Source organism: Oncorhynchus mykiss, chromosome 6 (genome assembly GCF_057628025.1).
Source record: "Oncorhynchus mykiss isolate SJ-2025 chromosome 6, ASM5762802v1, whole genome shotgun sequence".
Taxonomy (NCBI): domain Eukaryota; kingdom Metazoa; phylum Chordata; class Actinopteri; order Salmoniformes; family Salmonidae; genus Oncorhynchus; species Oncorhynchus mykiss.
This window is the reverse complement of record NC_143027.1, coordinates 72,097,422-72,169,510: the sequence shown is the minus strand read 5'-3', so window position 1 is coordinate 72,169,510 and position 72,089 is coordinate 72,097,422. Positions and strand designations below refer to the sequence as shown.

Below are 72,089 nucleotides of genomic sequence, written 5' to 3'. Positions count from 1 at the left end.
GAGGAACCAGGCTATGAGGGGTGGCCAGTCCTCTTCTGGCTGTGCCGGGGGGAGATTATAACAGAACATGGCCAAGATGTTCAAATGTTCATAAATGACCAGTATGGTCAAATAATAATTATCACAGTAGTTGTCAAGGGTGCAGCAAGTCAGCACCTCAGGAGTATATGTCAGTTGGCTTTTCATAGCCGACCATTAAGAGTATCTCTACCACTCCTGCTGTCTCTAGAGAGTTGAAAACAGCAGGTATGGGACAGGTAGCACGTCCGGTGAACAGGTCAGGATTCCATAGCCGCAGGCAGAACAGTTGAAACTGGAGCAGCAGCATGGCCAGGTGGACTGGGGACAGCAAGGAGTCATCATGCCAGGTAGTCCTGAGGCATGGTCCTAGGGCTCAGGTCCGCAGAGAAAAAGAGAAATAGATAGAGCATACTTAAATTCACACAGGACACCAGATAAGACAGGAGAAGTACTCCATATATAACAAACTGACCCTAGACCCCCGACACATAAACTACTGCAGCATAAATAATGGAGGCTGAGACAGGAGAGGTCAGGAGACACTGTGGCCCCATCCGATGATACCCCTGGACAGGGCCAAACAGGAAGGATATAACCCCACCAACTTTGCCAAAGCACAGCCCCCACACCACTAGAGGGATATCTTCAACCACCAACTTACCATCCTGAGACAAGGCCGAGTATAGCCCACAAAGATCTCCGCCATGGCAGGAAGATCACATCAGTGACTCAACCCACTCAAGTGATGCACCCCTCCTAGGGACGGCATGAAAGAGCACCAGTAAGCCAGGGACTCAGCCCCTGTAATAGGGTTAGAGGCAGAGAATCCCATCAGCACTTCAGACAGGTTGTTTCACTGAGCAGCCATTACGAACACAGGCTGTAAAACAGTGATCACTAAGGTCATTACAGAAAACACCAGACTGATAACTATCAGGATAACATCGAGGAGAGTAGCCTTTTCTGGGTGTTTGGAGTCATACCTTATGGGATTGGTGATCATCTGAGAAATATTTAGGGAGTCGGATTGCTTTAGGACTTGGTCAGTTGGTTTAAGCATGTCCATGTTTAGCTCACCTAGCAGGACAAATTCAGACTTAGTGTAAGGGGCCAGGAGAGAGCTTAGGGCATTTAGGGTACAGGCCGGTGCTGATGGAGGACGATAGCATCCAGCAACAGTCAACAAAGAGCTATTTGAAAATTGAATGCTTAAAACCAGCAAATCAAATTGTTTGGGGACAGACTTGGTAGAGACAACCGAGTACTGAAGGTGATCCATGGTAAAGATTGCCAGTACCCCACCTTTGGAAGATGCCGGAAAAGGTTATAACCAGAACGGTTAACATCAGTATTCAAAACACTCTTCCTTAACCATGTCTCAATAATGACCAACACATCTGGATTGATCACACTTTCAATTGATCAGTTTTAGGTAATAAGCTTCTTGTGTTAACATGCAGAAAACCCAGGCTTTTACGAGAGCAGAAATCAGTGAAGCAGATATCAGAGCACAAGTAAGAATTGGGGCTAACAACAGTAAGTGGGCCAGGGTGTACATGCACATTTCTATATATCATCAGCAGTAATACAATCAAGGCACGGCATAGTACAGGGAGAGCTCTACAGTGTTGATTTATGGCATCTGAATGTGCATCAGATGGCAACAAGATCATATTGTACAGCAATTTCATTAGGTAACATGAATACAAAGCCCGCAAGAGGTGGTTAGAATAGGATGGGAGGCAAAACGTCTTTGTAACCAATAGAGAGTCAGAGTCCTGAGTGTTGGAACAAACATAGTCTGTCCCACAGTTGGGTAAAGAAAGTTTGTAGTCAACAAGTATGCAGGAGTCATGAGGCAAATAGCAAAATGCACAATAAAAAAAATAGTATACAATGACTTGGGGATAGCCATAGATAATATTTGCTACCTCAGATGTTGGGAAAGATACAGCTATCGATAACTGCAAAAGTGTTGCTACAGCTCTGAATTTTTTTTGCTGCACTGAATTTAGCTGGGGCTATGACAAAGCTTAGTAGGAGAAAGTTTAAGTAGAAAGACTTCTTTCTGGAGGACAATGCCATGCTGGCTCACATGAGTTTACATGTGAATTCTTAAAGAGATGGGTGGGGCTAAGGCTTAAGAGAGTGTGAATGATGCTGAATGGACGTAAACAAAGAAGAGCTCTCTAGCAAGTGTGAAAATCTCAGCAAGGGCATTGCCTCTACTTGTCTCCTAAGTGCACTGGTGGAAAAAGTACTCAAATGTCATACTTGAGTAAAACGACTCAAGTAAAAGTGATAGTCACGCAGTAAAATACTACTTGAGTAAAAATCTAAAAGTATTTGGTTTTAAATATACTTATACATATCAAAAGTAAATGGAATTGCTAAAATATACTCAAGTATCAAAAGTAAAATTTCAAATGACTTATATGATGCAAAGCAGGGGCACACTCCGACAGTCAGATAATTTACAAACAAAGCATTTGTGTTTAGTGAGTCCTCTAGATCAGAGGCAGTAGGGACGACCAGGGATGTTCTCTTGATAAGTGTGTGAATTGGACCATTTTTCTCTCAAAATGTAAGGAGTACATTTTGGTGTCTGGGAAAATGTATGAAGTAAAAGTAAAAGTTGTCAAAAATGTAAATAGTAAAGTACAGATACCCCCAAAAATGACTTAAGTAAAAAATACTTTAAAGTACTACTTAAGTACTTTACACCATTGCATGGGATAAGAGGTCTATCATAACTTTTCTTTGTTTCCTCCAACTACAGTGTATGATATACCATTTTGAAGCTCAGAGTCTATACTTTTATTAAATGTAAAAAAAATGTATTATCTGTATAAAATAATAAAATAAAAACATTTGATTTAAGCTCACATAGAGAAATCGGATTTAAAAAATTCTGAACAGCCCAGTATTTACTTAAGCTAAGGATGTGAGATGTCATCACAACATGGATTCACTGAACCAATGAAAGCTTAAGCGAGCTTCCCTTGAGAGGAGGAGGATGACGCAGATAGTAAGTCTTGGTGAATGAGAGACGGAGATAGGCACACAGAGAGATATGGTAAGAGGTGAGAAGAGAGATTCAAGCATAAGAAAAAAACAGTGACGATCAGAGAACAATAGTGAAGAGGGAGATCATCTGATCATTCTAAGTATCATTCTATTAATATACCCTTTACATATGATATTGGGATATTGTGTAAGCTTTGAAGACACTAGGCCAAAAACATTTTTTCTGTTATTCACAACAACAAAAAAGTATTCCTGGTGTGTCATACCATGAGAAAGACACGTCTCGTTCCTTCTTGGCTCTGCACTAAATATCGACACCTGCTAGTTTATAACCAGAGCTGTTTTTTTAATTAGATACACAGAGAAATGATGATCAAATTGTCTGTGTTGATCTTTGCAATAACGCACCTGCATCTCTGGGAGTCCAATGCAATCATTATTTTATTGATGATAGGATAAGGCAGGATTGCAGGATTTCTTACACCTAATTGTCTTGTCATGGCATCCCAGTGTGATACTGTAAAGGCCTAAAGAGTCATTTAAATATTCTAAAAGACACCATCAAGGGCTTAGATGTCATATAATTAAAATATGGACAGGGCTAATATTCTGACGCATTTCATTTGGGAGGGTTAAGCAGTAATAGGATGCATATACTTTACATTGCATCAGATTACTGTATTCCCAATACATATCTGTATGTTTTTCAACTATAGTATGTAGGAGCTACAGTATATTGAATATTTAAAATTAGAAGCAGTGTGGGGGGGGGGTTGATAATAAAGTAATAATCAGCTTTAAAGTCATGGATCTTACATCTCCCTGAGAGAATGGTAAGGTACAGCATGTTTTCAAATCATTGTGTAGAGATGGCTGTGCAGACAATTCATTAAAGGTGCTACTAGCCTGGAACCCAATCTCTATAGAAATAGCATTGTTTCTGGGTCCTTCCACAAAAAGTTCCTTTTGCATCCCTTTGATATTTTAAGTAGAATTGTGCACCAATATTGAATTTTAAAAGCCTGTTATGTTAAATAAATTGCTCTTTAATATAGAGCACATGGAAATCTCAATAAATCAAATTTCTTATTTTAATAAAAGACTTGCTAAAGTGCCACAAATGTGCATTTTGACTTCTATGAACATTTGAACCCACTGAACCCAAATATTTCCCCAAGTTTTCTCTATCATTATAAAGGCCTAGTTATTCTTTGTTGCTTTGACAAAGTCATTTCTGAAGATTATTCATTATATCATGTGATTAGTGATTCATTTATGTTTATCTCTCATTTTAAGGTCAACCCTGTTACTCGAACTGAACTCTCATTTTAATATGGTGAAACTATTCCTTTTTTAGTAAAATATTTTTCAAAAGAAACATTGAACATCCAATCGTAAAATCATAGTGTAAAATTAGGTGAGCTGGTTCTGCTCATCTTGGCCATTTTCTGTTGTTTTGTGGCTGAAAACTGAGCCGGTCGAGCATAACACCTCAACCCATAGATAGATAGGCTAGAAAGGTTTTAACCATTTCAATATTTTTGTGACGCTTGCATTGAATTGCCCCTCGCTGTTGCACACAACAAGCTTCCATTTCCCCTCTCACAAGGAGATTTATGACTGATGAAAACTTCAACCCTGTTACCTTAATTGGCACTTACTATAGTCATTTTTCTTAATATAAACTCATATAAGGTTGAACATGTGCTCTTTATGACAGAATGTTAAAATTAGGTGAAATAAATAGTTTTTTTTAAATCAAATTACACTACCCAAAAGGCACTCTATTGGTGGAATGACCCTCCTGCCATCTGAGTGACTCATAACATTATGGGCCAATGACTAAATTGTGTGTGTGTTTGTGTGTGTGTGCATTCAAACGCGCTAAAAAGGAAGGTTTAAATCTCATTTCATTCACATATAAAACAATTATTTTGTTTGTGGGTGATGCTTGTGTGTGAAGATTTATCAGTAAGTTCAGATATATTCTGACATCATCAGGCATATATTGTATGCTTATATTGTATATTGCTGATAAAGTGGCTCCCAAGTGGTGCAGCGGTCTAAGGCACTGCATCTCAGTGCAAAAGGTATAGTCCCTGGTTCAAATCCACGCTATATCACAACTTGCTGTGATTGGGAGTCCCATCAACTGGCATCAACTGGCTGTGATTGGGAGTCCCATCGGGCGGTGCACAAATGGCCAAGTGTCGTCTGGGTTTGGCTGGGGTAGGCCATCATTGTAAATAAGAATTTGTTCTTAACTGGCTAAATAAAAATCACATGACTGACAAAAAGTGGAGACCACTCATTGCACTACTGTTTGTTGTTTCAGCTGGCAGTCTGATGCTTTGGCTTGATATTGACCTATAAATATTTAAAATTAAGTGTGCGTGTAGTGTGTGTGTATGAGTGATTTAGGAAGGCACAATTTGTATGCTTGGTTCTAGTTAGACAACTGTATGATACATTGAAACTTTCTGTGAGTATGTCCAACACTCGAGTTTAACACACAGACATCCAGTTTACTGCAGGTTGGTGCCTACTAAATGAATTTGAATCAAAATTAAAATTCTCATGTATACACTTCTACAATATTCGGCAAGATTTTAACTCACTCAAATCACTCAAATGAAAGTAATGCTAAGGATACTGCACAAAACACGAGTGCACCAATTGCAAAGTGAAAGTGAAAAATACACGAGAAACCATTTTCTGATATCTACAATGTATGATGTCAATCATGTTAAAGGCTGTGTGTGTGGGGTTGTCCGTGTGTGTGTGTGTGTGTGTGTGTGGGAGATGGCAGGCCAGAGGTAGAGATTGCACTAAAGGGAAAATGAGTATATGTATGTGTGTGCGTGTTTGTGTAGTGTGTGTGTGTGCGCGTGTGGTGTGTGTGTATGAGTGATTTAGGAAGGCACAGTTCCTCAGCTGGGAGAGATTCTTAATTACTCCATGCGGGGGTTCTCAGCCACAGAAAGGACAGAGCAGAGAAGCTCCTCCTACGCCAACAGCTGCTGATGCTGCCTTCCTTACAAGAGGGTACATTTAGTGAGTTGGGAGAGAGATAGCTCTGTGTTTGGTAAAGATCTCTATCTTTGTGTATGTAAGAATATGTGTGTAAGGCTTTGAATAATAGAGGTCTCCGATAGATTCAGATTTGATTTAATCAAAAGCCACAAAATGTTTTCTTATTGCAGATCATTTCCCAGAACAGATATATTTATCTCTTTTAGTCCCTCAGAATTTCTGCGCTTCACGGCAAACTAATAACACCAGCCATTACACCGAAACAAAAACTACAACTCCCAGAGGTCTATGGGAAAGCCTTGCTTAGATGCATTGGCAGGGATGTGCGTAAGAGAGGTCCAGTGGCGTGATCTGGCCCTCTGATGTGTTCTGGCGGAGCACATTGACTGAGAAATGATTCATTAGTTGGAGACAAGAAGGGTAGGTTGGATATATAGGCTGTGCTTGAGGCTACGATGAGCAAGGACTTCTCCTCTTACTGACAAAACTGGCAGAGAGGGGAAGATATGTTAATTACAAAACATCTGATGCTTATATAGTATGTGAATCTGTGTGTATGCCTAGCCTATGTGAGTGTACATGTGCGTGCATTCATATCTTCAATCATATTAATGCAAAACAATATTAATACAAAAGTAATTGGACAAGTATGAACCTATGTGAAGGTGATAGGAATGTACTGGTCTGCCTGATGAACAGTCATTAAGCAGCAGTCATCCGGTTGGTCTCACAATGGCCAGCCTTGTTGCTTACACCCAGCGGCTGATCAGGGAGGCTGCTCTGTTTACGCAGAGAGCTGTGGGGCAGCTAAAGGCTTCCTCTGCCTTGGGAGACACTTCTGCAGGTTGCAAACCATGGTAGCTGGACATAAACAAAGAATTATGGATAACACCCTGTAGCTTCAAACCAAAACTGTCAGCACTACTAAGAAATCTTATCTCTTCTCTTTTCTTTGCATTGGTAACATTCTGGTCATGATGGTGAATGCAAACTGGGGACCAAATCCCTCAGCTACCATTATATTTTCTTCTCGGCTGTCGACTTATGAGGTTAACCTATTCTCTCACGCTCTTCCCCCTGAGCTGTCTGCCATTACATGACTCACTAACATGACTGTGCTGCACACAACAACAAACGCTATGGCAGTGGGATGAAACACCCATTTTGACAAAAGTAGCCTATGAATATAGCATTGTTTTGGTTCATACCCATATCCCTTTCGGTGTCAAAGTAATTCAATGCGAGGATCTATCTTTTTCCCAAGAAGTGCAGAAATTGTTGAAGAAATATGGATGAGCTGAGGTGTTGCCTATGAAAATAGGTGTTGAAACTTAGGGGAGAAGCCCGCCCAAAATGACTCTATAAAACAGCCAGCATACTCCTTCACATTAACATACACTATCAAGTGTACATCCTGATAATATTCTTGGTAACAACAATACTGCTTTAAAATAATTATGACAAGTGTTCTACAGTATGCATAGGGAGGTGTTGTGCATATTGGGTTTGCAAGATAATGAGCCAGGAAATAAACCGATTTCACTTGGGTGCTGTATAGTGACACATTTCAGGGAGTGTCCATGAAATAGGTGTTTTTTTTTTTGCGTGGTGACTCACATCTTGTTGACATGGAGACCAAAATAGCAGCTGAATGGAAGAGGACATTCAGTCTACCCTTGAGACTCGGCACCATTGAGGAAGAGAGAGAGCGAGGCAGAACGAAAGAGCTGAGAAAGCTTGAAGAACCATGAGCCTTGTGTTGCATAAGGCAATGAGTCACACTCATCGTTTGGATCTTGGGAACCGATAGGAAATCGTTCCGTTGTCTCTCAGTGGGGAGTGGGGTTTTTTCTCTGAAAGAAAAAGGAATACTGGTGGTGATTTGAGAGGGATGCAAGAGATGTCGTATTGGGTAAATGTGTGTGTGTGTGCGCGTGCGCATGTGTGTGTGTGTGTGTGAAAGAGAGAGAGAGAGACAGAGAGACAGAGACAGAGGTGTAGGGGTGTTGAGAGACACAAAATAAAGGTACACCATATACAGGTAGTTCTCAGGAACATACAGTACTGTACTCTACATTTGGAGAGAGTTGGGCAAACAATGCATGAAAGTTCTGTAAGCTGTCAGGAGAGCAGTGAGGGTCTAATGATGTACTTGATCCAACAGCATTCAAAAGCTGTGATCATCATTAATAACAGAGGGAAAGCTATTGAGGAGTGAGTGTAACTGGCACTCACAGTATGTCTCTGTATGAGTATGTAAGTGTTGGACAGCCCACCGGTTTCCATCAATCCCAGCAATGGTAATAATCTTATAGCCAACTCAATTAGATTACAATGGTACTCTGATTCCACTCCCCACTCAAGGGTCTGGCTTCTTTTCTCTAGAGGCATTTGGTCCAGAGAAGTATTTCTATACAGCAGTCCTCAGATATATCTTTGAAATCTCACATAATGTACGTATGTTAGAGAGAACATGTTTGTTTGATTGTATTAGAACCACCACTTTCTCCAAACGGCATCACAATACAGTCTGATAGGCCATTGTGAGTCATTCTAAAACTCAATAGTCCCATAGAATGCTTCATGCAGCTCCAGGAGATGACGTCAATCTGCAGGCACTGTTATTTCATTTCTGCAGGGTCTGTGACCATGAAAATAACATTTACAAAGCATCTGACTCACCTGATCTGTGGCCCTAAGAAGATTCACACCTCTCAGTGATGAATTGCAGTGTGAAGATGAAACCATTTCTTTCTCTTCGTTGGGCCTAAAAATAGCCGCTATTCCACCTCCAAAGCTTCTCATAGAAATACACCTTTTTACCGCTGACAAAATGTACGTTTGGACATGTACGTTTGACAACACAGAAAAATGGAAAAAGATTCTGTCCACACATTTTTGCACCAGGGCTTTTCTTTATAGGCCAAGCATTTCCCATCTTCCATCAAGAGGGTAGGCATTTAAGTAAATTAGCATCCACTGCACTGATTCCACCCCCCTGCTCATTGCCATGTTAAAATTACACCAATGTTTCAGTTCATTGTCTACGGCCAGTGCACTTTGTGGGTACACAAAGGGGGAGCAGCATGGTTTTCTGGTGCTTCATCATTTCCAATGCTGTTTCACAATGAGCCGACAGGATTAGCCAAACCTACCCATCAGCATTTCTACCAGATTGAGAGGTTGAAAATTAATCTGACAGCGTGCTTTCAAAAAAGACCCTGGAGCTAAAGGACACATGGGCTTTGATATGCGTTTCTGCATCTCCTTGGTTTGCCTGTTTCAATTATTATTCAATGAATTGTGGTTCAGACTATTGGGGGTAAGTTTGAACACATGAACTCAGACACATTCTCTGTGGTTGCTGGGACTCACATTTGCATTTAGCATGAATCTGGTATGTTTTTCACACACCCTATGACATTTCAACTGAGTATATCTGTGACAAAATTTGTGAATCTCTTTTTGTGAATCTCTGCAGTGAAACAAGTTTATGGTCAATTGCATCTCAGTTGTCAATTCAGGAAGTGTTTGGAATTTAAATTTTCAAACATAACATATCATAACATAAACTGTTCATTATTTTCAGATGATAAATTATTTGCAATGTAGACCAATGTCTTCCCAAAAAGGCTCAGACTTGCTCAGTGGACCTGCTCTGACTTGAGGCCAAGTCCAGGCCACTGGCACTTTTCAGCCTCATTTACATAACAATGGCTAACTGGGAACATGGATTAACACCTTCCACGGTTAACACCTTCTCACAAAGCAACTGTCTTGATGCAGAAGTTGTTGATTCTGCTCTTCACAAGTCCTCAGTGTCAGGCCTAACTATGGAAACACATTTCCCCCAAAATAACACTCAAACTAACATTAACATAATCACTGGTGACACACTGGTAATGGAAACCCCCTAGAATTTTGATGAAATATGAATATAGACTATGTCGTGACGTTGTATTAGTTAATGTGACGACTGTTGCTCATCGAATGATCAAAGTTTCTAATTGCGTGATTAACTGAATCAAGCAATGATTAACTCATTAACCTGGGGCACCATGGGAAAATTAGTTTTTATTGAGTTTCTATTTCCCAAATTAACTCAAAGAATATCAGAATATTGATTTTACAACAGCCGCTAATTAACCAGTTACCTCTACCAATCTCGTTCTGAACGTCGTATAGCCCGTGAATCTGAACGGAACCCGGGTCTCACCAACGAGTTCGTACCAGACCAATCTTTGTTGAATATTTATTTACTAAAAAGCTAAAATGATGATAAAAGATACATATAGACAAAACACATTATAGGCTATTGATTAAAAGTTAGTATAACGGGCCAACACACTATGGCGCGTGTTACCCAAAATGGGGATTTCAAAGAGAGAGAAAAAGAGAAAGTACACAAGATAAATATACATTTGGGTGAATTTGTCAGCTATGCTTATTCTAACCCTAGCCTTTCCCCAAACTGCCGCGGGGTAGACCTCCGAGGATTCTCTGCGTGGAACGTTCAGCCGCTCGATGACGCACTTCTCCTGCGCACCTCTCTGATCGTCCTTCCGATGTCAGTGTCCTTTTGGCTTAGGAGTCTGTTCCCTCACCCTTGCTATGGAAGGGGTCTTCTGAGGACAGACAGCTCTGTAGCTCAGAGCTCACAGCATAGGAATGAAATCCTTTAGATACCACGATTCGCTGGGATTGAATGCTAAGGCGGTCCAGCTTGAATTCACCCGCTTAGACACAGCTACTCATCAGTAGCTTGGGTAGAAAAGGATTTCTTTGTCTTCAAACTTGTGTTGCGTTCTGGGTTCGTTGACTTTTTAGACCTTGGCTGCAGCTTGGGTCACGTAGTCTTCTCTGTAAATTCTATACTCACAGGTTTTATACCCTTGGGTCAGAAGTGGGCGTAACCACCTTTAGGACAATTCTCTGGGCGTACCAAGTTAATGAGGCAAGGTCTAGATTTTATTCAAATCCAATTTTAGACAACTAAAGTGCATTTCATCTTTACCAATACATTCCCTTTGATTTGGACATTTTCCACACAACGTACAATATATAAACATCAAACATATACAAGGAAAACTCTTCACGTTACAATGTTTTTGTAATAACGTCATCTATTAACCTTTAATAACAGAACAAAAATGACATACATTTTCATATTTCATCTATTGTCATGACCACCATTGTGGCTGACGGAAACCATTGTTCCAAAGTCCCTTTATTTCATGTTTAATGTTCTGAGGCTGGTTCTCCATAGTAACAGGACAAGGAATTTGTCTGTGGCCTGATATTTACGAGGGGCGTGAGGGGTCATAAAACCCCTACATCTTCAGACCCCTAGATCTCTCCTCCTCTGTTGGGTTTGAGAGATAATCTGTAGGGTTGTGGTCTCCTGTAACCTGACCTGATCAGGACAGTCATGACAGTCCCCCTCTGGTAGGTTCAACTTGGAATGATTCTGCATGTTGCAACCCACCATAAGAATGACCATCGGATGTCCTGGTTTGTGGATCATCATAGCAGGCCCCCCCTTTTGGTGGTTCACCCTGGTAGGATTTCCGCAAGCTGCGGACCACCACCAGAATGGACCTGGGAGGTCCGGCAGTGGCTCTGTGTTCCGGCCCGTCATCCGGTTATCCCGGCTAGTGGACCCAGGCAGTAACTTGGCAGATGTTAATAACGTACAACACTCAGGCAATGCATCATAACATTTCCTATAAAATGTGTCTACCACACCTTAATCATCTAATTTGGACTATGTTCTATATATGTCCAAAGTCTTGGCTAAATGACCCTATCATCGCATTGTCTCTAATGTCATGTCTAGGGTGATCCTACTTGCAGGTGCGTATTTAAGGCACTTGAAAAAACTTGGCCTCTGAAGGCCAAAGCTTACATTGGGCACATTACTGGGCTGACCTAACGAGTTCGAGAGAGGAGGCTGGGACTGGGCCCACTAAGGGGGTTTCAGGATCTATTGCCAACTTTCCAAAAATCAGAATTGCTTCTGTCCCACGGGTGATCCTAGTATAAGACCTCATTAGGTCTTCCATTGCATGTGTGCGCCTGTGTACGTAGTAGGTGCACACGCCAAGGGAAATAAGACCAAGGATCATGGTAACAGTCAGGATACTGTCCGGCACCATCCAAGAGCGGGCGACAGACCAATCTTTTGGTCTGTAGTCAGTTGGGTCAACTAAAAGTGCCTCATCCCGTACGCTAAGATCAACAGTCATGGGTCCCTCGTACTGGATTTGGTTTTGAATGGCTTGTGGTACCTCAAGGGAACGTTTAGCAAAAGCGTGCGGCATTTCAATCTCTGTGTCTATCCTGTCGTCGGGAAGTTGGTATAGAGCGAGGTCGTCTATGTGAATAATCGCCCCTTCTGGTACCTTAACAAAAACAGTCTGGTTGGGGAGGTTCAATTGGGTGCTGGAGTCATAGCGTTCGTAAGTCATAGTGGCGGACGCGAACGGTGTGTTGACCAACCATCGGTTTCCTACCACCTCCACTTGTGTGGTGGTGGCCCCATCCCTGGCTGTTAGTTTGGCTCTACAGCATTCTTCGCTGGTGATAGCTTTAATACCACAAAGACGCTCAGTGTTATCCCTGACAAACGGGTTGCTAGGACAGAGGTAGTGGACATCTTTGGTTAGAGTACACATTAACAGGGGTGAGATAGAAATCTGGGTTGTTTTCCTGGTAAGCTACAACTGGGGGCGTGGCAATCTTTACGTGGGTACTGTCGCGCCAAAATCCTACATTGAGCACTGTTTTCAATCTGTAGATATTCTCCAGTTCAACAACCGACAGCGTCAGTAGAAATCCCACTTCATTACGATCAACATCAACATGTATTGGGATGGCCGACCCCAGACTATAGGCCAAATGTGACTGTAATGGCCTTATCGTGGTTGAAGTAGCTGAAGTCAATATGTTGTGCACCATTGAGAGGGGCACTAGATATGAGGGGATTCTATTTATGGCCAAGTGGTCCACAGAAGAGCTAACTTCACGGAGAAAATCCTCCAGTAACAATCGAACCAATTGGACATGGGCATAGTCATGGTTCATGACCTCTGCTAGCTTTCCTACAGACAGGATAGTTTTGTTCAGGAGAGTAGCGTGTGTGTTGACCACCAGAATAGTGTCCTAAAGAGACTTTCCCACATGTTGCAACCTGAGGGCCTGTGCCTTCATCTGCTGCTGGAAAAGTGGCATCTCTTCAGTAATCTCCCTAACATTCCTCTTGACTGTGGCTAGACTGACTGCGTTAACGGCAGTGGTACCTAGGGCAAATAGTGACCTGTGAACTTTTGGAGTTGGGCCAACATACGAGCAGTGTCTAGCTGGGCGTGCTTAGATGAGAGAGGCCTTCAACTATGACAGACAAAATTACGAAAAAAAATCCAGAAAATCACATTATAGGATTTTTAATGAATTTATTTGCAAATGATCGTGGAAAATAAGTATTTGGTCAATAACAAAGGTTTATCTCAATACTTTGTTATATACCCTTTGTTGGCAATGACAGAGGTCAAACATTTTCTGTAAGTCTTCACAAGGTTTTCACACACTGTTGCTGGTATTTTGGTGCATTCCTCCATGCAGATCTCCTCTAGAGCAGTGATGTTTTGGGGCTGTTGATGGGCAACACGGACTTTCAACTCCCTCCAAAGATATTCTATGGGGTTGAGATCTGGAGACTGGCTAGGCCACTCCAGGACCTTGAAATGCTTCTTACGAAGCCACTCCTTCGTTGCCCGGGCGGTGTGTTTGGGATCATTGTCATGCTGAAAGAGCCAGCCACGTTTCATCTTCAATGTCCTTGCTGATGGAAGGAGGTTTTCACTCAAAATCTCACGATACATGGCCCCATTCATTCTTTCATTTACACGGATCAGTCGTCCTGGTCCCTTTGCAGAAAAACAGCCCCAAAGCATGATGTTTCCACCCCCATGCTTCACAGTAGGTATGGTGTTCTTTGGATGCAACTCAGCATTCTTTGTCCTCCAAACACAACGAGTTGAGTTTTTACCAAAAAGTTATATTTTGGTTTCATCTGACCATATGCCATTCTCCCAATCTTCTTCTGGATCATCCAAATGCTCTCTAGCAAACTTCAGACGGGCCTGGACATGTACTGGCTTAAGCAGGGGGACACGTCTGGCACTGCAGGATTTGAGTCCCTGGCGGCGTAGTGTGTTACTGATGGTAGGCTTTGTTACTTTGGTCCCAGCTCTTTGCAGGTCATTCACTAGGTCCCCCCGTGTGGTTCTGGGATATTTGCTCACCGTTCTTGTGATCATTTTTACCCCACGGGGTGAGATCTTGCGTGGAGCGCCAGATCGAGGGAGATTATCAGTGGTCTTGTATGTCTTACATTTTCTAATAATTGCTCCCACAGTTGATTTCTTCAAACCAAGCGGCTTACCTATTGCAGATTCAGTCTTCCCAGCCTGGTGCAGTTCTACAATTTTGTTTCTGGTGTCCTTTGACAGCTCTTTGGTCTTGGCCATAGTAGATGTTGGAGTGTGACTGTTTGAAGTTGTGGACAGGTGTCTTTTATACTGATAACAAGTTCAAACAGGTGTCATTAATACAGGTAACAAGTGGAGGACAGAGGAGCCTCTTAAAGAAGAAGTTACAGGTCTGTGAGAGCCAGAAATGTTGCTTGTTTGTACGTGACCACTTATTTTCCACCATAATTTGCAAATAAATGCATAAAAAAATCCTACAATGTGATTTTCTGGATTTTTTCCCCCTCATTTTATCTGTCATAGATGAAGTGTACCTATGATGAAAATTACAGGCCTCTCTCATCTTTTTAAGTGGGAGAACTTGCACAATTGGTGGCTGACTAAATCCTTTTTTGCCCCACTGTATGTCGTGTTTGGTGATGAAGTCACAGGCTGGTTCAAGCTAGGATGAGCTCTTTGTTTTTCACCTCTTTACCACTTGAAGTAGTCATGTGCTTTTGTTTCCAAAATGGCAAGTGGCATAAGAAGGTGAGTCTCGCGTAGTTTGAGTCTGTGCAGATCGCCAGTTCTGACAATTTGTGTTTCCCCGCTGTTTGCAGGGTGATCAGCATGCCAGTCACTTCTGCAAACTGGCTGGTCTTGTTGCCAAGCTGAAATTGCAGTGGTTTGCACGGAATGTCGTTGTGCCATACCAAGCCCACCCCAGCTTGCAAGTGGTCTAGATGGCGGTAAAAACAGCCATCTACAAATGCCATCGGCATTTCAAGACATACATTCTCTTCGAAGTAGTGATGGTTCGAAGGCAATGGCGGAGCGATGTCACGCGGGGGTGGTGCGGAGTCGGTTTCATCGTCACCACAGCGATGACACACCACCAAAGCACTGCCCAAAGGCAGGTTTTTCGCTTTTGCGTAGTAGATAACTACATCATGGCTCTGTAGCGTCATAAGCCAAGCCGCTATCCTGCTGTTGTGTACAGCACCCTCACGGATTCGTTGGCTTTTCAGAAAAGTCACAGGCTGGTGACATGTTTCTATGATCACCTTTTGTCCGCCGACATAACTGGTGAAGTGTTTGATTGCCCAGACTGTCGACATCAGCGCTTTTTCGCAGTCTGAGTATTTGTGTTCAGCAGGGTTGAGTGTTTTGCTCGCGTAAGCAACCACACGTTTGTCTTGGTCGTATTTTTGGTCCCAAACGAATGGGGTGTCTTTCTGAAGAAGACGAGTCAACGGTTTTGACAAGTCGGCGTAGTTTCCAATGAATTGACTGGAGTAATTACATACTCCCAAGAAGCTGCGCACCTCGTGAAGTTTCGTAGGTGTTTTGATGTTGCGGACTGCTTGGATTCGGTTAGACTGTGGCTGGATGCCCTCGGCACCCACCAGAAGCCCAACGTAGTTTACCTTGGTCCTGCACCACTGTCCTTTCATGATGGCCAACTTAGCCCCTGCAGTCCCGAGTTGGGTGAGAACCTGGTCCATTTCATTGAGGTGATGTGACCAAGTCTCACTTCTCATGAGAATGTCGTCCACGTAGATTATCGTCCCCCTAGAGGCTGCATCTGGCATTGCCTTGTGCAGGAAGATGTTGAACTCTGAGGGGGAGTTCGCATACTTTTTAGACCTTGGCTGCAGCTTGGGTCACGTAGTCTTCTTTGTAAATTCTATACTTACAGGTGTTATACCCTTGGGTCAGAAGTGGGCGTAACCGCCTTTAGGGCAATTCTCTGGGCGTACCAAGTTAATTCTTGACGCTACCCATCCCTTAACCTCTCTGATCTACCCATCCCGGATCCGGTATCGTGAATACAGACTCAAGCTCATTACCATTACGCAATGTTAACTATTCATGAAAATCGCAAATGAAATGAAATAAATATGCTAGCTCTCAAGCTTAGCCTTTTGTTAACAACACTGTCATCTCAGATTTTCAAAATATGCTTCTCAACCATAGGAACACAATCATTTGTGTAACAGTAGCTAGCTAGCATAGCATTTAGCGTTAGCATTATCGTTAGCATTTAGCAGGTAACACTTTCACAAAAACCAGAAAAGCATTCAAATAATCATTTACCTTTGAAGAACTTCCGATGTTTTCAATGAGGAGACTCTGTTAGATAACAAATGTTCAGTTTTTCCTGAAATATTATTTGTTTAGGAGAAATCGCTCCGTTTGGTGCGTCACGTTTGGCTACCAAAAAAAAACGAAAATCCAGTCATCAATTACGCCAAACTTTTTTCCAAATTAACTCCATAATATCGACTGAAACATGGCAAACGTTGTTTAGAACCAATCCTCAAGGTGTTTTTCACATATCTCTTCGATGATATATCCTTCGTGGAAGTGTGCGTTCCGTTCTGAATCCCAGGACAAAATTACAGCAACTGGAGATTACGCACAAATTTAGACAAAGGCCACCGGGCGGACCCCTGGAAAATGTAGTCTCTTATGGCCAATCTTCTAATGATATGCCTACAAATACGTCACAATGCTGCAGACATCTTGAAGAAACCACAGAAAGCACATGGTCGTTCCTGCTGCATTCACAGCCATATAAGGAGACATTTGAAAACAGAGCTTCAGAGATTCTGCTCATTTCCTGTTTGACGTTTCATCTTGGTTTCGCCTGTAGAATGAGTTCTGTGGCACTCACAGATAATATCTTTGCAGTTTTGGAAACGTTAGACTGTGTTCTTTCCAAAGCTGTCAATTCTATGCATAGTCGAGCATCTTTTCGTGACAAAATATTGCGCTTAAAACGGGCACGTTTTTTTATCCAATAATGAAATAGCGCCCCTATAGGCTTAACAGGTTAACTGGGATAATTGTCATCAGCAACCGCTGAATAGCATAGCGCCCCAGTCAAATAATATTACTAAAAATATTCATATTCATGAAATCACAAGTGCAATATTGCAAAACACAGTTTAGCCTTTTGTTAATCCACCTGTCGTCTCAGATTTAGAAATTATGCTTTACAGCGAAAGTTTATCGATCGCATGACAAAACATTAAGTACACTTAGCATCAGGTAGCTTGGTCACGAAAATCAGAAAAGCAATCAAATTAATTGTTTACCTTTGATGATCTTCGGATATGTTCACTCACGAGACTCACAGTTACACAAAAAATGTTCCTTTTGTTCCAGAAAGATTATTTTTATATCCAAAATACCTCCGTTTGTTTGTCGCGTTATGTTCAGAAATCCACAGGAAATAGCGGTCACGACTACGCAGACGAAAATTCCAAATAATATCCGTAATGTCCACAGAAACATGTCAAACGTTTTTTATAATCAATCCTCAGGTTGTTTTTAAAATATATAATCAATAATATATCAACCGCAATGGTCTTGTTCATTAGGAGAGGGAAAGGAAATGGCTGTCCGAACTCTGTTGCGCGAGCAAAACTCATGTGACCACCTGACGCGATGTTATCTTTCTGGCTCATTTTTTCAAAATAAAAGCCTGAAGCTATGTCTGAAGACTGTTGACACCTTGAGGAAGCGATAGGAAAAGGAATCTGGTTGATATCCCTTTAAATGGATCAATGGGCGGCTATGGAACATGGAGTTTTCAAAATAGAACGACTTCCTGGTTTGATTTTTCTCAGGGTTTCGCCTGCAATATCAGTTCTGTTACACTCACAGACAATATTTTGACAGTGAAGGAAACTTTAGAGTTTTCTATCCTAATCTGTCAATTATTTGCATATTCTAGCATCTGGTCCTGATAAATAGGCCGTTTACTTTGGGAACGTTATTTTTCCAAACATAAAAATAGTGCCCCCTAGCTTCAGGATTAATGAGGCAAGGTCTAGATTTTATTCAAATCCAATTTTAGACAACTAACTTAACATTTCATCTTTACCAAAACATTCCCTTTGATTTGGACATTTTCCACACAACGTACAATGTATAAACATCAAACATATACTAGGAAAACTCTTCACGTTACAATGTTTTTGTAATAACATAATCTATTAACCTTTAATAACAAAACAAAAATGACATACATTTTCATATTCCATCTATCGTCATGATCACCATTGTGGCTGACGGAAACCATTGTTCCAAAGTCCCTTTATTTCATGTTTATTGTTCTGAGGCTGGTTCTCCATAGTAACAGGACAAAGGAATTTGTCTGTGGCCTGAGATTCACCAGGGGCGTGAGGGGTCATAAAACCCCCACATCTTCAGACCCCTAGATCTCTCCTCCTCTGTTGGGGTTGAGAGATAATCTGTAGGGTTGTGGTCTCCTGTAATCTGACCTGATCAGGACAGTCATGACAACTAGTATGAGTCAGTATGAGTCAGACATATTTTCAATACTGCCCTCTGCTATCACAAGCTGAAAATGTTCTCTGTCAAATAAACTTTGCATAATCAAACAAAATATATAATTATCTGTTGTTCCATTGTATTGTTTACTGAACTGCCTGTTTCCCACAAAAAGGTTAGACAAATAGACAACTAATTTGACATTTCTATCTTGGTGCAAGCCATCTATCCAGGAGTCCACATTAATAGAGTACTGTATGTCATGAATTTATGATTTGGGCCAGATTCCTGTGCATTTTGCAATTCCATAAATGTTTTATAGAGAATAATTCTCACAACATTATGTTATAACTGCAAACCAGTTAGTAACTCCAACTCACATTCTTATTGCGGATGACAATCTGCACCATACATCCCAATACAACACAGACAGTTGAAGAGACAGACCAGGCTTATAGCTGAGGTCATCAACTCATGTTAAACAACAGCGTTTATTGTGTTGATGGTGTAAATGTCTGATGATATAAATCACTTGAGGCGAGCAACATACCAGCCAGTCATACCCAGTCACAACCAGTCATACCAGGCTCAGAGAATGAATGACAAGACCACACTAGTTGACCATCATATGTATGTGAAATGGACCGTCAAGTCTCTTTGAGCTCAATGGTGACAATGACAGATACTTGCTTTGTAAAATTTGCGGTTTCACAACCATCGCTATCCAAACCACAAGCCCCATTCCATTTCTATCTTGGGCCAATCAAATTCATTCTCTGTTTTGTTCCCTGACAACAGGTTCTCAGTCAATACAGCTCTCTGAGGGGCCAGTGGATGATGTAATTGGTCCAGCAGACACACATCGTGATGTAATTGGTCCAGCAGACACACATCATGTGAGCAACAAGGCATTGGCAACGACCATACCCTCAATGCCTCCATTGACTGGTTATAAAAACGGACAATGCCCCAAAGTTATTTACGTAACGTTGCCTGAGCAATACGACAAATATCTGTGCTCTCTGAAAGAAATTCATTTCCTCATAAGTGAATAATTGTGAATTTATTAGCAAATTTCTGTCTGTTTTGTTCTCTCATCCTGTGTGTCTGTGATGTCCTTCTTCTGCCAGCTGTATTCTACAGACAACCACTGCTTTATGATGGCCTGACAGTGATCATTGACCATCCACAGGCCACAGGCTTTCATCAGGTGATAATCATGGACACTTCTTTGAGGACAGACTGACAGCGTCATCTGGTGCTAATGCCTTCCTTTGCTCCCTGCTACCAATATCTTAGGTCTTACAATCCATAGGCCCCTAAGGGGACTGGCTTCCTATTGAAAACTATGGCTGAAAGGAGAAAAGAGAAAATGGTTGTCGGTGACACATTTTCTGCCACACAAAGAATCCTATTGGAGTTGACTGTGAGGACTGGATGTCTGTAGAGCAGAGTGGAGATAACATGACTGGGGCACGGCTCATTAGTGTAAACTGGATCATCACAGTGAGGATAAATGGACATTTTGGCCTGTCCACCTCCAATATGGAGAGCAAGTGGAGCATTTGGAATGAGACCAATTTAGCAGTTTAAGATGTTAACCAGATTACACAGATGCAATAATCTACCTTCCTCAAAATAACATTTATTTCACTCAGTTAAATGAATCATTTGACATGAAATACATTTGAGTGTTGTGCAATAGCAGTGTATTTCTGCAGTGCAGAAACGATTCCCAGCCTGTCTTTCTTCTCCTGTTGGCCGACATGGGAGACTAAGAAAAAATCTTAGGAGCACTTTTAAATACTCACCACTAAGTGGTACTATTTCTCTACAGAAATGTTGAGCCCTCTGTTTCCCTCACATCGGGACAAGATGTGATGATATGAGAAAACAAGATACTAAATGTGCGAAAGATGTCATGACATCTTGTGTCACTGAATAGCATGTATCAAGGCAGTGTCATTTTGATATAGAAATAGTTATGATTGGTGTTTGACATACAGTACCAGTCAGAAGTTTGGACAAACCTACTCATTAAAGGGTTTGTCTTTATTTTTATACACCGTAGAATTGTTTTTATTTTTTATTTTTTTTATTTCACCTTTATTTAACCAGGTAGGCCAGTTGAGAACAAGTTCTCATTTACAACTGCGACCTGGCCTAGATAAAACAAAGCAGTGCGACAAAAACAACAACACAGAGTTGTTGTTTTTAAACAAAATTACAGTCAATAACACAATAGAAAAATATATGTACAGTGTGTGAAAATGTAGAAGAGTAGGGAGGTAAGGCAATAAATAGGGCATAGAGGCGAAATAAGTACAATTTAGCATTAACACTGGAGTGATAGATGTGCAGATGATGATGTGCAAGTAGAGATACTGGGGTGCAAAAGAGCAAGAAGATAAATAACAATATGAGGATGAGGTAGTTGTTTAAAGTTAGAGAGGGAGATATAAGTCTCCAGCTTCAATGATTTTTGCAATTCGTTCCAGTCATTGGCAGCAGAGAACTGGAAGGAAAGGCGGCCAAAGTAAGTGTTGGCTTTGGGGATGACCAGTGAAATATACCTGCTGAAGCGTGTGCTACGGGGTGGGTGTTGCTATGGTGACCAGTGAGCTGAGATAAGGGAGGGCTTTACCTAGCAGAGACTTATAGATGACCTGGAGCCAGTGGGTTTCGCAACGAATATGTAGCAAGGGCCAACCAACGAGAGCATACAGGTTGCAGTGGTGGGTAGTATATGGGACTTTGGTGACAAAACGGATGGCACTGTGATAGACTACATCCAGTTTGCTGAGTAGAGTGATGGAGGGTATTTTGTAAATGACATCGCCGTAGTCAAGGATCGATAGGATAGTCAGTTTTACGAGGGTATGTTTGGCAGCATGAATGAAGGAGGCTTTGATACGAAATAGGAAGCCGATTCTAGATTTAATTTTGGATTGGAGATGTTTAATGTGAGTCTGGAAGGAGAGTTTATAGTCTAACCCGACACCTAGGTATTTGTAGTTGTCCACATATTCTAAGTCAGAACTGTCCAGAGTAGTGAAGCTAGTCGGGAGGGCGGATGCGGGCAGCAATCAGTTGAAGAGCATGCATTTAGTTTTACTAGCATTTAAAAGCAGTTGGAGGCCACGGAAGGAGTGTTGTATGGCATTGAAGCTCGTCTGGAGGGTTGTTAACACAGTGTCCAAAGAAGGGCCAGATGTATACAGAATGGTGTCGTCTGCGTAGAGGGGGATCAAAGAATCACCAGCAGCAACAGCGACATCATTGATGTATACAGAGAAAAGAGTTGGCCCAAGAATTGAACCCTGTGGTACCCCCATAGAGACAGCCAGAGGTCCAGACAACAGGCCCTCCGATTTGACACACTGAACTCTATCTGAGAAGTAGTTGGTGAACCAGGCAAAGCAGTCATTTGAGAAACCAAGGCTACTGAGTCTGCCGATAAGAATGCGGTGATTGACAGAGTTGAAAGCCTTGGCCAGGTCGATGAAGACGGCTGCACAGTACCGTCTTTTATCGATGGCGGTTATGATATCGTTTAGGACCTTGAGCGTGGCTGAGGTGCACCCATGACCAGCTCGGAGAAGTTACGGTGGGATTCGAAATGGTCGGTGATCTGTTTGTTAACTTGCCTTTCAAAGATTTTAGAGGCAGGGCAGGATGGATATAGGTCTATAACAGTTTGGGTCTAAAGTGTCTCCCCCTTAGAAGAGGGGGATGACCGCGGCAGCTTTCCAATCTTTGGGGATCTCAGACGATATGAAAGAGAGGTTGAACAGGCTAGTAATAGGGGTTGCAACAATTTCGGTGGATAATTTTAGCCCAGCTGATTTGTAGGGATCCAGATATTGCAGCTCCTTCAGAACATCAGCTGTCTGGATTTGGGTGAAGGAGAAGCCGGGGGGGTGGGGAGGGCGGGTGGGGGGGGCTTGGGCATGTTGCTGCAGGGGGTGCAGAGCTGTTGGCTGGGGTAGCCAGGTGGAAAGCAAGGCCAGTCGTAGAAAAATGCTTATTGAAATTCTTGACTATCGTAGATTTATCGGTGGTGACAGTGTTACCTAGCCCCAGTGCAGTGGGCAGCTGGGAGTAGGTGCTCTTATTCTCCATGGACTTTACAGTGTCCCAAAAATGTTGGGAATTAGTGCTACAGGATGCAAATTTCTGTTTGAAAAAGCTAGCCTTAGCTTTCCTACCTGACTGTGTATATTGGTTCCTGACTTCCCTGAAAAGTTGCATATAGCGGGGGCTATTCGATGCTAATGCAGAACGCCACAGGATGTTTTTGTGCTGGTCAAGGGCAGTCAAGTCTGAAGTGAACCAAGGGCTATTTCTGTTCTTAGTTCTACATTTTTTTAACAGGGCATGCTTATTTAAGATGGTGAGGAAAGCACGTTTAAAGAGCAAGGCATCCTCTACTGACGGGATGAGGTCAATGTCCTTCCAAGATACCCGGGCCAGGTCGATTAGAAAGGCTTGCTTGCTGAAGTGTTTTAGGGAGAGTTTGACAGTGATGAGGAGTGGTCGTTTGACCGCGGACCCATTACGAACGCAGGCAATGAGGCAATGATCACTGAGATCCTAGTTTAAGACAGCAGAGGTGTATTTAGAGGGACAGTTGGTCAGGATGATATCTAAGAGGGTGCCCATGGTTACGGATTTAGGGCTGTACCTGGTAGGTTTCTTTATAATTTGTGTGAGATTGAGGGCATCTATCTTAGATTGTAGGATGGCTGGGGTGTTAAGCATCTCCCAGTTTAGGTCACCTAACAGTACGAACTCTGAAGATAGATGGGGGGCAATCAATTCACATATGGTATCCAGGGCACAGCTGGGGGCTGAGGGGGGTCTATAACAAGCTGCAATGGTGACAGACCTGTTTCTGGAAAGGTGGATATTTAAAAGTAGAAGTTTGAATTGTTTGGCCACAAACCTGGATAGTATGACAGAACTTTGCAGGCTCTCTCTGCAGTAGATTGCAACTCCGCCTCCTTTGGTAGTTCTATCTTGTCAGAAAATGTTGTAGTTGGGGATGGATATTTCAGGATTTTTGGTGGCCTTCCTATGCCAGGATTCAGACACGGCTAGGACATCAGGGTTGGCGAAGTGTGCTAAAGCAGTGAATTAAACAAACTTAGGGAGTTGGCTTCTAATGTTAACATGCATGAAACCAAGGCATTTACGGTTACAGAAGTCAAAAAATGAAAGCGCCTGGGGAACGGGAGTGGTGCTGGGGGCTGCAGGGTCCAATGAGTAGCAATAGATGAGTCAGGGAGCCGATTCAGAAGTCGCTACTACGCTAGGCGAGCTGGAGACACGGCGATTCAGACAGCTAGTGGGCCGGGGCTAGCAGATGGGCCTCCGTCGATGTTGCAATGGAAGAACCTGTTGAAACCACCTCAGACGATTACGTGGGCAGACCAGTTGTGATGGATCGGCGGGGCTCCGTGTTGGCAGTAAAGGATCCAGGCTAATTGACAAAATAGGTATTGTAGTCCAAGAATTGTATGGTGGACCTCTTTGGCTAGCCGGGAGATGGCCTAGCTCAAGGCTAACTCGTGCTTGCTTCAGGACAGAGACGTTAGCCAGGAGTAGCCACTCGGATTGTGGCTAGCTAGCTGCGATGATCCGGTGTAAAGGTTCAGGGCTTGCGGTAGGAATCTGGAGATGTACTGTAGTAGAGAAAAAGCAGTCCGATATGCTCTGGGTTTATATCGCACTGTGCAGACATCGAGCTGAGGCTGGCTGATGTCCGAGTTAACGGTGAAGACCGCTAGCAGTGGCTAATGGTTTCTGATGGGGGTTTCGCTTCTAAAGTATAAAAATAGCAGATTCATACCACATTGGGTGAGGCGGGTTGCAGGAGAGTATATTCAGTCCGTAGATGGAAAGTGAGCTTAAAATATATTCAAAATATATGCAAAAAATCCACAATATTTACAAAGAACAAGACACGACACAAGTCTGATTGCTACGCCATCTTGGAAATCTAGAATAATAGTGAAGACATCTAAACTATGAAATTGTTTTTACCTGATCTGATTCACCTGTCTTTGTGCTTGTCTCCACCCCCCTCCAGGTGTCGCCGATCTTCCCCATTATCCCCCTGTGTATTTATAGCTGTGTTCTCTGTTTGTCTTATATTTATAGCTATGTTCTCTGTTTGTCTGTTGTCAGTTCATTTTTGTTTGTCAAGCCTACCAGCGTTTTCCCCCTTGCTCCTGTCTGTTCCTGTTTTCTAGTTTTCCCAGTTTTAACCATTCTGCCTGCACTGATCCTGACTGCCATTCTGTACCTTGTTACATCACACTGGATTATTCACTTCTGCCTGCCCTGAGACTGCCTGCCGTTCTGTATCTTTTGGACTCTGATCTGGATTACAGACCTCTGCCTGCCTTTGACCTGTCGTTTTGCCTGCCCCCTGTTCTGGTAATAAACTTTTGTTACATTGACACTCTGCATCTGGATCTTCCCTAAAATGTGATAGTACGAACTGGCCATGACTGACCCAGCAGACTTGGACCAGCTCCGCAACGCAATAAGCAACCATTGGATGGCACGAGGAGTTGCTTCGTGATCTTATGGAAGGGTTCCAGACCTTAGCCGAATGCCATGACCAAGCGTTGAACACATTGCTGCAGCAATTCTGCGGGTTGTCTTTTAGGCAGCCTACCACGGCGGTAACCTCCCAGCCCCTCAGTAACCCGGATGTTAGCAGTGCCACCTCCCCGGCCACTCCGGGAACCCTGCTTACCTCCTTCGGAATGCTTTGATGGAGAGTCAGGCACCTGTTGGGCGTTTCTCGCTCAGTTTTCCCTCATCATCGAGCTGCAGCCCTCCTCCTTCCCCTCGGACCACTATAAGATAGCGTACCTTATCACAATAATGTCCGGGAGGGCTCTCGGCTGGGCTACGGCAGTATGGGAACAACAGTCGGCCGTAACCTTCAGTCTGGAGGAGTTCGTGGTGGATGTAAAGAAAGTTTGATGCTCCATTGTCTGGGAGAGAGGCTGCCCAGAAGTTACTACAGCTTCGGCAAGACTCCCACAGTGTGGCAGACTATGCGTTGGATTTCCGCACGTTGGCAGCTGAGAGTGTCTGGAACCCGGAAGCGCTTTTCAACAGTTTCGGAGGAAGTAAAGGACGAGCTTGCAGCCCGGGAACAACCAACGGATCTCGATTCACTCATCGCCTTGACCATTCTGATCGATGAGCGAATACGGGAACGAAGGAAGGAGGGGAGATTCGCTTTCACTCGCCCCCCCAAGGGGTACACCTCGCCTCTCAGGCATCCTGAAAGTCCCTGATGGATCTGTTGCCGAGAGAACTCGAGGCTACCGAGCTCCCCCGAGAGTCTCCGAAGTCTACCAATTCACCTCTTCCCAAGCTAATGCAACTAGGCAGAGCTAAGTTGTCTCCAGCATGAACGGCTATACAGGCTTCACACTAAGATTTGCCTGTATTGTGGGACTACTGGTCATTTCGTCTCCACCTGTCCACTAAAAGACCAGGCTCAACGGTAGAAGCGAGTACTCTGGTGGGCCATACGGAGAACTTTTCCACTCCCCTTACTCGCACCCCTTTTCATTCAATTTTGCTGTGGGGGAAGCAATCAAAATCTCTCCGGGTACTCATCAACTCTGGGGCTGATGAGAGCTTTATGGACGCTACCCACTCAGCCCCTCTCCATTCCCATGGACATTAGAGCACCGGACGGGCACTCTATAGGCCAGGTCACCCACAATACCACCCCAATCATCATCCGTCTTTCTGCCTCCCCCACTGGCGTAGGGTTCTTCTTTGTGGACAAGAAGGACAAAAACCTGCACCCCTGCATCGACTACCGGGGCCTCAACGACATCACGGAAAAGACCTGCAACCTGCTACAACTCATCTCCTCGTCCTTTGAGCTGCTCCAAGGGGCCACCGTGTTCTCCAAGCTGGACTTATGGAAAGCCTACCACCAGGTGCAGTGCAGATACGGGAAGGGGACGAGTGGAAGCCTTCAACATGGCCAGCGGTCACTATGAGTATTTGGTCATGCCATTTGACCTTATCAACGCCCAAGCTGTGTTCCAGGCTCTGGTTAATGATGTTCTCATTGGGTCATTGTCCAGCCTGTCCTCTGGGTTCCACCCCAGCAAACCAAACAAGACATGGAGACAACTCTTTCTGCCTGGTCTCCGCCAACCCCACCATCTGGAGCCAGCAATTAGTGTGGGTCGAATACGTCCGCAACACCCTTCCTTGCTCTGCCATGGGTCTCTCACCCTTTGAATGTTCCCTGGGTTATTAATCCCCGCTCTTCCCTGAGCAAGAGGAAAAGGTCGGCATACCTTCGACCCAGATGTTTGTCCACCGCTGTCGTTGTACCTGGAAGAGTGCCCGGTCAGCCCTTCTCAAGACTACCTCAGCTCCCTGGTATCATCTTGGGCAGAAGGTATGACTGTCCACTCGGGATCTGCCCCTCCGGGTGGAGACCCAAGAACTTTCCCCCCGGTTTATCGACCCTTTCCCCATCTCCAAGGCCATTAGCCTCTCTGCTGTTCATCTTCTGTTGCCCCATACCCTCTGTATACATCCCACTTTTCATGTATACATATGTGTCTAGGATCAAACCCATGTCTCACAGCTCTTTATCTCCTGTATCTTTATCTCCTGTTTGTTTGTCAAGCCTACCAGCGTTTTCCCCTTGCTCCTGTCTTTCTCAAGTTCCTGTTTTCTCGTTTTCCAGCCTTTGACCATTCTGCCCGCTCTGACCCTGAGCCTGCCTGCCATTCTGTACCTTGTCACACCACCATGGATTATTGAACTCCGCCTGCCCTGACCCCGAGACTCGTAGTTCTGTACCTTATGGACACTGATCTGGATTACTGACTTCTTTTTTTAAATTCAATTTTGTTATTTCACCTTTATTTAACCAGGTAGGCCAGTTGAGAACAAGTTCTCATTTACAACTGCGACCTGGCCAAGATAAAGCAAAGCAGTGCAACACAAACAACAACACAGAGTTACAGATGGAATAAACAAATGTACAGTCAATAGCAAAAAAGTCTATATACAGTGTGTGTAAATGGCGTGAAGAGGTAAGGCAATAAATAGGCCATAGTAGAACATCTGCTATCTGGATTTGGGTGAAGGAGAAGCTGGGAGGCTTGGGCAAGTAGCTGCGGGGGGTGCGGAGCTGTTGGCCGGGGTTGGGGTAGCCAGAAGGAAAGCATGGCCAGCCGTAGAGAAATGCTTGATGAAATTCTCGATTATCGTAGATTTATCGGTAGTGACTGTGTTTCCTAGCCTCAGTGCAGTGGGCAGCTGGAAGGAGCTGCTCTTATTCTCCATGGACTTTACAGTGTCCCAAAACTTTTTGGAGTTAGAGCTATAGGATGCAAATTTCTGTTTGAAAAAGCTAGCCTTTTCTTTCCTGACTGACTGAGTATATTGGTTTCTGACTTCCCTGAAAAGTTGCATATCGCGGGGACAATTTGATGCTAGTGCAGTCCGCCACAGGATGTTTTTGTGCTGGTCGAGGGCAGTCAGGTCTGGAGTGAACCAAGGGCTATTCTTAGTTCTATATTTTTTGAAAGGGGCATGCCTGCCCTTGCCCTGTCATTTTGCCTGCACCCTGTCCTAGTAATACACTTTTGTTACATCGACACTGTCTGCATCTGGGTCTTCTCCTAGAATGTGATAGCATGTGTGGTTCCTACCGTGAAGCATGGTAGGCCATGCTTTGCTGGTGACACTGTCAGTGATTTATTTAGGCACATTTAAACAGCTTGGCTACCACAGCATTCTGCAGCGATACGCCATCCCATCTGGTTTGCGATTAGTGGGACTATCATTTGTTTTTCAACAGGACAATGACCCAACACACCTCCAGGCTGTGTAAGGGCTATTTGACCAAGAAGGAGAGTGATGGAGTGCTGCATCAGATGACCTAGTCTCCAGAGTCACCCGACCTCAACCCAAATGAGATGGTTTCGGATGAGTTGGACCACAGAGTGAAAGAAAGCAGCCAACAAGTGCTCAGAATGTGGGAACTCCTTCAAGACTGTTGGAAAAGCATTCCTCATGAAGCTGGTTGAGAGAATGCCAAGAGTGTGCAAAGCTGTCATCAAGGCAAAAGGTGGCTACTTTGAAGAATCTCAAATATAAGATATATTTGATTTGTTTAACACTTTTTTGGTTACTACATGATTCCATATGTGTTATTTAATAGTGTTGATGCCTTCACTATTATTCTACAATGTAGAAAATAGTTTTTAAAAATTAAGTAAACCCTGGAATGAGGAGGTGTGTCCAAACATTTGACTGGTACTGTATGTTGACAAAACAGTCAATGTCGCCTCATCACTTGGGCTAAAATTAGGCTACAATAAAAAGTGTTAGGAGGACATCTGTGAAGACTACATAACTACGTCATAACCATGAGAAGTGTCTTTATGACAGTTTTTACAGTAAACACATCACTTGAAGGGAATATAATGCATGAAACCAGTCATGACACCTTAATGAATGTTGTAGTATTATACATATCAACCTTCGTTAATAACACATCTCGGATTAACCTATAGCCTCAACCCCAACCCCAACCCTAACCCTTGCGTCATGTCCACATCCCAGTTCAACTCTCACCCCCAACCACAACCCTATGTGTAAGATGTAACATGTAACATGGTGGCGCTGGGTAGGGGGCGTGTCTTGCTATTCTTTTTATAATTATTACTTTGTTTGCTCAGAATGTTTGTGCAATAATTTCCTACAACCGACAAACACCCTCTGGACATTAGATCGGAGGCTACAAACGTACAGTATCTTTCATCATGCAACGTGGGCAACGAAGAGGAAGGAAAGGGAGACTCCAAGCAAGGCTGAATAGACATGCAACACAGCCTCCTCTTCCTAGTATTGTGATGGCTAATATCCAATCACTGGATAATAAAACAAAATAATAATATTACATTTTTTTATTGAATTTTAAAACATACAATGTACCCGCAGTGAAGCTGCTCAACATTTACATAAATGGATAATAAACTTTGTGAACTCCGAGCAAGAGATGAATCGCAGAGGGACATCAGGGAATGCTGTCTTTGTCTTCACAGAAACATGGTTGATGAACAATACACTGAACTCTGCTATTCAACCAGACAGGTTCTTCATTTTCCGTATGCATTGAACGGTGTCTTCTGGTAAAAGAGTAGGGGGAGGTATATGCTTTCTCATTAACAATTCCTGGTGTTCCGAAGTTGAAAACATCTCGAGCTCCTGTTCTCCCGATCTGGAGTTGTTGATGCTAAAATGCCGACCCCACCATCTGCCACAGCTGTTTACATACTGCCAAAAGCCAACATCACGGCAGCACTCAAGACCATTAGCCATCGAGAATCCTCTAACTTGTAAGCAGTCTTTGTCGTCGCAGGAGATATTATAACCAAACAATTTTAAAACAAATTCTCCCAAAATATCACCAACATGTCTCCTGCCCCATGAGAGGGAATAACATGCTAGACCACATATGCACAAACATTGGTTACATGTAGAAAGCCACCCCCTGTCCCCACTTCAGCCAATACGATCACGTTTCTCTGTTTCGCCTACAAGCAGCAACTCAAGAGGCAGCGTCCAGGACAGAGAATAGTGAGGCGCTGGACGGAGGAGGCGGACTCAATGCTGCAGGACTGTTTTGAGAATACTGATTGGACATGTTCAAAGACTCATCCACAAAGAAGTATGTGCCATGCTGAGAGCCCGTACTGCAGCATTCAATGTCAGCAAAATGAACCCTGATGACTCGGTTGCACACAATGTGTACAAGGTGAGCAGGTACTAGCTCTGCAAAACCATTAGGGATGCTAAAAGACCATACAGACTCAAACTTGAATCATCGTTCGACAACTCAGACTCTTGGCGCATGTGGCAAGGACTATAGTCTATCACAAACTACAAAAGCAAATCCAGGTGAGTGGTGCCCACTGAATACTTCCTCCTAGACGAGTTTAATACATTTCTGCTCGCTTTGAGGTAGACAACACCGAGCCATCCAGGAGGGCTGTCACGGCTCCGGGTGAGCAAGTGCTTTCGCTCTCCGAGGCTGACATGAGGAAATCTCTCAAAAGAGTGAATACTCACAAGATGGCAGAGTTAGGCGCATCCTCAGAGTGTGCACTGACCAGCTGGCAGGTGTCTTCTCTGACATCTGACATTCTACCTGTCCCCGTCCCAGGCTGTAGTCCCAGGAGACTACCATTGTTCCAGTGGCCAAGAAAACCAAGTTGACATGCCTAAATAACACTAACACACTCACCCCCCTGTCATCATGATGTACTTCGAGAGACTGGTCAAGGCCCATAACAAGGCCATCATCCCAGACACACTGGATCCACTCCAATTTTCCTACTGCTCCAACAGATCTATGGAAGATGCCATTTCCATCGCAATTCACATGTCCCTAACACATCTTGACAAGAAGAACACCTATGTGTATGTGAGAATGCTGTTCATTGACTATAGTTCAGCATCCAATACTATTGTTCCCTCCAAGCTCATTACCAAGACCAGGGCCCTGTGCCTAGACACCACTCTTTGCAACTGAATCCTGGACTTCCTGACGGGCAGATCACAGGCTGTGAGAATTGGCAACAACACCTCCTCCACACTGACTCAACACAGTGACCCCCCAGGGATGTGTCCTCAGCCCTCTGCTGTACTCCCTGTTCACCCAGGACTGTGTGGCTAAGCACAACACCAACTCCATCATCAAGTTTGTTAATGACACCACAGATGTAGGCCTGATCACTAACAATGACGAGTCAGCCTATAGGGAAGAGGTAAGTGAACTGGCATTGTGGTGTCAGGACAACAACCTCTCCCTCAATGTCAGCAAAATAAAGGAGTTGATTGTGCCACACCTGTCAGGTGGAAGGATTATCTTGGAGAAATGCTCACGAACAGGGATGTAAACAAATTTGTGCACACAATTGTAGAGAAATAAGCTTTTTGTTTGTATGGAACATTTCTGGGATCTTTACATTTTAGTTCATGAAACATGGAACCAACACTTTAGATGTTGCATTTATATTTTTGTTCAATGTATATACCCAGTGAAGGCAAAGAATCTTGAGGGTTCTATCCCTACCTCAGTGTAATGGCGATTTTAGAAAACAACAGCTAACAAAAGCTAAACCAGTCACATCAAACTTTGAAATGACAGCTATTGTTCCCTTTTAATTTGTTTAGGCTGTTTTGCATTGATATTTATATCCACATGAATGATTTTGCTGCATGATTTCGCCTGGTCAGAAAAATGGCAAGCTGATGTCCAACACGTTAGCTCTCTATGGCATGGGGAAGATCCAATTCATATTTTGCAACATATTTTGTTGCCGAGGTTTGAGTGGCAGGTTTGAGTGGCAAACTGCAAGGTTCATACAAACCTCTGCTGATGAAAACTAAATGCTAGCTAGAAGCAAGAGGAAATGTGTTTAATAAAATACACTCTTAGCAACAAACAAAACATGGGTTCTATATAGAACCTTTTGGTCAATTAAAAATGTAACTGTCATTGCGGTATCAAAAACCAACTGCCATTCCAAGCATGATGATGTAAGAGGATGGTTGATGAACCAACTTGCAAATAGTTTACCAATAAGCCCATTATTTTTCAATGTATTAAGGTAAGCAAAGTTGATTATTTAATTCAAATATATGAAGCCAAAGTCATATGATAAAATCTAGGCTAGATAAATAAAGTTTAAACATTCTTAGAATTTGATTACGTTTGTACAGTGGCTTGCGAAAGTATTCACCCGGCGGTGGAAATCAGCGATGAGGGCCGGGTCCAAGATGTCTTTAGCAGGAACCCAGCACCTCTCCTCCGGGCCATAACCCTCCCAGTCAACCAGGTACTGGAAACCCCTGCCCCATGTTCAAACCTTCAGGAGGCATCTCACCGTATACACTGGCTGGCCACCGATAACCCGGGGGGGAGGGATGGGCCTGGAGACAGAAGACAAAGGACAGTGAGACACGGGCTTAATCCTAGACACATGAAAGGTAGGGTGAATAAGGAGGGTATGGGGTAACACAAGACGGACAGCAGTGGAACTCAGGACTCTGGAGATGGGAAAAGGACCAATGAACCGGGGAGACAGCTTGTGGGACAGATCCAAGTGGAAAGCCATACCCTCTGCCCAATGCGGTAGCAGGGAGCTAGGGTCCGGCGATGATCCGCTTGTCGACAATACCTGGAGTTGGTCTTGAGAATAGCCGCCCTGGCTCTTCTCCAGGTACGTCGACAGTGGCGGACAAACATCTGGGCCGAGGGTACGCTGACCTCTTTCTCTTATTCAGGGAAGAGTGGAGGCTGATACCCCATGGAGCACTTGAAAGGGGAGAGTCCCTTGGCAGAACTGGGAAGAGTGTTCCGGGCATACTCCACCCAAACCAGTTGACGGCTCCAGGTAGTGGGGTTGGTTGAGACCAGGCACCTTAAAGAGGCCTTGGTTGGCTCACTCCGACTAACCGTTAGTTTGGGGATGGAATCCGGATGACAGGCTGGCCGACGACCCAATAAGGGTGCAGAATGCCTTCCAGAACTGAGACGAGAACTGAGGACCCCGATCGGAGACCATGTCTACTGGGAGTTCATGGATCCAGAAGACATACTGCACCATAAGCTGGGCCGTCTCCTTGGCAGAAGGTAGTTTTGGGAGAGGGATGAAATGGGCGGCCTTGGATAATTAATCGACTACCGTCAGAATTATAGTGTTACCATCAGATGGGGGGAGCCCAGTGACAAAGTCCAGAGATATATGAGACCAGGGACGATGAGGAACCGGTAGTGGCTGCAGGAGGCCAGAAGGAACTTGCCGTGGAGTCTTGTTGTGAGCACACACAGTGCATGCGGTGACGAAGGCAGAGACATCAGAGATCATTGTAGGCCACCAGAAAAGTTGTCGAAGGAAGGGTAGTGTACAACGGGACCCTGGATAACAGGTCAGCCTGGAGGATTGAGCCCATTCCAGGACCCGGGACCGGACTGGGTTAGGGACAAACAGCCGGTTAGCCGGGCCCCCTTCAGGTCCAATTTGGGAGTGTTGCACTTCGCAAACCAGGTTCTCAATACCCCAATCAACAGTGGCAGCAAGGCATGAGGTAGGGAGAATGGTTTTGGAAGTCGAGGGTGTGGCAGAGGAACTGTTTAGGCGAGAGAGAGCATCAAGTTTCACATTTTTAGACTCAGGACGGTAGGAAATGGTCAAGTTGAATCTGATAAACAGGAGGGCCCACCGGGCCTGCCTTGAGTTGAGACGCTTGGCTGAATGGAGATATTCCAAGTTTTTATGGTCGGTCCAGACCAGGAATGGCTGTTCTGCTCCTTCCAGCCAGTGCCTCCACTCCTCCAATGCCATCTTCACCGCCAGGAGTTCTCGGTTGCCAACATCATAATTCCTCTCAACAGGATTGAGTCGATGGGACAGGAAAGTACAGAGATGAAGCTTTTGGTCCTGGGCAGATCGCTGGGACAGGATGGCCCCCATTCCAACACCCGAAGCATCCACTTCCACCACAAATTGACACGAGGGGTCTGGATGGATGAGGATTGGTGCTGTTGTGAACCGATGCTTCCGGTCCACAAAGGCTTTGTCGACAGCTGGAGACCATTTGAACGGTACGTTAGAGGAGGTGAGTGCCGAGAGGTGGGCCGCTGGGGTGCTGTAATCCCGAATGAAATGGCGGTAGAAGTTTGCAAAACCACACCCTGGATGTTGGTTGACGTCAATCCACCACTGCTTTCACCTTTCCAGGATCCATCTGAACATTGCCCTCCGCAATGACATATCCCAGAAAGGTAATAGAAGAGTGGTGGAACTCACACTCACACTGGAACTCACACTCACGCTTTCACGAACAAAAGGCACTGAAGGACCTGTTTGACATGGAGTACATGTTCTTGGGCAGATCCGGAAAAAAAATGGATTTCGTTCAGGTAGACAAACACAAACCGGTTTAGCATGTCCTGAAGGACATCATTGACCATAGCCTGGGAGACTGTTGGTGAGTCCAAATGGCAAGACCTGGTACTCTTAATTTCCACTGGCTGTGTTGAAGGCTGTCTTCCACTCAACCCCTCGCGTATCCGAACCAGGTGGTAGGCATTCCGAAGATCCAACTTGGAAAACATGGTAGCCCCCTAGAGAGTTTCAAACACAGAGGAGAGGAGAGGTAACGGGTAAACATTTTTGACAGTGATATTGTTGTCCCTGGTAGTCAATGCACGGGCGCAGGGTCTTGTCCTACTTTTCCACAAAGAAAAACCCTGCGCCGGCAGGAAATGCAGAAGGACGGAAGGCCCCAGTGGCCAGAGACTCTTCTATGTACTCCTCCGCAGCAATGGTCTCTGGTCCGGACAGAGAGTACAACCGACCCAAGGTGGTGTATTGCCTGGGAGAAGATCAATGGCACAATCATAAGGACGGTACCATTGCTAAACACTAAGGATGGTGCCATTGCTAAACAAGTGTTTAGCACATGCCTTGCTAAACACTTCCAGGAGGTCATGGTATTCCGTGGTGATAACAGAGACATCCACCATCTTGCTAACCTCCTGAGGAAGTCGATTAGGGGAAGGCTGTGCTGCTTGAAGGCAGTGAGAATGGCAAAATGGGCTCCAACCTAGGATGGAGCTTGCGGTCCAGTCAATCACGTGATTGTGCTTTTGGACCAGGAAAATCCCAAAACAACTGGAACATGGGGAGATGCAATGAGGGGGAACTGTATTGTCTCACTGTGGTTACCAGAAACCCATAATTGAACGGGCACAGTACTATGGGTGACTTCCCCTATAGAGCGGCCGTCCAGTGCCCTAGCATCCATGGACACAGAGAGAGGCTGAGTGGGAATACCAAGCTCCGAAGCTGACATTCATCAGCCCCAGAGTCAATGAGCACTCGGAGAGACTTAGATTGGTCTCCCCACAGCACAAGAGAAAAAAGGGGTGTGCGGGTGATGGGAATTAGGGAACTCTCAGTCTGACTCACCATAGTACTGGTACCCACTAGAGACAAGGGTTTCCTAATAGGGCAGGTAGCTATAAAATGTCCTGCCCCTCCACAATACAGACAACAGTTATTATTCATCCTCCGTGAGCGCTTCCAAACTGATAGCCTATTTCTTCCCAACTGCATAGGCTCAGGAGTATCCAACTCAACCGTCGTAGATTCATGAGAGAGCTCGGGTGACTTTGACTCCTCATGGAAGAGCTGCCTTAGGAAACTTCCGAATTCCATATATCGGGAATGCGCCATATCGGGTGCACGAGTGTGCCTGAGACCAGACCTCCTCTCACTCTTGCGTTCCCTTAGGCGTCCATCAATTTTAATGGTTAAGGCGATAAGAGAGTCGAGTTTCACCTGCAGTTCCCAAGCAGCTAGCTCATCCTTTACCTCCTCAGATAATCCAGATAAAGTATCGAAAAGAGACTCCGGATTCCAGGCACTCTCAGCTTCCAATGTGCGAATGTCCACCGCATAGTCTGCCACACTACGGGTGTTTTGACGTACGTCAAGCAGTTTGCTGGCCGCCTTTCTCCCAAATACCGGAGACTTTTCTCACCTCTGCCATGAATTCCTCCAAATGAATAGCAAAATGAGTATGGGAAAAACACGCTGGTTGACTTGACTAACATACAAGACGAACTGGCACAGAGAGACAGGAAACAGAGGGATAAATACACTGGGGAAAATAAGCGACACCTGGAGGGGGTGGAGACAATAACAGGAACAGGTGAAACAGATCAGGGCGTGACACCTCCATCCCAGTCTCAAATCTCTGTAAGACTGAAACAGGTTTCCCTCAAGAATTTCCCTGTATTTAGCGCCATCCATCATTCTTTCAATTCTGACCAGTTTCCCAGTCCCTGCAGATGAAAAACATCCCCACAGCATGATGCTGCCACCAGCATGCTTCACCGTGGGGATGCTATTCTCGGGGTGATGAGAGGTGTTGGGTTTGCGCCAGACATAGCGTTTTCCTTGATGGCCAAAAAGCTCAATTTAAGTCTTATCTGACCAGAGTACCTTCTTCCATATGTTTGGGGAGTCTCCCACATGCCTTTTGGCAAACACCAAATGTGTTTGCTTATTTTTTACTCTAAGCCATGGCTTTTTTCTGGCCACTCTTCCGTAATGCCCAGCTCTTGTGGAGTGTACGGCTTAAAAGTGGTCCTATGGACAGATTCTCCAATCTCCACTGTGGAGCTTTGCAGCTCCTTCAAGGTTCTCTTTGGTCTCTTTGTTGCCTCTCTGATTAATGCCTGGTCCATTGCCTGGTCCATGAGTTTTGGTGGGCGGCACTCTCTTGGCAGGTTTGTTGTGGTGCCATATTCTTTCCATTTTTTAAATAATTGATTTAATTATGCTCCGTGGCATGTTCAGAGTCTCGGATATTTTTTTATAATCCAACCCTGATCTGTACTTCTCCACAACTTTGTCCCTGACCCATTTGGAGAGCTCCTTGGTCTTCATGGTGCCGCTTGCTTAGTGGTGTTGCAGACTCTGGGGCAGAATATGTGTACAGTATATAAAATGAAATCCTGTGACAGATCATTTGACACTTAGACTACACACAGGTGGATTTTATTGAACTAATTATGTGACTTCTGGAGGTAATTGGTTGCACCAGATCTTATTTGGGGGCTTCATAGCAAAGGGGTGAATACATATGTACGCACCACTTATACGTTTTTTTACATTTTTTGAAACAAGTCATTTTTTTCATTTCACTTCACCAATTTGGACTATTTTGTGTATGGCCATTACATGAAATCCAAATAAAAATCCATATAAATTACAGGTTGTAATGCAACAAAATAGGAAATAGCCAAGGGTGATGAATACTTTTGCAAGGCACTGTAAGCTAGCTAGCTAACATTTCTAGCTAAACAGAAACAAATAAGCTTCTTTAATTTGCCACTTTACAAGCTAGCTAGCTGAATCTTTCAAATAAACATTATTTTTTATTATGGTATATGCAAGTTAGAGATAGAGACCCAGCCTGACAGCCAGCTTATTTCAGTATTTCAGTGTGGAGTCAATATAGGTTTAGAAAACTGTTGCTGATAAGAAATTATGTATAAGAAGTCTTTGTAATTAAAAAGACTAGTTAATCATTACATGACTTTTAACACACTATCTATGTTTTGCTCAGTCTGGCAGTAACCCGGAACTATCAGAGGCAAAGGATCTATTTTGGTTGCTGCTGACAACAACTGCATGTAAATTGTTCTTCTACATCATAATAATTATATGTCTGCATAGCATTTTGTCTTCATTTTGGCAGATTAACTCATGTTTTAGCTCCTTTTTTTCTTATTCTCTGGAACCAATCAGGCAACAACCCATACTGTACTGGCAGTAGGTACAGTGCCTTCAGAAAGTATTAATACCCCTTGACTTATTCCATATTTTGTTGTGTTAAGGCCTGACTTCAAAATTGATTAAATGTATTTATTTTGCTCACCCTTCTACACACAATACCCCATTAGACAATGTGAAAACATGTTTTTAGACATTTTTGCACGTTTATTGAAAATTAAATACAAGATCTCATTTACATAAGTATTCACACCCCTGAGTCAATGCATGTTAAAATCACCTTGGGCAGCGATTACAGCTGTGAGTCTTTCTGGGTAAGTCTCTAAGAGCTTTGCACACCTGGATTGTACAACATTTGCCCATTATTCTTTTCAAAATTCTTCAAGCTCTGTCAAATTGGTTGTTGATCATTGCTAGACAACCATTTTCAAGTCTTGCCATAGATTCTCAAAACTGTAACTTGACGATATTCAATGTTGTCTTGGTAAGCTACTCCAGTGTATATTTGGCCTTGTGTTTTAGGTTATTGTCATGCTGAAAGATACTTAAGAACAAATTCTTATTTATAATGACAGCCTACCCTAGCCAAACCCAAACAACGCTGGGCTAATTGTGCGCCGCACTATGTGACTCCCAATCACGGCTGGTTGTGATACAGCCTGGAATCGAACAAGGGTCTGTAGTGACGCCTCTGGCATTGAGATGCCATGCATTAGACCGTTGTGCCCATCGGGAGTCTCTCAGTGTCTGTTGGAAGACCGACTGAATCAGGTTTTCCTCTAGGATTTTGCCTGTGCTTAGCTCCATTTTATTTATTTTTTATCCTGAAAAACTCCCCAGTCCTTAACGACTACAAGCCATGTCATGACATGATGCAGCCACCACTATGCTTGAAAATATGGATGGTTGTAATGTGTTGTATTGGATTTGCCCCAAACATAACACTTTCTATTCAGGACAAAAAGTTAATTGCTTTGACAATTTTTTTTGCAATATTACTTTAGTGCTTTGTTGCAAACAGGATGCATGTTTTGGGATATTTTTATTCTGTACAGTCCTCCTTCTTTTCACTCTGTCAATTAGGTTAGTATTGTGGAGTAACTACAGTGTCGTTGATCGATTCTCAGTTTTCTCATATCACAGCCATTAAACTCTGTAAATTGTTTTAAAGTCATCATTGGCCTCATGGTGAAATCCCTGAGCGGTTTCCTTCCTCTCCAGAAACTGAGTTAGGAAGGACACCTGCATATTTGTAGTGACTGGGTGTATTGATACACCGAGTTTAATGAAAAACTTCACTGTGATCAAAGGGATATTCAATTTCTGCTTTTTACCCATGTACCAATAAGTGCCCTTCTTTGCAAGTGATTGGAAAACCTCCCTGATGAATCTGTGTTTGAAATTCACTGCTCGACTGAAGGACTTTATAGATAATGGTATGTGTGGGTTACAGAAATTAGGTAGTTATTCAAAAATCATGATAAACACTATTATTGCACACAAGAGTGAGTCAATGCAACTTATTATGTGACTTGTTATTAAAAAGTTTTATTCCTGAACTTATTTATGCTTACCATAACAAAGGGGTTGAATACTTATTGACTCAAGACATTTCAGATTTTTTGTATTTATTTGTTTAAATGTCTAAATCCATAATTCCACTTTGACATTATGGGGTATTGTTTGTAAGCCAGTGACACAAAATCAATATTAAATTCAGGTTGTAACACAACAAAATGTGGAAAAAGTTAAGGGGTGTGAATACTTTCTGACGGCACTGTTGTGACTGTAAGAGCATAAGTGTGGAGGGCTAAATGTTTTTAATATTAAGGCACATACAGAATCTCTCAATCCAAATTGGTTTTCCAGCAGGCTACTAAGAAAGGCACATCATATGTTTAAGAGGGGGCTCTTTGTCTTTTTGCAGATTAAAACTGCACATTTCTGCTGGATTGACAGTGTTATCCTATTTAAAGTGTCTTCCTTTTTAAATAAAAGCCATACAGAGTTGGCTGCAATTTAAATGTCATCCACAGAAAAGGTAGATCAAATATTACAGCAAAACTGCAATGTACTGATACAAAAAAAAACTATTGTAAACAAGGATGGTAAAATTGTCACACAAGCAACTAACAACAGTGTAAGGAGGTGTATGCTCAATACACAATGATAACCAACTCATCGCAGTTCTGCCACAAAATTGGAAGAGGCAATTACTTAAAGAAGAAATGTAAGAATTAGTCTGTCTGCCACTCGTAAGATAAAATGGAGTAAAATGGATGTATTGCAAAAGGAAATAGCAAAATGGTGTTATACTGGGAAAGATGAGTTAATCTGTGGACATCAGAGGAATGGAATTAAGATAAGAATGAATGGTGGATTGTCCACTGTTGGTGAAAATCCAGCAGTTGCAGAAAGAGGAAATTAGGAATATATGTACAGTTGAAGTTGGAAGTTTACTTACACTTAGGTTGGAGTCATTACAACTCATTTTTCAACCACTCCAAAAATGTATTGTTAACAAACTATAGTTTTAGGAAGTCGGTTAGGACATCTACTACGAGTAATTTTTCCAACAATTGTTTACAGACAGATTATTTCACTTATAATTCACTGTATCACAATTCCAGTGCGTCAGAAGTTTACGTACACAAAGGTGACTGTGCCTTTAAACAGCTTGGAAAATTCCAGAAAATTATGTCATGGCTTTAGAAACGTCAGATAGGCTAATTGACATAATTTGAGTCAATTGGAGGTATACCTGTGGATGTATTTCAAGGCCTACCTTCAAACTCAGTGCCTCTTTGCTTGACATCATGGGAAAATCAAAAGAAATCAGCCAAGACCTCCACAGGTCTGGTTCATCCTTGGGAGCAATTTACAAATGCCTGAAGGTACCACGTTCATCTGTACAAACAATAGTACGCAAGTATGAACACCATGGGACCACGCAGCCGTCATACCGCTCAGGAAGGAGACGCGTTCTGTCTAATAGAGATGATGCGAAAAGTGCCAATCAATCCCAGAACAACAGCAAAGGACCTTGTGAAGATGCTGGAGGAAACAGGTACAAAGTATTTATATCCACAGTAAAACGAGTCCTATATCGACATAATCTGAAAGGTCGCTCAGCAAGGAAGAAGCCACTGCTCCAAAACCTCCATAAAAAAGCCAGACTACGGTTTGCAACTGCACATGGGGACAAAGATCGTTCTTTTTGGAGAAATGTCCTCTGGTCTGATGAAACAAAAATAGAACTGTTTGGCCATAATGACCATTGTTATGTTTGGAGGAAAAAGGGGGAGACTTGCAAGCCGAAGAACACCATGGCAGCATCATGTTGTGGGGGTGCTTTGCTGTAGGAGGGACTGGTGCACTTTACAAAATAGATGGCATCATGAGGCAGGACAATTATGTGGATATATTGAAGCAACATCTCAAGACATCAGTAAGGAAGTTAAAGCTTAGTCGCAAATGGGTCTTCCAAATGGACAATGACCCAAGGCATACTTCCAAAGTTGTGGCAAAATGGCTTAAGGATGACAAAGTCAAGGCATTGGAGTGGCCATCACAAAGCCCTGACCTCAATCCTATAGAACATTTGTGGGAGGAATGGGGAATGGGCCAAAATTCACTCAACTTATTGTGAGAAGCTTGTGGAAGGCTACCCGAAACGTTTGACCCAAGTTAAACAATTTAAAGGCAATGCTACCAAATACTAATTGAGTGTAAGTACACTTCTGACCCACTGGGAATGTGATGAAAGAAATAAAAGCTGAAATAATTCATTCCCTCCACTATTATTCTGACATTTCACATTCTTAAAAGAAAGTGGTGATCCTAACTGACCAAAAACAGGGAATTTTTACTAGGATTAAATGTCAGTTATTGTGAAAAACTGAGTTTAAATGTATTTAGCTAAGGTGTATGTAAACTTCCGACTTCAACTGTATAATTAGTTAACTACAGTTATAATCATGGTAGGTTGCAATAGAGGACGTATTGTTAGCTTACCCCAATCAGGGGAGGGATGGTAGGGATGGGAGGGGTGAATAAACAAATAAGGGGGATTATAAATGCCAAATCTATCTGGAATATTAAAGCTGATCTACACCCCCCTCCCCATATAAAGGCTTTATATAGCGTGCAAAAGGTTTTTACTAATCTTAAAACTTATATCATACTCTATAAAGGTTGCATTGGTAAATGTGACAATCTAATAATGTATTACATACTCAATTTAACATCAAGGGATCCAAAACTTGTAAAAATGTGTCACTTAAAAACACATTTGTAACCCCTGCCCATTATGTACGTCCACCAATGCTTTGATAAACCTGCTATGTTACATAGATATTTGCTTTGTTAATGTGCTTCTGTTTGGACAATTTCCTTCTCAAACAATCTATCATAACATGTGCCTTTGCACCTTTCACTTGCAAAATTATGCAAATATAATTTACATGAAAACTGACAACCTTGCAGGATCTTCCTCTCCATCTGAACAAACTTGGCTGCTGTTGCGTTCACACACAGTGGTGGAATGTATGTTGCATGTTATAAGTATGTCACCATCATGTGCACTAATAACATTTAGAACTAATTGGATGACATTGTTGTGAGTATCATATCGGTGCTTGAAAAAATGTATGGCTTTCTGAAAACGCTACATTAACTGACTCCACAATGCCATGACTCTTTGATGTAAGAGAAACTTCAATTGAAAAGACATCCTTCTTAATATTTTGTTGAGAAACATATTGATCAAACATGTATTCTAAAAATGTCTCCGTTGTGTTTTAAAATGACTGATTATCATATGGGTATGACAAAAACTGTGTTATGAGTAATGTACAAGAAAAGATGAATACTCTCTGTTCAAAGTTCTTGACAATGAATGCTCTGAGCTCTGTGATGTTATTCATGCTGATGTCACTGTGGACCCAAACAACAAGTGTAATGAGCTGATCAGTATTTCTCTCAGGTATGAAACAGAACACAGCCCTGATTCCATGATGCTCAGAGCATGATGTGTAGAGCATGATGTGTCTCTTTCAAAGCTGATATCGCCGATGGTGGTATCCTTAAGAAGTTTCCTTCTTCTCTGGCTACTCAGTTTGGAGAGATGGCTGGTTCTACAACGTTTCTTAATGATGTCATACACTATCCACTTCGATATCATACACTATCCATATATTTGTATGTTGAACAGGCTGAATGGCACCTTGGACAGCACCCACTATAGGTCTGCATGCCTCTGGGGAACTCGCACTGGTCACCTCTGCGGCAGAGGCTTTGACACAAGCCACAGAGGATTGCCTGCCCAACCACAGAAAAGAGCAACGCTTGGAGGAGGGAGCAATGGACAAGTAACAAAGTACCTTTCCCGCCACCCGGTTGGTGAAGATAGAGTCCTATTTAGCACAGCGACTCTTAAACCATTGGGAGAGAAGTATCTACTCTACTGGCAGGATTGTTGTCACACTTTCACATTCCCCCTTGTTGGAGGCAGGAGTCAAGCAGAAATCCTGAGTGGTGCATCAGTCTAAGGCACTGCATCGCAGTGATAGAGATGTCACTACAGACCCAGGTTCGATCCCGAGCTGTATCACAACCGGCCATGATCGGGAGTCCCATAGGGCGGCACACAATTGGCCCAGCGTCGTCCGGGTTAGAGGAGGGTTTGGCCGCGGTAGGCCGTCATTGTAAATAAGAATTAGTTTTTAACTGACTTGCCTAGTTAAATAAAGATTAAATTAAAGGGAGCATGGCCCAAGTTCCAACTCAACAAATCACAGGACCCACACAAAGAATTATGTAATCAAACAAATAACATTTGACCCCAGAAGGCTAAGTAACAAGTTTCACCTGGAATGGAGCATGTAGTTATTGAAGAAACTGTCTGGTTACACTTTATTTTAGGCCTACAGTATTATTGGTAGAAAGCATATGGTAAAATGATAATAACCTGACAATTAGGCCTATCTAATAATAACTACATTTCAGTCATTTGGAATTCACTAAAACAAGAATGATAAGCCTACCATTATATCAGATATTGACCAATTACTACAAAATGACTAACCTGAGATGGTACCACACTCAAAGAAAGGACTGAGGTGGAAATGAATTGATAATTTAAATTAATTGTTACACAATTACAAACGTATTAATTGCAGTATGTTGCCTACTAAAGCTAAAGTGTGACGTTGTGAAATAAGTAATATGTAGGTCAGTATTAACATACTGTATTCAGCAGATCGTGTGGCAGGTTGTCCGGCAGGGTGCTTACCGAGTGAGCAAGAAAAAGCGGGCTGCTGGTGGCAGGGAGCAAAGGAAGGAAACGTGAGGAATGGCTGAAAGCTGACTGTGTTTTTCTACAGGAAACAAATCAGGAGCGAAACGATAGCAAAAATAAGTCACCAAGTGTTTCCCATTTCGGTTGGAGAATTGTATTGAGGCTTCTTATTTTGTCCACGCACGGATCCGCCTGGTTTTCTGATTTAATGGGACAACGAAAACGGAAAAGGCAAAAGGTGCCAATTTTGTCGTTTGTGTGGACTGGTGCTACTTATTTTTATGGGACCAATACTCCACACGGGATGAATAGGAGGACACTTAGTGCAAGGTAAACCGCATTGTTTGAGTAAAGAAAATGTCCCAGATTTGACAGGGGTAGTTAAGGATATATGTTTGGTGGGACTGATGCATTAACATGTTATATCCTTGAAGTGGTCGACTACCTATCAACAAGAATACATATTCAAGCTTCTTGGACAAGCCATCACAACAGAGCAGTCACATGAAAATTGGCCTACATGTCCTTATAAGAGAAACACGTAAAGCCATTTTGCTCCGTCTGAACAGAAGAAGAACATGCGCGTGTTTGTCATCTGGATATTTTTGCGGTTGTTTTCACTACGGAATGGTGCGGCTGGTCAAGGACAATCCACTCCGGCTATTTGTTCGTCCTCATGCAGCTGCGACGAGGACGGAGGCGCCGATTGCTCTGGGAAAGGTCTGACCACTGTCCCGACTGGTCTAAGCGCCTTCACCTACTATCTGTAAGTATCAACACATATTGAAACTGTGTAATAAAACACGATTAAACCTAGAATCAATCTCTCTCCCTGGTTAGGACGTGTTTGTAATGGTAAGATTGGCCACTAGTTACTCGAGAGGGGCACCTCTCCACGTCAATACTGGAGCAAACTTTTGCACAATGGCTGTCAATGAAGCCAAGTAATCGAGTGCGTTTTTACAACTTTGGGCTGTGGATCAGTTATTCAACTGATAACAAACACATTATTGTGGTTGGTATGAGAGAGCAAACACAAAAAATGAAGAATAGCCAGAGGAAAATTAGCCCATAAAATTGAAGGTTGGTACAGTATATACAGTATTGGCTAGGCTATTATTTTAATGCAATGGTTGCCAAAATGTTTCATGTTGGTCCAAACTCATTCACTTGCTGACCTTTCCTTGATATGACTCCTCTTATACCGAAGTATTTTACCATACTGAAAAGCATACAAGCTATAGCATATTCCTTGGCCTGGCACCTGGACTTTCACTTTCTTAGACTACAATCACTTATATTTAGGGACATGTGGAATAGTAGCCCATCCTGTGTAAAGCAAGAAGGTGGATCTGTCTTCATTTGCTGATTCTTTGGCCTGTCTTAGCTCTGTGGTCTCGATTGATTGTGATTATACCTGCCAGAGAGTGTTTGTCCTGAATGCTGCTCCACTCACCAACTCGCATCATGGCAGAGAAAGTCCCATGTCACTTTAGGTGTATGCCTATCCCTAAAAGAAAACACTGTGGACACACATACCCATCATCTCAGAGACAGTTGTTGTGGTTGGTATTCTGATATTTGCATTACATATCCTTTACAAAGTGATTCAAATTCATCTTACAGGGATACACCAGAATTCACCCCAGAATTTGTCAGTTCAGTAACACTTTACTGTAATAATTAAGCCTTATTTACTTTCCTTCCAAAGTTTCCTACGTTGCAAAATTGTGGCTCAAGCAACTTATCAACATGGGGAACATGTGCAATGTTAAATGATTTGTAGACTATATTTTTAACAGAATAAAATATATTCTGAATCTTGTTCAGGAACCGCCGAAAGGAAAAAGCTGTTGTGATCAACACAAAATAACAACTAAACCAAAAGCCCTATGACATGGGTCTTTTAGTTAGCCTATAGTTTATTTTTAAGGAATGATGACTGTTTCTTTTCTGTATTCCCTGTGATTCCGCCATCATATCTGTCTCTGTCTCTGTACCAAGAAAAGCGAGTTGCTCTGCACTACCTTACTAGAGAGAGAGAGCATTACTAACTGAGGAGAAACTGAGACTGGGTCTACATAGTTAATACATTTCTGGTTAACTAGCCTTAAAGGTTTCACAATGTCTTAGTTAATGATAAACAGAGCAGCCGCCCAAGGGCGTCAAAGGGTCTATGTGTTATTTATTGAAGGTGGATGAAGGAAATGTGCTTCCTAATGTGGAAAAGAAGGAAGGATCTGACCTTGACAAGACTACCCTCTGGGCACACACTGGTTGAATCAAAGTGGTTTCCATGTTGTTTCAATGAAATTACGTTGAACCAACGTGAAATAGATGTTGAATTGACGTCTGGACCCAGTGGGTATTGATACAGAACAGTTTCATATCCAAGACTGAATGAGAAATTTTAATATATACAATATCACCATCACCTTTATTTGCTTAACTTAACATAAAAGCTGAGGGGTTGGTTTTATATTTATTTCCACCTAGGTACCTGAACATTACACCACATGGACTGTAAGTACATTTTATTGACTTCTTGAGTTCATTAATATCCAGCAGAATTGTAGAAATACACACGCTCTAGAGTTGACCCAATAAACTGCCAATGTAGAGATGTTTTGTGTCAGGTAAAATGAAGAGAAACCGTGGTATTTACCAATGTGTAAACTAAGACACAGTGTAGTGTATGCTGTTATCAAACATCGTGATCTTGCGTGTAAATTACCAACACATCCCCAAATATTGTATTACAATTGCCAAGTCAACGTATTACGGCTGGAAGTGTGGGCGTGAAGGCTTCTTGTGCACCTACACTGAGCAAGGGTTATCCAAATGCTTTGTGACAGCTTTTTAGCTCATAACTACGTGATATATTCAGTTCAAGCCCTCAGAGTATTTGACAGGTTGCCTTGGAGCAATTCCACGCCAACAGAGTGATTTTTCACTTTAAAATGTATGTCAAACAAAAACCAATGATTGCAAACAAATGATACAACTTTATGCACAGGGACTACTTAGCAATTTCCACTGACAATTCTTCAAGTAAATGTTCACTTGACATTGTCAAAAGTGGTCAAACTTTTCATTGGTTTTTGTTTGAAATACATTTTAAAGTAAAAAATGTTTCTATGTTAATGTGGAATTGACCCTTAGTGCAGCTGTCTCTCTCTTTCTATTTCTCTCCCTCCCTCCCTCTCCATTCAATGTCTCTTCTCCGTCTCTTAAATTCCCCTTCTTTCCATTCCTTCTGTGTTTTGGTGAGTAGAGAGGTCAGGGGTCATGATGGATTAGTGCGACACATTGCAGCTGTAGAAATACTCTTTTTGTCAGAGTTAATGCACAGGGAGGCTGTGCTGAGCTGGTAATGCTCCTTACCGGAAGTGAGCTAATGTTTGTTTAAAGAACTAAACAAAATATTTACCTCCATAATGTTAATTTAATCCCATTTACCACTCATCAAAAGTGGAATTACATCCTTAGTGTAGAAATATATTTTGGTAACACTTTACATTAGTGTGTCAGCAAACAAACAACTTAATCTATTAATTGGGGTACACATCATCTGCTATTTGCCAGACAGGCAAATAGTGAAGAGCTTGATAAATTGAGATATGGAAAATGTCTGAAGGGAGAGATTAATGGACAGAAAGAGACAGGGAAATTGACACACACATAAACACACACACAGAGATAATGATAGAAGCAGACAGGTCCAGCAGTCTTACAAGAGGCACATTGCAGGCCCTGCTGTCCCTAGAGGTGGGAGAATGGTTTCCCAGAAGGTTGGCTTTGTTTGTGATTTTCCTCCTGCTGTGATTCCATCCAGTACAACCTGCCACCCCATGAATGTACTGAATCTGTTGTACAGAGAAGCAGAGAGGAGAATGGAGGGCAGCAGTTATGTTATGAAGAGAACTAAAAGAAATGGGGCCACAGACATTAACTCCATCTTTTGAAAGTCAGCTTTTTGTTGAATTTCTGGCCTTGGAATTCTGGAATGTCTTCTTAAATTGGAATAGTTCCAGACAGAGGTATGACTAGACCTGCTCTTGTCCTGCATTTGTAGTTATTTAGAGAGCTTTACTTCAAGTTTTTATTTCATGTGTCGTCATTCTTCAAAATTAGTAACCCATATACTTAGTCACAAAATAATATACAGTACTGTACATTGCCACTTTCGTTGGCAAAATCCTACAATACTTTAACATTTATGCATCTGTTGATTTGCATAATGTTACGGAATTTGACACAGATGGGAATTGGCCTGTGCCCTTTGTTTTATCAGTCCATAAATCAGAGTGTTGGGTTGGCACCAGCCAGCAGCCCAGGGGAAGGTTGGAGAGGTGGAGCTGGGGGGTGGAGCTGCCTGCAGCATGTTGGTGTGTACAGTACGTTTTTTATTGGCAGCTGAAAATGAGACTCTCCTGCCTGAGGATAACAGGTGGGGAGAAAGAGAAATCCGTTCTGGAACCCCCCTCACCCTGTACACCAATTTCCCCTCTGACAGTGTATGCCTGCTGCATCTCTGCTAGATACGAGTGACGAAAGTACATCTCAGTCTCTTGAGGGCTTGGTGACTGTGTGTGCACTCTCGCTCTCATGTGTGCATGCGGGGGGCATGAGGGTTTGGGGAAGGAGGGTGTCACTTCTCACATCTCATCTCAATTGAAGTCCTTTCATAGTGTGAACAAGCACACATTTAGGGGAGGGAGGGGATAGGGGGACTAATGCCCTTTCACTCACTGGTCCAGCTAGCTCACTCGCCATTGGTGCCCTCGATCCATCTTAAGCTGAATGATACTTTTGTTCATGGTCAGCAGAGGTGAAAGGAGCTAGTCACTGGTTTCCGCTCCCAAACAGGATGACTGCTAGATGGTAGAATGTTTACCCCCCCCCCCTCTTGCTCTATCTCTTTCTCTCTCTCTCTCTCTCTCCCTCACACAACTCACACTCTCTTTTACTTATGATCACTTATCTTCCTAATTTTCATCCTATTTTTCCGTAGTCCTCTCCAGCTCTCTCATCATCACATTCTCTGTCAATCTCTTTTTCTCTTGGTTCAATTGGTATAAAAAACATACATTTGAATAGCAAAATAACAATACGTTTACAACGACAACAACTCCCATACCAATATCGATCACTTCTCTCCCTCTCTGTCTCTCACTGTTTTAGGACTGACATGTTTGCATTGCAGGCTGGTTGTTTGCACTCTAGCTACAGCGAATCAGTCTCCCCTAGGACCCATGTGGTAAATGCTTGACCTTCTCTGCACTCCCATGGTGGAACACTCTGCCTGTCTGTGTATACAAAGTGCCCTTGTTCCTTTCCAGCATGGCAGCCAGGGAACCTCAGCCATCTTCCTCAATTCTCACCACCTTCACCTCCTCTCTAATCAATAAGAAACAGCCGGCTGAGAAAATAGTTACTCGTTACCTGCATTCTTTCCCACAACTCTGCTGTCGTGGGACCAGGGGGCTAAAAAGCCAAAGCATTACTGAGTTTGCTTTACTTCTGAGGTAGTCAATGTTAGTAGGTGGTTGGGTTGGTGCCCGGTTTGGCTTCTCTACCTCAACAAATGATCGACCGGCAGGATATCGATTTTCATTTGGATTACATTAGCCGGCTAAATAAACACTGCCAAAAGGTATTGAAGAAGTGAAGTTGTCCTCCTTTTGAAGATCACCTTGAGATTCATGGTGCATCTGAACTAAGGCTATGCCTCCTTGAAGCAAAGCCCTTGCAGAGACTACATCAGATACTTTTTACACTTGCCACCTTCTGCGCCCAGAGATCTTCAAAGGAAGGACATAGTAACCTTTTTCCCCAAATCTCTATCTTACTTATCTGCCGTTGTCCTGTCTGTCAATTCTTGCTGTTCTTGGCACGGTAGCTTCCCCTCCCTCTCATGGCTCCATGCCAGCCAGTGTCTGATCCGCCCACACACATACCACATATACACGCCTTGGTTTTGGAGTCGCTTTAATTTGAATCTCTTTTTGGTCTGCCTTTGCCAAGCAGTGCAATCTTTCCATGTATATTTATCTGTCTGTAATGTGGAGCTCTGTGGTTGTTGTGTGGCTTTGCTGAGCTCCTTGTCTGGTCTGTGGACAAACACCAGTGGCCTGTGTAATTGTGAGGGGGAAGCTAATGCTGAGCTCAGGTTAAAATCATTCTGACCAAGAACCGTTTTGGATCCAAACGTTGTCAGTGAATTGGGGGCATAAACAGTGTGTAGGCCTTCTTTATTAGCCCAGCACCAAAGTCTTTAAGGATGTGCTTATGACCACAAACCTTTCTAAAACCATGATCCAACCATCAGAGACCACACAATAAGCCACTAAATAACAAGTATAATTTCTCACTTGCCAGAGACTTGAACAGGGTGGACCTCTTTTTGACCCTCTTACCATGGAGAGGTTGTGGTTGGCTTTGAGATAATGCCGAGATAGTATATTTATTCTCATCTTGCATCATAGCAGAGATGATGAATTATTGCTTATTTTTTTAATTGTTTAAAAGGTGTAGATTTTGTTGTTGACCCCAAAAGGGATTTAGGAAAGGTATCATGTGTCTTTTAGCTGACATTTGTTTCTGAGTAAAGATGATCTGTATGTCTCTATTTACTTGTATTGGCAGTGAATTCCCAGGGAGTTTTAAAGGTGCTCTGTTGAGACATGACAACAGCCTCTGCTGCCTGCTCCCCATACTTTCCTCTGTTGGATGTGATTAGTGTTTTGAAGGATGTCTTTGTCGCCAATCTCTTTTTTTTTATGTAGGGAAATCTCGCTTGAGAAGTGAAACCTTTGGCAACTCTTGCTGGAAATATGATTCTTTTCGTTTCCCATCAAGGCTGTTATGAGCCCAAAGTGACAACTTTGCATTATTTGATGTCATGTTGACATTTCCTACCCTCAGAACAGTGGGCATGAAACTGTTTTGCTTCAGAAAGAGTGCTGTTTTTTCTATATGTATCACAGCTGTATTTCTATGTAGGATAGGCAGGTCCCCTGATGACTAAAGCAGTTGGGAGGGAGGGTGACAGCATTCACAGACCACCCTTTCATCCTGTCCCTGTGGCTGCCTGCACTCTTGACCATGGCAGCCAACAGCCTGTGGAAGATGGTTACAGGGTGCAGGTGTAGGGGTGCTGTCAGCAAGACAGAATGTATCCAAAGGAGGGACCACCGGGAAAGCCTTCCAAATAGTGGCCACACAACGCCCCAAGGAGAGTCCGTAGGGGGGGGGGGGGGATAAAGAGGGGGTGGATCAAGGTGGAAGCTCCATTGTACAGAGCCTAGAAGGAAATTGGATAAGCTAGGTAACCTGGAGATGGGAAAGATAGATGGCAGGGACGATGAGGGCTTCTGTTGGGGGCCTTTGTAGTTAGAAACATGGGGGGTGGGAGTGTGGTGGGCGATATTATCCTTTAAGGATCCAAAGTCCTACATGCACACACATGCAAGACTTTGGGGACGGCTGGTAGTGAAATTCAAGATGGACCCTTTTTGGGGGGGTTCGCTTCATTATCAAAAGCACAATGTTTTTTCAGTCCTGTTGTGCTTCAACTCTAACAGCTGGTGTCTATGGGCTCCTCTTTGAAACCGATGAAAGGATTCCTAATCAAGATGAGAGTGGCCCAAAGTTAAAAGGTACTCTCTGTTGAGTTGTTGAACACAAGGGAATGGCTATGGTGTCATATAGTTTTTATAGTGTCATACCATACCAGTCCTTTTATACTATAGCCTGTGTAATTTTTATTGGAAGTTGGATGTGCCTTAATCTGTTGGCTGCTTTAGGATCCTTCTACAATCAGTTTACAATCTTTACTAAACCTGCCTATATAACAATCTCTCAATTCCTAGAACTTCAGTTGGATTCGATCACAATTTTGCCCATGGTTACTCTATGTATTACATACAGTATAAGTCGGAGGTTTACATAAACCTTAGCCAAATACATTTAAACTCAGTTTTTCATAATAACTGCCATTTAATCTGAGTAAAAATTCCCTGTCTTAGGTCAGTTAGGATCATCACTTTATTTTAAGAATGTGAAATGTCAGAATAATAGTAGAGAGAATGATTTTATTTCAGCTTTTATTTCTTTCATCACATTCCCCAATGGGTCAGAAGTTTACATACACTTAATTAGTATTTGGGAGCATTGCCTTTAAATTGTTTATGTCACGTTCGCTAGAATAAATGTCGGACCAAGGCGCAGCGGATGTTGAGTTCCAGATTACTTAGTTTCACTTTATAACAAATAAAGACAAATAAACAATAAACTAAGGACGGACCGTGACTACAGAGATGCTACGTGCACTAACTCAAAATAATATCCCATAAACACAGGTGGGAAAAACAGCTACGACAACGATTACCAGCTGCCTCTAATTGGGAATCATACACAATCACCAACATAGAAATAATAAACTAGACTAACCCCCCAGTCACGCCCTCTACCATAGAAAATAAGGACTCTCTATGGTCAGGATGTGACCATTTAACTTGGGTCAAATGTTTCGGGTAGCCTTCCACAAGCTTCTCACAATAAGTTTTGGCCCAGTGAATTTTGGCCAATTCCTCCTGACAGTGCTGGTGTAACTGAGTCAGGTTTGTAGGCCTCCTTGCTCACACTCACTTTTTCAGTTCTGCCCACACATTTTCTACAGGATTGGGGTCAGGGCTTTGTGATGGCCACTCCAATACCTTGACATTGTTGTCCTTAAGCCATTTTGCCACAACTTTGGAAGTATGCTTGGGGTCATTGTCCATTTGGAAGACCCATTTGTGACCAAGTGTTTAAGTTCCTGTCTGATGTCTTGAGATGTTGCTTCAATATATCCACATAGTTGTCCTGCCTCATGATGCCATCTATTTTGTGAAGTGCACCAGTCCCTCCTGCAGCAAAGCACCCCCACAACATGATGCTGCCACCCCCGTGCTTCACGGTTGGGATGGTGTTCTTCGGCTTGCAAGCCTCCCCCTTTTTCCTCTGAACTTAACGATGGTCATTATGGCTAAACAGTTCTATTTTTGTTTCATCAGACCAGAGGACATTCCTCCAAAAAGTACAATCTTTGTCCCCATGTGCAGTTGCAAACCGTAGTCTGGCTTTTTTATGGCGGTTTTGGAGCAGTGGCTTCTTCCTTGCTGAGCGGCCTTTCAGGTTATGTCGATATAGGACTCGTTTTACTGTGGATATAGATACTTTTGTACCTGTTTCCTCCAGCATCTTCACAGGGTCCTTTGCTGTTGTTCTGGGATTGATGTGCATTAATCTCTAGGAGACAGAACGCATCTCCTTCCTGAGCGGTATGATGGCTGCGTGGTCCCATGGTGTTTATACTTGCGTACTATTGTTTGTACAGATGAACGTGGTACCTTCAGGCGTTTGGAAATTGCTCCCAAGGATGAACCAGACTTGTGGAGGTCTACAATGTATTTTTCTGAGGTCTTGGCTGAATTCTATTGATTTTCCCATGAGGTCAAGCAAAGAGGCACTGAGTTGGAAGTTAGGGCTTGAAATACATCCACAGGTACACCTCCAATTGCCTGAAATTATGTCAATTAGCCTATCCAAAGCTTCTGTAGCCATGACATAATTTTCTGGAATTTTCCAAGCTGTTTAAAGGCACAGTAAACTTAGTGTATGTAAACTTCTGACCCACTGGAATTGTGATACAGTGAAATAATCTGTTTGCAAACAATTGTTGGAAAAATTACTTGTCATGCACAAAGTAGATGTCCTAACCAACTTGCCAAACTGTAGTTTGCTAACAAGACATTTGTGGAGTGGTTGAAAAACGAGTTTTAATGACGCCAACCTAAGTGTAAGTAAACTTCCGACTTCAACTATATGTAAGTCACATACTGAATTAGTCAGGTGGGGAAGAAACGTGAGTGCTGTCTGCATAGCTGTCGTGCTGCTACATGCCTGTCTTTCTCTGCAGTGAGTTGGAAAAGTGAACGTCCCCTGGGCAATACGAGGAGTTTTTTTTTCAAGGGTTTACAGTACTGCTGGGGACCTGTTTTGGCCCAAATGAATCATTATACTGCTGGGGAAGATGACCGTACTTTCCCTCTACCAATCTACATGACATGAAAACCAATGTAACCGTATTGAAAGCATGCTTCTGAGCAGTTACTTAATAGTTATGCCCCCAAAAAGATACATTTGCTACACACTACCATGGCATCAAACATGATGTACTATTTCTGCAATTCTCTGTTGTTGCATCTTTAGGAGTATAAATCCACCTTGATTGTTTGAGATTTTAATTGGAATCATGACTGTGTTCTTTTTCTAACCTGAGAGAAATACTGATCCACTCATGACACTTGTTGTTTGGTTCCACAGTGACATCAGCATGAATAACATCACAGAGCTCCCGGCTTTTGTCTTCAAGAACTTCCCCTATCTAGAAGAACTGTGAGTATTCATCTTTTCTTGTACATTACCCACTACAGTTGTTGTCACATGCATATGATAATCAGTGGTTTTCAACCACAACAGACCAGTTGTATTATGTGTTTGATCAACAAGTTGCTCAACAAGATATAAAGAACCCTGTAGTTTCTCTGACACCAAAGAGTCATGCCATTGTAGTCGGCTAAGTTGCAGTGTTTTCAGAAAGGGCAAGTTATACCATGATAGCTGTCAAAAAGTACCATGACTATAGGCTACGTATGATTCCAGAGAACATGTATGTGAGATATTTTACTTTCTTTCATTGTGTTTTCTTTGAGAATTTGCAGGGTGGCAACCGCATGTCTCAGTTCTGGGACCCATTCAATGAGCATATCTAATCTTTGTCATTTTTTTACTCTTGAAATACCCCTCTGTCTGGTTCAGAGCTGGAAGTAAGGATAAGATCTGTCTACCTGATATCAGGTAACATGTAACCCTGAGAATGCAAAATGACCAGCTAACATTATTCTGCTTCTGTGCCCATGTTATTTTAGCCTGTCTGTGTCTATCATCTCGGACCAGTCTTCACTCCCTTCTTTTCCTAACACTAGGCCTACTTCATCTGCTTTGTCAAAGGGCAATTTACTTTTCATCGCATTGTAAGTGGAGGAATGCCAGGCAGGAAGGAAGAAGGCAAAACAATGGTTTCCATGACAACCTGGCTAAAAACGCACCCTCTCTGCACTCTACCACTCAACATTACCTTTCAGGCAGGGACAGGGGTCTCTGCCCAGTGTCAAATATACTTAGTGAAACCTGTTCTCTAGGTTCCATCCTGCTCTGTAGCTGAGCAGTAGGCTTGGGAGATACCGTATACCGGGATATTTTTCGAAATACTTACAGTATCATTTTCAATACTGTGGTGCGTGCTACGCCACTGCTTTTAAGTATAACTATAAGAAATCTAAAATGTGCCAAAATCAATTATATCAGGCTGAGGGCCCCAGCTACGCATTTGTTTTGCTAACTTGCTTGCTAAATGTCAAGATCAAGCTTTTTGGTCACAGCAGAGACATTCATTTCCCTCCTGGATCAGGATCCCTGTTGCCTAAATTGTTCTGTGCCCCCAAAAAACTAAACAAAAAACTAGTTTTCTTTTGTTTGAATTTGCTCCCATTGTGTGCACTGCCGGTATGGTACAGAAACGGTATCTCAGTATGAAAATTGGGATACCGCCCAACCCTACTGAGCAGCACTGTAGGGCCTAGCAGTTATATTCATGCTTCGGAATGCTTTTTTGTTGACAGCTGTCTTTAGTTTTTAATTTGTGTTTGTTTAGCCTTATCCTCGAAACAAATCATAATGTTTCATTGAGTGAACTGAGCGGATGGCTCTGTAGCCCGGGGTGGTGTTGTGTCACTGAACCACAGCTCCAGCCCTGAGGGCTGACTGAGAGAGAGGGGGACATGCCCAGAGAGAAACATTCCCTCTCTGATAGTCACGCAACCCTCCTTCATACACACCTCCCATCCTGAACAAAGCACAACACAGCCTAGCTACCATGCTGACAGATAAAGAGATGTAGGGGAGTCATCCCCTTCAATTTGTGTTTGAGTGCTTGTGTATTTGTCTGTGTCTCTGCACACATTTGTCTCCCTGAGTGTGTGTTCCAAATCTCTTCACCTTCTGATGTTAAAGTGTATGTTGTCTACCAGTGAGTTTCTTAGTGAAATAGAATGGTTGTGGGAGTGGTGCTACAGAAGGGAAGGATTTAGTCTTTCCTCAACAAGGCTTAGCACATTCTTCTGCCTTCATCAAAGCCTAGGGGGACGTGTTCTGAATTTGTTGAGAGAAAGGGAATGGGTGGGGAGGTTCTTCACCCTGAAATGTGAAGGATGTCCTAGCAATTTGTTAGCAGGCCTGCGTGTGGTGGCTGGGCCGTAGACATGTGGGCGTTGACCAGCTCCAAGACTGTGGACGTAAAGTTTACAGTACCTTATAAATCTGGCAGACACACTAACCAATTTGCACATAAATCCTACTCTGCTTTCAAACCTGAAGATGTGTTACTTGAGTCCTAGATTAATAATAAATAATTGTCAGTAGTTGCAGTTGCCGCAAACTTAGTGCAATTGAGTCAAGGAGTAGGCTTGATTTATGTGCATGAAACTGTCCCATTTGACTACAGTTAATTTACTGCTGAGAAACAATGAAAATGCTGTGAAATGAATAGTTGACAAAGACACATGAGAAGCCAAATGGATTTGGGTGTTTGATGGTGAAGCGTGTCCTTTGGAATCCACCACTGGAAGGCAATCATTTGGTTTGAGCCAAAGCCAAGTGAAGTTGTAGAGCATGTACCATTATATAGCCTTCCAAATCCTAACCATGTTTGTCAACCACAACAAATATGTGATTTTTAACATGGTCTGCCATTGGATCACAGTGGAAGTCTGCCACTAGCATTTGTGGGTTTAGACTAGAGACCCTGTCATATGATGCTGTCTGGTTGTTATATGATGGACCAACCGTGTTCGACATCCCTGGAAGTGTGTCCCCGAGTAGGCCCCAGTAAGGGGGTGAGTTGTGGGGTTGTATTAGGGCATGGTGGGAGTTGTTACTCAGATTCCCCAGGCTCTCAGGCTCACACCCAGCAGCTATTGGCTGCAGGGGAATCTAATGCCACCCAGCTCAAGTTGCAGAGGGTGATAAATCTGGTGCTAATCTCCCAGGCCAGATTTGGTGGAACTATGAGTCCCTGACAACCCGCCCCCACATGATTAATCACACTGCCAGTTCTTCCTGATACCCTGGCTGGAAGGGAAGGGGAGGTAGACCAGGCCCAGGAGGGGAAACCCAGGCCCAGTCCTAATGTGTCCACTCTCTCCCCAGAGTGTCTGGTGAATTGACAACATGCCGTCGCACTGACACGTCTCTCTGGCACCCCAGGCGTTATGTTATGTTATGTTATGCTATGCTATGCTATGCTATGCTATGCTATGCCTGATAACACAAACTGGAACCTGTGAGGTGTTTTCATTTGTTTTTTGGTCAATGACTTTCAATCTTGTATGTATTAACATTTCAAAGTGAAGCTGTTAAATTGAGAACTTTGAAAGTTGTACCAACAACATATAGATTACTGTACGAATCCTTGTTTAGCTTCCGATGCAATTCTGAATTGATCACCATCCTTTTTCTTTCCCTCTTCCTCTCTCTCTCTTTCTCTCTATTTGTCTCTCTCTCTACCTCAGACGACTGGCAGGAAATGACCTCTCATTCATCCACCCTGACGCTCTGTCTGGACTACATCAGCTCAAAGTCCTGTAAGTGTGCCGCTCATTGGTCCTCCACACACTTACAACACGCACACACAGACAAACACTCATATAATACCTGTATGTTCTGTGACTGTACATTGAGCCAAGGGTTCAAAGACCAGTACTGGTGACACAACCCACAACCCACACAAAATCAAACACACAGACATTCACACGCACACACACACACACCTGTAAATAAAATTGGTGAATGAAATAAAACAGAGGTGTTCACTTCCTTCCCAACGAGCAGTGGCCATGTGACGTGTGTGAAGAAGCAGGAAACCAGAGGGCCTGTTCCCCTGGGCCCTAGCCTGCTTTGACGACAGAGACTACTGATAGTAGAGAGGAAGGGAGATAGTCACCATAACCACATTTGTGTCCAGTAGATACTAGGATCCACAGACAGATACAAACACTCATCACTACATGGTCAAGTACTCACATCCCACATAAAAAATACTATTTTACTATGGAATACTACAGTACTTACTATATAATTCTGTAGTATACTGTAGAATTCTATACTACACATTGTAGTATCCCTTGATTGTGTGTTGTACTAGTAGTATATCATTTTGTAGAGTACTATAGTAAATACTCATGAAATGTTAGTCCGTCCAAACTTTTTTTTACTATAGTAAATATTACACTATTTAATTTGCATATACCCTGCCCATTCCCCTCCCCATATCCCTATTTGTGCCACCTGTAAGTGAGAAACATACATGTCAAGGATAGACCATTTACACTGTGGACAAATCATTTCCATGACATAGACTGACCAGGTAAATCCAGTTAAGTTAGGATCCCTTATAGATGTCACTTGTTAAATCCACTTCAATCAGTGTAGATGAAGGGGAGGGGAGACAGGTTAAATAATGATTTTAAAGCCTTGAGACAATTAAGACATGGATCGTGTATGTGAGCTATTCAGAGGGTGAATGGGCAAGACGAAAGATTTGAAGTGTATTTTGAACTGGTTATGGTACTAGGTGCCAGGCGCACTGGTTTGAGTGTGTCAAGATTTGCAATGCTGCTGGGTTTTTCACACTCAATAGTTACCGTATGTATCAAGAATGGTCCACCACTCGAAGGACATCCAGCCAACTTGACACAACTGTGAGAAGCATTGGAGTCAGCATCCCTGTGGAATGCTTTCGACAGTAGCGTCCATGCCTCGACAAATTGTCTGTTCTGAGGGCAAAATGGGGTGCAAGTCAATATTAGGAAGGTGTTCATAATGCTCTGTACACTAAGTGTATTATATTCCCTATGGTTATAGAAAAGAGCAGAATCTCCGAACCTTCCGTTCAGACCCCAGTCCTACCTACCTACAGGTTATTGCAAATTTGCTATTTTAGTATTTGTCTATTACGTTTTGTCAAATAGAAAGCCCCCCACTTCTATGTCATAGATAATAGAGGTTGACCGATTAATCGGAATGGCCGATTTAATTAGGGCTGATATCAAATTTTCATAACAAACGGTAATCTACATTTTTGGAGTGTAGTGTTTTTGCGGACTTCAGTTTGCAAAAACAATACAGTGAGGGCCTCCCGGGTGGCGCAGTGGTCTAAGGCTGTGCCACCAGAGACTCTGGGTTCGAGCCCAGGCTCTGTCGCAGCCGGCCGCAACCGGGAGGTCCATGGGGCTACGCACAATTGGCCTAGCATCGTCCGGGTTATGGAGGGTTTGGCCGGTAGGGATATCCTTGTCTCATCGCGCACTAGCGACTCCTGTGGCGGGCCGGGCGCAGTGCACGCTGACCAGGTCGCTAGGGGGCACGGTGTTTCCTCCAACACATTGGTGCGGCTGGCTTCCGGGCTGGATGTGCGCTGTGTTAAGAAGCAGTGCAGCTTGGTTGGGTTGTGTTTCGGAGGACGCATGACTCTCGACCTTCGTCTCTCCCAAGCCCGTACGGGAGTTGTAGCGATGAGACAAGATAGTAACTGCTAAAACCAATTGGATAATATATTAATAAAAATATATAAAAATATATATTTTTTAAACAATACAGTGAGTAAAGTTCGCAAAAACACTACAGTGAATACTATACTATTCCTACCATAGTATACACTATAGTATTTTTTGATATGGGCTATGCATGCAGACACAAATGTGTGTGCTCAGAGACACACACATCCTCCCCTCCCCATACTGTAATGCATGCTGTACACTCTACTTCACCCTGAACCCATACACAAGCTTATGAAACAAAGCCTGAGGTGCTAGTTGGAGTCAATGACTCTTCACAGAGATAGGAGGCTCAGGCTGCAACACTTTGTAGTCCTTTTGTGTTTACATTTGTCATTTTGCAGACGCTCTTATCCAGAGCGACTTACTAGTAGTTAGTGCATACATTTTCATACTGTGTTCAAGCTTTAACTTGATACAGAGCTGATCTTCTCATTCTCGTACGCACCACGTGACTGCTGGTTGCATCACTAGCCGGCTACCACCTGGCCGGCTTCTCAACCCTGCACCTTAGAGGCTGTTGCATAGACATGGAATCACTGGTCACTTTAATAATGGAACACTAGTCACTTTAATAATGTTTAGATACTGCTTATTCATTTCATATGTATGTACTGTATTCTATTCTACTGTATTTTAGTCAATGCCACTCCAACATTGCTCGTCCTAATATTTATATATTTCTTAATTGTGTCCTTTTACTTTTAGAGTTGTGTATTGTTATGAATTGTTAGATATTACTGCACTGTTGGAGCTAGGAACACAAGCATGTCACTACACCCGCAATAACATCTGCTGAATATGTGTATGTGACCAATTTAATTTGATTTGGTTGTGCAGAAATTGTAACGAGGAGGCATGTTGGTGTGACCACAGTTCAGGTTATAAAACTGTGTTCTCTCCCTCAGGATGTTGCAGAATAACCAGCTGAAAACTGTTCCAAATACAGCTATAAAGAACCTCTACTCTCTACAGTCTCTGTGAGTCCCCCTATCTCTTCACCCATCTGGAATTACACGACTATGCACACACATACACACACACCTTTTAGAGACTTGAAATGTCAAAACTCCTCAAATGGACATCGTAAGCTTAATCATGACATTTACAATGGGAAGCATTCACTCTACAATCCAATTGACCTATTCGCTTCCTCTAGACTGGCCTGCATCATTGCACTAACCTTTACACAGCTCACACAGGACCATCTGGCTACCATGCTGTCTTTACCCCCCACCACGTTGCATTTACCAACAGTGAGACATCATCTATTTATTTATGTGATTGGTTTTTGCCTGTATGGGTTTGAAAGGGATGTGTGTGGGTTGTTTTGTTTCCCAGACACTGCAGGGCTCTACAGTGCGGCCATTTTAATTATTGCTGTGCGACCTGGAATTTGAATTTAGTCACCAATGTGCCTAGAAAAATGAAGGATTCTAGCTTTAATACCTCAAATATTTTTCATTGTGCTCCTAAATGTCTTTGTGTCCGCCTACATTTTTCAACTTAGGCGCGCACGAGTGCTCCTTGTAAAAATGGTCCGCGTAGAACCCTGCACTGGTTTCCAAATCCCCAGCTCCTCAGCGTCTCTTTCCTTTCACTTTAACTTAGTGACTCTGTGACTACTGCATGTCACTCTCCGAGGGACTATGACTGAGCATTACTCCATCTTTGTTTCCCTGTGCCTCTTTTGACTCTGACTGTGAATAGTGTAGGATGAGTTCCAGCTGGAAGCCTGGTCCGGGACATGCTGAAAATCCCGCTTTCTGCCATTTATCACCTCTCCAGATCCTTTCCCTCAGTCCCACGTTTACCCTCTCTTTTTTTTCCTTCTCTTTTTTTGCACAAGTCTTTTCTCTCTTAGGAGTTAAGGTCTGTAGCTGAAGTGATATGTTTTGGCAGAGCCTAGCTGGGTTTGTATAATGCTTTTGAGAGTTAGCTGTCAATCATTGTGCCTTTCTTCTTCATACACAGACTCGTAGGGAATGTAGAGGGAGAGAGAGATATGGAGTCATGGAGGTGGAAAGAGAGCGAGGGAAGAGGAGAGGGACACTTAGAGAGTTAATGTTGTGATATCAGCATTAAGGAGCAGGTTTCATGAATGAGGAACAGAATGTGCAGCACCAGCCAAATACAAAACTAGTAGAAACCATGATTGTAGAACAAAGCTATTTAAAACCTTTTGTTTGTAATTCTCACCAGAACAGTCTAAATAGTTAGAAATAAATGCAGAATATTTAGAAGAATAAAATTACATTTTTTATAGTAACACCATACTTACTATACATACTTTAGAATGTAATAGGCTATCCAATGGCTCATTCAAATATTTGCAGTTGATAAGAGTAAGGGCAATGGAAAGCTGTTAAAAATGGAAGACCATAGTGTAATGTTTTTCTACTGAGGCAATAGAAATACCTCATAAATACCATTCCTTACATGGCCCTTGATTCTCTCTGTCTCTCTCTCTGTCTCGTTATGTGCTGTATCAATATGAGATGTCCTCAACATGAGAATGTTCATGGTGGTGAATGTATGACAGGATTCACACATTGGTGTGACATAACTAGTAAGATAAAGGTTTCTAAAATCTCTTTTCCCCCCTCCCTCTGCAGACGTCTGGATGCCAACCACATCACGACGGTGCCTGAGGATAGCTTTGAGGGCCTGCAGCAGCTCCGCCACCTCTGGCTGGATGACAACAGCCTGACTGAGGTCCCAGTGGGCCCCATGAGACACCAGGCTAACCTGCAGGCTCTCACCCTGGCACTCAACCGCATCACCCACATCCCCAACAATGCCTTTGCCAACCTCTCCAGTCTGGTGGTGCTGTGAGTGCTGCAGATCTATCTATTCCAGACCTGGGTTCAAATACTATTTGAATCTTTCAAATACATTTTAGCGTTTGCTCTAGTCTCTCTGGAGTGCAAGAGGGGCAGGGTTTGGACTCCTTGTGATTATTCTATTGGTTCCATTGTGTCAGGCAAGCTCAGTAAACTCAAGATTGTATTTAAACCCTGTTCTGGATCTGTTCTGTGCTCCTTCCCATAGGGGAGAGTTTGGGGGGTTCAACTCATTGATAGTATACTGTAGATTCAGATGTAGCACAGATATGAGATATTTTTGGTGGAGATTTACGTCTGTTGGAAGAAGAAAATGTAGAATCATGGAATCATGGGTAATAGAACAATCTCCACTTTTATTATGAAAGACGGTTATTTTTAAACAGTGTCAAAGGAACAAACCATCAGATTACACTTCTCTACCATTCAAACATTGCAGATGTTCAAATCCATTCCTCTCCAAGTCAAATGAAATTCTTAGTTAAATGTATCAACATACTGTATGAAGCCATCACTTCAAGCACAAATGCACCCATGCACACATGTGCACGCACACACATGCACACAAACGCATGCACGCACACACACACAATAAAAATGCTATTGCTGCAGGGCCCAGTTGGAGGGAAATAGGACAGAGCTGCGTCTCTAGTGGCTGGCAAGAATAAACAGGAAGAAAATACCTTGAATCCATCAGCCTTCGACACACCAGCACTCACAATGATACCTGACTTACCAATCACTGTGGTCTCTGGTGATAGCTCCAGAGGACATTTACCTTATGAATAGATTGAATTGGGTCTTACTATCAGGCAGGGAGTGTGGGAGATGTGAAAAGTGCTGTGTTGTTCATCCACAAAGGATGGGATGCCATGTGGCAGATTGAACATTTTGTTTTATGTGTGTTGTATGTCACTAAGAATAGCTATATTATATCTTGATTAAAAACCCAGACGGACTCCTATTAAAACCTCCCTGCATGTTCAATCACATAGACTAGATATCCTATACATGTTCCTTCTGTTGTTCAATGTCCGTTTTGGCTCGTCTGCAACAGTGAAGTCTATTTGGAGCTGGGAATGGAATATAAATATATCCTTTATCTTCCAGGCATCTGCATAATAACAGAATTAAGGAGATTGGGGAGAGCTGCTTCACAGGGCTAGAGAACCTAGAGACGCTGTAAGTACATTTGAATACAAACTCATTAACAGTGTGTATGAGCCACTCACCCCCCCACACACCCAGAGCAGCCGGGACGTCAGTGTGTATGAGCCCCCCCCCCCCCCCCCACACACACACACCCACCCACACACCCAGAGCAGCCGGGACGTCAGTGTGTATGAGCCCCCCCCCCCCCCCCCCCCCACACACACACCCACCCACACACCCAGAGCAGCCGGGACGTCAGTGTGTCCACTTCCTCCTGTAATTGCTCCAGGATAAATGGAGCGGAGTCCGTGATGGCTATCTGCACTACCCTCCCATTGTACGCTTCCTCCTGCGTCGCCAGCCTGAACAGTGACACAACATCTTTAGTCCGGAGGGGACAGAGACATTCTGACCTATGGTTTAACAGCAGCCATATTAGACAATTATTTTTGCAGTGTCACACTCACTCACAACGTTGACACTGATAAAGCATAAAGAGAATTGTCTTACTTACTATAGGAGCCTACCTTATACGTGAGCACTCCAGTCTGTCATGGGAACTACAGTACACTTGGCTATTCGTGAACACGGGATATCCCTTCAAGATAATGTTTTATAGTGTAGTAACTGGAAGATCAATATTTTACTGTCGTTAAGGTGACCGTATGTTTGCACAGCACTGCTAGTGAATGGTTACAGTATGATTGAGTGTGCTGTGGTGTGTGGTGTAATGATTATGAAACTCCCTGCTCCTTTTGGCCCCTCAGGGATCTTAACTTCAACAACCTGATGACCTTCCCAGAAGCAATCCAGGCACTGCCCAAACTGAAGGAGCTGTGAGTACTGTCCCATGACAAACACATGCACACACACACACACACACACAGTCACAAATGGAAGCACACACACACACACACACACACACACACACAGGGATGCACATGCGTACACAGATTCCCTTAGTGAGATTTTTTAAATCTGAAACGTCAACTTTGAGTGATTAGGTTGTTTAGTCAGTAAGCGGCATGTGGCCTAGAGGTGATATCATTTTCTGGTTCCGTGCAGGCTGCAGTGTTTTTGTAGAAATGTGAGCTGTTGATGTGTCTCAGTGGAACTGTGAACCTTGGCAGGGGGAGCTGAGAGATTAATGATGGGGTCTGACTAGTGCCCCCAAGAATACACTCCTTTATCTGTTTTCCTTACCTTTGTTGCTCTCCTCTCCTGTCTGTCAGCGCTGTAGTAGAGAGAGAGGCTGTCTTAACGTTCCTGTACAATGGTTTCTTGATCCCTTCAACTTGTGATGGATATAAGGGACATGTCTACTAGATAAAAGACACAGGCACATTAGGTACATTACCTGGCCTTTGTTTTCACAGTGTCACTGGGACATCTTGAACAATAGATCATGACTTCACAACGTTTCATGTGGACAGTCAAAACTGTTCTCCAGATGGTGTCCTTTCATATTTCTGATGGAAAAACAATATTAAACATATATGGAATTTACCATGTTTTATGACAGCAGTATAGATTAATTAGCAATTAGTAATTATTTGACCTTCATTCAAATAATTGACACACATTAGATTGAAAGATGCCATCTAATGGTGAAAACTAGAATAAGCCACATCAAGTGCAGAAATCAGGAAGCTGTAGGACACGTGTACAGAATTAGTCGTCATTTACATATTGGCAACTATAACAGTTTACTTAATTTGGGACCCATCTGTTTTCCTAATAACAATTTGTATCTCGTTCTTCTCGTTCAGCTCTTGCAAATGTATCGTTGCATATTTAATATTCCACCTTCATCCCAAAGATTGTGGTTAGAATAATTTTCACTGTGTATATTTTCACTTTCCTCCAGTGGATTTCACAGCAACGACATAGCAGCCGTACCTGAGGGAGCCTTCCACAAGAACCCTTTGCTCCGCACCATGTAAGACCATACTTCAAAGCCAGTCCTACTGTCAACAAATATTATAGAATAGAACCTTAAGCCTTCACACATTCATACTAGCACAGTGTTCCCCAACTCCAGTCCTCCAGTACCTCCAACAGCACACATTTTGGTTGTAGCTCCAAACAAACTCACCTGATTCAACTCATTGAGTGCTTGATCATTAGTTGACCAGTTGAATCAGGTCTGCTTGTCCGGGGCTACAAAATATGTGTACTGTTGGGGGTAGTCCAGGACAGGAGTTGGGAAACACACCAGCAGCAAGCTGGTAATATGGTGACTGACTGCCAGCACCACGCTGGTAATATAGTGACTAACCATGGGCCTAGAAGATACTTGTCCAGAAGATGGTGCCATTCTCTCATAGTAAATACGTTTATTGTCAGAGTGTCCTCTTCTCTTATCCTCCCCAGCCACCTGTATGACAACCCCCTGTCATTTGTGGGAACTTCAGCCTTCCAGAACCTGTCTGACCTGCACTCCCTGTAAGTCCCTGTCCATATCTGTTAGAAAACCAAGTGTGGTACTCTGAACATTGTATTCATAGTGTGGTAAGAATCTCTGAATTAACTGATTTACAATAAAAGTGTATTTAATCACCATGTGATACAGTACACTGAATAATGCTGGTGCTTATTTCATACCATAATCTAATGTTACAAGTGGACAGTTATTCAGCATAAAGCTAGTCTCTGGTGTGTCATACCTATTCTATTCTAACCCTGTGAGGTATGTGTTTCAGGATGCTACGTGGAGCCAGTATGATGCAGGAGTTTCCCTGTCTCACTGGGACTAACAACTTGGAGAGTCTGTGAGTACACAATACAGCAGATGCTTTACATCAACATACACAACTGACACTGACCAACAATGTTAGAATGAATGTGTTCGTGTTAGACAGATTGTGAGTGATTGGCTTTTCTCCTGCCTTGTTTGAGGTTAATTGAGACCGTTTGTGAGTGGTAATTAAATCAGCGTGTTTCTTTCTCAGTACTTTGACAGGCACAAAGATTGCTGCCGTACCGGTTGAGCTCTGTGAGGATCTCAAGGTGCTGCGGACTCTGTAAGTATCCCCAACCTCACCTCTCACCCTTATCCTACCTTATTAATCTATTTCACATAAATGCTGGTGATATTCCAGATTATATTATTTCATCCTTTTGCCCATCAGAGACCTGTCCTACAATGAGATTGAGGAGCTGCCTTCCTTCCAGGGCTGTCTAAAGTTGCAGGAAATGTGAGTATGGTATATATTGTTGGGAATGTGAGCAAGAGCACAAACACATTTTTAAACATTACACTCAAGATGACCCCCACGTTCTACCTTTTCCTGAGTGTATATTCTGTGTTCTGCCCTAATTATAGAAGCCTGCAGCACAACCACATCCAGCAAATCGACAGGGACACATTCCAGGGCCTGTCTGCCCTGCGCTTGCTGTGAGTACACACACACACACACACACACACACACACACACACACACACACACACACACACACACACACACACACACACACACACACACACACACTCTCACACACACACACACTTGCAGCCTATAGTACCTTGAGGCTTAAAGGTGAAGGGCCTAAGTAGATCTCATTGGAAATGAACTCAGTTCTGCTTTCACTAGCTCATGCCAGAGGCTAATTTAAAAAAGCATGCTTAATTTGCTGCCCTCATTCTGAACACATCATTAAGTAATTTTCTTTACTGCAGGGACCTGAGTAGAAATGAAATGAAAACCATCCACAGAGATGCTTTCCTCTATTTGACGGTGCTAACAAACCTGTGAGTAGGACACTGTACTGTGGTAAAAACTAAATCTGTTCTCATACAAGTCATGATAACAAATACATTACTGTTTAAACAAATGTGTACATATGCTAGTAGTGTGTTCCAGGAATGTATGTATGCTAATATGTCCTGTTTGTTTTAGAGACCTGAGCTTAAACTCGCTGACCAGCATTCCAACAACTGGACTGAGTTCACTGAACCAACTGAAACTCACAGGAAACCTGCAGATGAAAAATGTATTTACTGCGAAGAGCCTCCCCAAACTCAGGTCAGAATCCCAGTAATTCATCCAAATGACCTCACACTGTCCTGAACTAGATGTGAACTCACTGTAGTGCCAAACCCAATTCACTTACAGTAACTAAACTTAAGTCCAACTGTGAGGTTGGGGTCATGCAACACTTTGAATGATAATGGTCCTATTGTGGTCTACAGGTCAGTATCAGTTCCCTATGCTTACCAGTGCTGTGCATTTGTGGGATGTGATTCTTCAACATCTTCCACTGATGAGGAGAACATCAAGAAGGTTACAGGTAAATTATGTCAGTCATGATTGGTCATTAGACCACTCTTGACATAAACAAGTATTATTCAGAGGAGAGATAAAAAGTTTATTGAAACTGATTAGCTAAATCATCTTTGTGTTCTAGGTGGAGAAGATGTGGGGAGGATATCGATGGTAATGCACTGCTCTCCCTCTCCAGGTAAACCACACTTTATTGTAATCTACAGCATTGAATTGTGTACATTGTCACATCTCTTACTAACTGAAGTCTGACTCTGTCTCTCTCCTCCAGGAGCCTTCAAGCCCTGTGAGCACCTCCTGGGCAGCTGGATGATCCGTCTGACTGTGTGGTTCATCTGCCTGGTGGCCCTGATCTTCAACACTCTGGTGCTGGCAGCCACCTTCTCCCGCCGGGCCTTGGCTCTCTCCCCTGCCAGGCTGCTGGTTGGCCTCCTGGCCCTCACCAACCTGCTAACTGGGGTCTATGTGGGGGTGCTCACTGTCCTGGATGCTGCCACCTGGGGCTCCTTCGCTGAGTTTGGGGTCTGGTGGGAGACGGGGGTGGGCTGCCGGGCGACAGGGGCCCTGGCGGTGTTCTCCTCCGAGTGGGCGGTGCTGCTGTTGCCCCTGGCGGCTGTGGAGCGCAGCGTGGCGGTGAGGGGGCTCCTGGGGAAGGCCATCTCGCCCAGGAGGAGCAGCGAGAGGGGGTTCGGGGACAGACGCTTCGCCCTAGCGGCTGCTCTCCTGGGACTCCTGGCGGCTGCAGCAGCCTGCCTGCCCCTCTTCAGTACCAGTGACCCTTCAGCCTCCCCTCTCTGTTTACCCTTCTCTGGCGGTGAGGGCCCTGCACTGGGGGTCACTGTGGCCCTGGTGCTGCTCAACGCTCTGGCCTACCTGTTCACAGCAGCAGTGTACACCCAGCTGTACTGTGGCTTGGGCAGGGTGGAGCTGGCAGACCAGGAGCAGGCAGGGGCCGTACGCCATGTGGCATGGCTCATATTCACCAACTGCATCTTCTTCTGTCCTGTGGCAGCCTTCTCCTTTGCCCCTCTACTGGCCAGGTCTGGCACCGCAGGCGGCCCTGAGATCGCCAAGTCCGTCACGCTCATCTTCTTCCCCCTACCGGCATGCCTTAACCCCGTGCTCTACGTTTTCTTCAGCCCCGCCTTCCGGGAGGACTGGCTGCGGCTGCGGGGCCATGGAGCTGTGGCCCGGGGGATGAAGGCTGGGCAGTGTGCAGGGCGCTCTGGGGTTGTGGATGGGGATGGAGACTCCTCCACACGGCTGGGCTATGACTGTGGGGTGTACTCCCAGCTCTGTGGGGAAACAGGCATGTGTGAGCGCTGCCAGGTGGCTCTACACGCCAGGACCTCTTCCTCCTCAACATCAGTCTGCAGACACTTGGTGAAGTCCCACAGCTGCCCTACCCTCTCGGCTGGTGCGGCAGCGGGCCAGCGTACGGAGGGATACTGGGCAGACAGCGGCACCCTCTCTGCCCAGTCAGAGTACGCTGACGAGGGGGACTCGTTTGTGTCCGACAGTTCAGACCAGGTGCAGGCCTGTGGACGAGCCTGCTTCTGCCAGAGCCGAGGGCTCCCTCTGGTCCACTATGCATACAACATACCTCGCATCAAAGACTGAGAAACTCTTCGTCTGTGTGTGTGTCTGTGTGTGTGTGTGTCTGTGTGTGTGTCTGTGTGTGTGTCTGTGTCTGTGACACTATAACAAAAAGTAAAGGTTTTTGATAAACAACAAAACATGTGCATGTGGGTCCCTGCACACAAATCATTCAGGGAGCACTTCTTTAATCACTGTGTGAAACAGACTCAACTGTCACAAAAAAAGGAATCTGGCATTAAATGAGACTTCTCTGAGACCTGAGACTTTTGGCCAACACTTGTTTTGCCCTTCAGGATTTACAACTGATTCCTGTGTGTGATAACACCAAACTGGCTGTCAAATATGTAACAAAAGAGGAAACCTTGCCACCAGTGCCTGCTTCTTGTTTTAGAGCAAACTCATTATCAAGATGTTACAAGCCTGAATTCATCTGTCACGTCTCTTGCTAAGGCAAGCATCTATGTGCCATCTTTTTGTAGGTTCTGCCCGTAGCTAGCTATATGTTTTATTTTATTGTTATTCCCTGGTCTGTCGATTTTAAAGCCTTACCATAATCGCTATTCATTTGTATATGTAGCAAATGTAATCATAATCCTCATTCTAGGGTTGTTTTTCATATGAGAATATAAAGTAACTGAAAGGAGAATTTTATGGAAGCGGCTTTAAATGAAGGGGTACTGACAATGTGTTAAATATAATCTGACAGCTGCATTTTCAGCCCTCCCAATGTGAGCCAACTGAATCTCCAGTATGAATCTGTTCATGTATCTTCACAAGCCCTGTATTCATTCCTCAAGAGTACAAGACAATGACTTAAATGTTTATTATCTTTTACAATAAGTGTCAACAATTCTTCCTCGCTATGAGTGATAAAGTCTTGGATGTCACGTGGGATTGGAAGAGAGCACTGTTTTATCAACAGTCTTCCTAGTTGTTGTGGAGACTTTTATGACTTTGTTTGTTTTGTCTCTTGGACTGAAAATAATGTAGTTGAACTGTGCTTTACCCCCAGGATCGTTCTAATTTATTGCTTAAAGAGGAGCAGAATGTCTGGGCCATGGACAAGGTTATTTCAGGTGTCAGGAAGTTGGCTTTGAAAGGTGAGTGCAGCATGTACCAAGTGCAAGCTAAGCCTCTGGCGCTGAATGTTGGTGCCACACAAAGGCCTTCATTTCTGGATTGTTCTGAGACAGATCGCGTTGTAGTAAAATATATATATATATATTTTTTTTTTTTTTTTTTTTTTAATTTATGGACATCATTGGTGCTCACAACCCATTCATTTTGATCAATATGCATACAATCCCACAGCTCAGCAGTGTAATGGAGATCATGGTATATATTATGATATAATAACAACATATGTAGATAATGTTTCACTATGAAACATTTTATTGGATCACGTGTGACTGTAGGGGAATATCTGTTTGATGTGCACGAGCATGACTTTGTGTATGGGGCCTGCACCACACCCAAGGAGCTTGTATCCACATGTGTATTTCATGTGAGCGCTCAGGAAATTAGGCAATGTAGGGAGGCCTAGACTCCCCTCAACATTTTGTTAATGTGTCCACATTATGAAGTTCATTGGCTTTTGAAATTATATCACAAAGTTTCTTATTTTTGTATGGATTTGTCAATGTTTTGACTGAGTATAATTTTATAACCCCAACCATCTGTCCAGATTGTATTGGAGATGTTTGAAGCCCTTACGTGCAAACTCCAAATTGGTGTGTATTGCTGTCTGTTTATCCATATGTAAATTATTTTTGATAGAAAAAAACAATAATCAAGAATGGGATGCATTGTCTAACCACGGAAGCTACCTCTTCTACTTTAGTGGCTACCAGCAGTGCTTTGTAAGGTGTGTGTTCTTATGCTATTGGTATTTAGTTATTTTGGTTGGAACTGTAGGCTTTGTTTGTAAATACATCTGGTTGTACAGAGTCACTGAAT

General features: G+C 43.3%; 1 protein-coding gene across 1 annotated transcript; it reads left to right on the top strand.

Moving 5' to 3' along the window:
- The first annotated feature begins 44,326 nt into the window (after window positions 1-44,326).
- On the top strand, window positions 44,327-70,965 carry LOC110526521 (leucine-rich repeat-containing G protein-coupled receptor 4). Its single transcript, XM_021607560.3, has 18 exons — window positions 44,327-45,303; window positions 54,909-54,980; window positions 58,214-58,285; window positions 61,165-61,236; window positions 62,872-63,087; window positions 64,210-64,281; window positions 65,019-65,087; window positions 66,119-66,190; window positions 66,625-66,696; window positions 66,954-67,022; window positions 67,203-67,274; window positions 67,383-67,448; window positions 67,577-67,648; window positions 67,931-68,002; window positions 68,151-68,276; window positions 68,444-68,541; window positions 68,659-68,712; window positions 68,806-70,965. The coding sequence occupies exons 1-18, from the start codon at window positions 45,116-45,118 to the stop codon at window positions 70,152-70,154; spliced, it is 2,883 nt and encodes a 960-aa protein (XP_021463235.3). The 5' UTR covers window positions 44,327-45,115; the 3' UTR covers window positions 70,155-70,965.
- The last annotated feature ends 1,124 nt before the right edge of the window (window positions 70,966-72,089 follow it).

Bases quoted from the DNA above. Each gene is read 5' to 3' on its own strand.
- LOC110526521 (XM_021607560.3), top strand. From the start codon at position 45,116: ATGCGCGTGTTTGTCATCTGGATATTTTTGCGGTTGTTTTCACTACGG. The intron at 65,088-66,118 runs GTGAGTACTGTC...ACTTTCCTCCAG, and splicing joins CTGCCCAAACTGAAGGAGCT to TGGATTTCACAGCAACGACA. The intron at 68,713-68,805 runs GTAAACCACACT...TCTCTCCTCCAG, and splicing joins GCACTGCTCTCCCTCTCCAG to GAGCCTTCAAGCCCTGTGAG.